Here is a 69849-nt window from a genome sequence, read left to right on the forward strand (position 1 = left end):
TTGGTTGAAGGAACAAACAAAATCTTATTGCACGTCCTCAAGCGGTTGTGTGCGCCAGAACTGGGAGAAGATTCGCAGGAGTTCGAAGCAATGGATTGGAACAAATTACCATACAAATGGACGGATTATCTACAGGAAGCGGTACAAAGCCTCAACAACAGAATACTACCCTCATTTAACTTCACGCCAAAAGAGCTGCTTATGGGAAAGGTAGTCAACACACCCAGAACACCAACAGACATAGCGGAAAAGGAACTCTCACTGAACAAGGTAGCAATACAGGCGGCATACGTAGTGCAGCAGCAGTTGGACGGATACGACCAAATGGTTAGGCACGCAATAAAAAGAAAGGAAGTCTTTGACCGAAGAATACTAAAGAGACACCCGAAGGAAGTGGTCTTTAAAAAGGGAGACCTAGTGCAAATATATCAGTGGGAATGGGATTACACATTCAAAACCGAACGGAAGCTCATACCGAAATGGAGCACGCCGAAGAGGATCGTCAAACGCAACGTCAACTCGTACGTGTTGGAAACCCTAGACAGACACAGACTAGAGGGGCCAATAAGTGCGAGAAATTTAAGACAGTTCATACCAAGAGAAGGAACGGCATTGGCACAGGAGCAGAAAGAGTTGGAGAAAAGATTGAAATTGGAAGAACAGGACGAACAAGAGAAGGAAGAGGACGGGACAGGTAGCGAAGACAAAGTCTAGTCGGCGTCGAGCGCGATGCCATTTTTTTAAAAGGGGGCACATGGAGTAGGGGATACCGGAGGACATAGCCACAGATCACATGTAGTTTAGCATTGTAGGCGCACAGTCGCGCCAGGCAGACGGATCAGACAATCCATCATTATCACAGCACATCTTTGCATTTGCCCAGTCCAACATTGAATAGTTGTATCTACAATGTCGTTTCTCAACCTGTGTTTGACAATGGGTAGTGTTTGTTGGGAGTCACTGCCAAAAACAACTGTAATTCCTCCAAAAAGATGGTTGTCTTCTCTGAGATCTCTACAAGTCCAGTCAAAGGCCTCTGGAGCATAACAATGTTGGGGAGCCACCTCATCCCATATAATAAGATGGGTTTGATGAATGAGTTCTGCATGGTTGCTCTCTTTTGGAATAGAGCAGAATGAACCCTCATTTGGACCTGCGATGGGAATCTTGAATATTGAGTGTGCTGTACGACCACCTGCTAGAAGTAAAGCCGCCACTCCAGATGATGCAACACATAATATTATATGACTTTGAGAACAAAGATGATGGCAGATGTCATTATAGAGATGATAAGTTTTTCCAGTACCTGCAGGTTCCAAAAGGAAAAACATATTGCCATGAGAGGTCAAAATGGAATCAAGAATTATGCTAAATGCAAGTCACTGATCATTATTGAGTTGGGCTACATGCATTGTAGCCAAATTCTCCTCCTGCTGAATATCATAATCAAGTTGTTCAAGAATAAGGGGATTGATAAGGCAGAAATTCCAGTCCATATTGGAGTGTAGCATTTCTGGCCAATCTGAGAGCAAGTGACTATATTGGCCAAGAATTTGGTTGAGAACATGAAGTCTGTAGTCATAAACCTGTTCAGCTGAAGCATTCCAAAGTCCCAAAGTCTCCAATCTATGTCTGAGATCACCACAAATATGGGCTTGGAATTCATACTGTTGAAGATCGGCCAATATAGTTGGCTGCGGTCGTTCCAACATCGTTGTCTATCCTGAGTCCATGTTGTATATTTCATATTATAGTTCCTTTATATAGTAAGTACCTACATACAAATTGAGGAGCCTTTCTTGCCTTTCCCCCCATTGTCTCCCTCTGTTGACACTGTCCTTCTACACATACCACAAGTTCTCAGGTTGTGACAGTTCACAAAATATAAGCAGGACAACAAAAAGGCATTGAAGTCAATAACCTGTCTGCATCTGTGAAGCTTCTCAAAGACACATCTGCCATTCGCTGTCGTGCTCCAATAGTTCCCAAGCTAAACATCCGCTTTGAAAGTAGGATATAAAATGCCATTAAAAAAGTGCAAGTCTTCAAAAAATTTTGGCCCTCTGACAACCATCACAAGAGATCTCAAATAGAACCATTCTCCAGCATTTGGAGGAACAAAATACATTCTCCCAATGCAAAAACCCTGGTCATGAATCTTCCACTTTTTGGTTGTACAGATCCAAGTGAAGTGCTTTGAAAATTCATGGTAGATGAATTGTGAAGTGCATTCTCCAATAGTATGATCTGCATTTGCTGAAAAGAACTCTGTAAGAGTGGTGCGTTCAGCAGCAGCATATTCTTGCACTGATTGCGTAGACTCTGCAGGATTAAACATGACCAAGTGTTGTCCCAGAAGATGACCTGTAATCGAAGAACAGCAGGTGAGTGGCCATGTGTTTCAAAACAAAATATCTGCCATGCAACTTCAGATGCAGCAACATAATGTCCAGTGAGGTACTGAGCAATTTCATCACCTCGGTTGATATTGACTGAAATATAATCCATGGCTTTGTTCATGTATTTGAAGATGTATTTGAAGCACCCAAGAGTCAATACACATTCCACATTGATATGACAGTTGTATCTATTGAAAGAAATGAGAACTAAGACATTACTGCATGGAAACATGTAAAAGCACACTTTGCAGACAGATAAGGATTGTAAGGAACAATCCATCTATTGTCAACTTGATAGTGTCCAACAGGGTATTAACAACCTAGTCTTGTGATATATGCAGGGGTCTAACAGCTAGCCCCAAAAAATGATGTCATTAATAACACATTTCACAGCCACCCCAGCAAAAAACTCTACCAATCTCAGCCCACACCTTGTAAGCTGCCCTTTACTGAAATACTGCCAAATGTACCAAATGCAACTATCACTTGCAGATGATGTTGGGGTTGAGAGCGTGACCGTGTTGGGTTTGATGGTGATAGAGATAGTGGTGACAGCAGCCAAAGCTGGGGCATTCTTAGCATAGACTTGAATTTCATTCATACTTTGTACTACTTGAGAGATTTGGAGGGTGTTGAAGAATAATCCTGAGTTTCTTGAGTTTATAAAGTACAAAAACAAAATGTTATTGAAAAAACATGGTATACAGTTACCAAATACAGAAAGTCAGAACATGTTGTCCACACTGGACACATAACTTATTGGTTGTTCACGTGGCATTAATGACATCAAAATTTTGGCCAGCTGTTAGACCCCCAACAATACTGGCAGACTACATGTCACACTGACATTGAATTCACTCAGAGAGGTCATGACAGTGTAGTATTGTCTAGGGGAGACTATTCACAACCATCATTAGGCTAACAATAGGAAGGGTAGCCATGATCATTGAGTTTAGTAGCAAGATGCCATGAACTGAACCAGGGGTAGCACCCTACCGTCGACTTTTCCACCTATGGAGTCAACTGCAGTCAGACTCGACGTACAATCAAAGGGAATGTCATGTGAAAGAGTCAATTCATAGGAGAGTACTCCTAATCTTAGGAGAAGGGGTCATTGGTATAAGAGTACAACCCTTTCTATTAGATAGGTTTATAAGGAGTACTTAGTAGTAGGTAGTTCCCCAGAATTTGATCTCCTTTCATCACCTCTTTGTCCTAATTCTCTATCCTTTTCCTATCTTTGCCTTTCACCTCTGCTCCATTCACCCTGTCGCTCTACGTCGTCCAGGTCGCCTTTATCAAAGGACTCACCATCCAATCGTGGTCTGGACTCGTCCTAGAGTCCTTTCCTTTGTGTTAGAGTACAGGATGGGGTACACATGGATTAGGTATGTGGTACACTACATTGGTGTATGTTGGGTACCATCTATCGTATGCTCTCATCGTTGTTGGAGTACCAGTTCATAAGGATACGGTCCTTGTCACAGGACGCTTTCATTGCCGAAGGTTCACTCTCATTATAAGAGTGCAGTCTGTCATATGGTTCACCACACAGTTCACAGATATTCATGATATCGGAAATCATCATTATTCATTCTCCTTGGTCGCCAGCTCTATTGCCAATAGGCCCATAGGATGGTTCGCCAGCATTAGTCTGGAGTATGATCTCATAGTAGGTCGGAGTACCAGGGGTTGGTACCCCTCAGAGTACGCTCTATGTGGGTTGTAGGCATATGCTATCCTCAGTGTCAGGGTTCGAGGCCCGGCATATGCATAGGCGGTTCACCCTCCTGACACAAGAGTAAAGTGTTTAGAATATCAGAATCTACATTTTCCATCGATCATGCAAGGCGAGTTAGGATTTAGTGGGCTGCATGGACCATGAACTTGACAGCGACTAATAGTTTCAAAGAGGTGTGGCTCAGTTTTGGGATCTGGCCAGTATGCATGGATGCAGCTGTCAACATCAGCAGGAGTTCGGAGTTTATTCTGAGGTGAAAGGAAAATGATGAGATGAATGTGTGGTAGGGTGTGTTTTTGAAATTTGATGGAGTAAATGTATGCTTCAGCATGTCCAAAAATTTCTCTTTTCATGATGTCATTGAGGACTTCACTGCTTTTAAGATGGAATACATGGGAAGCAAGATTGGGTCAGTCAAAGGAAGTTTGATCATGCAAAAGTTCATCCACTATTTCAACCCATTCAGGACTGGCAGTCATCATAATAAAGAGGTTGGGGGTTCCATAATGTCAAGCAATAGCCAGTGCATCTTGAAACTGCTGCACCATGTAACAATGTCCTCTCATAAATGAAGAACAAAGAATAATCCTCTATCCAACTTCATTCAAATCAAGGCCAGCATCTTGCCCAATTGTGTCTTCTAGTCCACTATAGAGAGAGGTGCGCAGTCGTGTCTGATGGTAATGAAGACAGGAGAGACGACTTTGCTCTGCTGCTACCCACATATCTACCAAATAATGTTGGAACAGCTGCTTTCCACGAAGGATTAGGGAGTATTCTGTTTGGCGAGTATGTATATAATATGCGGTATATCTGACAAGAGACAGTTTTTGTGGAGATTCATGATCGGTCTGAAGTTCTGATTGCCAGCCAGGCTCGCCATAAGAGAGTAATAACACATATTGAAGGGGTGTATATGGTGGATGGTCTTCACTTATACGGAAAAGAGGTCCTTCATGACTCCTAATGATGATATTGTGCCAGTCTTTGATGGATGAGTTACTTGGAACGATTAATGCAACTTTTGAAACAGTCAGAAGATTGTGGGTGTTTTAATTGGCCCCAGGGTCCATGTGAGATGTATCTCCAAGTCTGGGATATCAGAGTGTCAACAATGAACTTCCCATGCATGGGTATACAGGTGCATATAATGGTTGATATGAGAGAGGAGGTTTTGTAAGAGCCGCATTATGTCGCCATCAAGTCCAGGATTATTTTCCTGGCGTATTTGAAGAGCATGTTCAGGATGATACAGATAAATCTGAGCATATGTTGGTGTGCAGCCAGAAGGGGGTAGGAGTGAACCAATACAATGATGGAGTTCACCAGAAATTCAAAATATTGGAGCTGATAAGCCATTATTGATGCTGTGGTCTTCATTTTCAATGCCTAAGGAAGTGAAAGCAAAGGCTCAGTTATATTTCCAGATGTTGTTATGAGAATGCTGGCTAGAATTGGAATTGGTTTCAAGTGATTCTCAGAGGATCTGAGGTGAATCCCTTAGAAGAGGTAATCATATATTACCAGAAAGACAGCATGAGCCGAATATTGAGGATCCTTGTATTAGACAATCGCTCATTGTTATGCAAAGCACAGCAATAAGGGCAAATGGAATCCATTAGACCTAGATAGTGGCGTGCAGGTTTGATATATTCTTCTCGTGCACACATGTACAATGCTATCCCTTCTTGTTGCTGTTGTAGACAATGTGCTTCTTCCTGTTGTTGCCTTCATTCACATTCTTCATGTCGCCTTCTAAACTGAGCATGGCTTCATGCTAAAACCTATGTGACAGCATTGATCAATTAAAGAGTTGGAAGAATATCTACATTTCTATCAACTTTACTTACCACTTGTTGATCCCGTATTTGGTGCTCTCAGTCACAGCGATGATGTTGACCTTCAGACCTTCGAGCATTGTTCTGTTGTAAAGAAGGTGTGATATTGTTTAGAAATGTTTAATAAAATAAATAAAGTAAGCCTGCCTGTCTTTGAGGAGTTTGACATCCTACTATATGTTGTCGCCAAGTTTCATCTCTTTCACTGATTCTACGTATTTGTTGACCAAGAGATCTGACAGTAGACTGATAATTGAGCAACAATAAGTAAAGCTGAATGCTGTTTCGTTACAATAGTACTCACAACAGTCAATCTTGTTGGGACATTCATCTTTTTTCAAGACACAAAACAGTCAAGATGCCCGGCTATGCAAGAAAAAGATGGTGCGGCATAACAAAGTCAGCCATGTAAAACTATTATAGACTTTTCCTAGGAAGCAGCGGCAGTGATACAGATAGTCGTAATGCAGTGGCCAAAATACCATCTTCAGGGTCCTCAAGTGTAGACTGGCAGGGATGGTAAGATAAATGAATAGATACATTTGCAAAGACGTAGCTGGAACTTGACGAACAAGACTATAAAAAAAAGAAGCAGCACTGTGGAGCTGTAATTTTTAAAGTTTGCTATGTGTTTTGTAGACAAACCTTAATACAATTCAATTGACACCCACATGTTCTAAATTTAGCTGACAGTATGTGAGGGTCAGTGGTTTCTGAAAATATGATTGTAATGAGTTGTTGAACAGCATGGTAGTACTATATCAGGCCTCAAAAGCATGACTCTGAAGAGTTAAGGTTCAGAGTCATGCTTCCAGCACCTGACCTTACAATTGAGCCACTGCTGGCAACACACTTGAAGAATTTGTTATCTGGGCTTCAAGGATGTAGATAAAGTTCTGTAAAGGCATACAGTATAATCTGGCACATCGTGAAGGTGCAGGTAGCGACACGACCAAAATTAAAGAACAAATACCCATATGTGATTTCAACTATATGATGTGCGCCATGTGAAAGAGAGTAGATGACATGTTCAAATATTCCTGTTCTGAATATAGCTTGGCAAGGATGCAGACTTGGCTATCTTGAGTGCAGATATCGACGTGAATAAGACGGAGGACGATGTGAAGAAGGATCTGTGGGGAAAAATAACACCAGATGACGCAGGCGCTAACATTCAGGTGACGCTGACGCAAGCGCTTAATTTTAGGGTTCCAAAAAAGGACGTTTGTCTTGTCTCGCCTGCGTTATGGTTCCAAGCTTAAATATATATATGAATATGAATATGAATATGAATACAGAGAAAAAAAGACAAGTTACCGTTATACATAATGAAAGGACAAATAAGAGATGTACGGAAAGCAACGCAGTAAAGAAGTAAGTAAGGCACAAGGACGCCACCCAGACCATACCTGTGTGATAAAGACATGAACATATTGTACTTCATCGTTTGCGTTCATTTTGTCAAACCACCAACTCCCTCGCGAAAGGTTTTTCAAGACGAAGGACCTGCGTGCGATAGTCACCGATCGACTCAATGGAAGAACCAAAATACAGGCTTACAGAAACATCTCGTCATGTCAACCAAAGATGGATCTGGATTCCGACGTCTCTAAAACATTGCAGTGACTCATAGTCCGATACTTGTTTTTCGACCTCCCTAACAGCGAGGGTGAATTTTCGTAGTTGTCCAGTGGATCTCGAGGCGAGCATGTGTTGAAGTGCTTGTCGGCCGGAATTTTCAAGCGGGTAGATTGTGAGAGTAAGGTCTTCCAGTTGGGGAAGAAAACGGGTAGAGTGTTCGTCACCTGAATCCAGGACGAGCTGTTGCAGAAATGTGGTCGTGACGACCTGATTCATGGGTCTTCCTTCTGAGCGCAACATCGGCTCTGAATATTCTTCGTAGGAGAAAGTGGTGAGATTGGGTACAAGTGTGAGAAGATGGAGTAAATCCACATCAGAGAGACGTAGGAGTCCCAAGTTAAGTGATGTGATGGAACAAGATGAACAATTAAGGAAAGTTTCCAGGAAATGCAGATCCAAGCATCCGTCACGGATCTTGAGGTGTGACAAGGACGGGAGGTTATACGACTGGAAGAAGTGGAAAAATTCATCGTCTAGCAATCGTTCAACAGACAAGCATCGTAATTGGTCAAGAGTGGTAATAGGGCCCGAAAGAAAGTACGACAACTCTAGGCGCTTGAGGTTGTTGCAAGAGGCCAGTGTCCGCCTTACTTGTGAGAGACCACAGTGCGCGAGTTTTAGAGATTGAATTTGAGACCATGGGAAGTGGGGGTTGAACAGCGGATTTTGAATCTTCAGCTCGATCGAAGTCAACAAGGGACATTCGCTCAAGATGTCCAGGTCGGAAGTGAAGGAAACCATGTCGGCGTTCCGCCATGAATAATGCAACAGAAAATGTTGTAGATTCGAAAGATGACCTCGAAGCTGTCGAAAGGCTGGAGGCAGAGTGATATGGGGATGATCGTAACCGCGCAATTTCAAACTGCGCCAGCGATTGGAATGGTCCATAAGGCAGAGTAGGCCATCTTCAACGCGCTCAAACGTTCCCTCGTCGAACTCGAAAAATTCCAAATCCAATGGTGCTGTTTTCGACCGTTCCATGAAAATCTTAATTAAATGAAAGAATTGGTCGCTATCCCAATCGTAAACCTGGTGCTCTCGTGGTATCAATGATTCGAGATGAATAGAGATCGACGACCAAAGATAAGGGGTTTCCAAAACAACGTCTCGCCAGCGACCGCACACAGCGGATGCGGTCAGAGTAAAGGGTGGTGAACGTTGAGGGTCGAGTGTATTCTCATCGCAGCAGAACGAGAAAATGTGTGCCAAAATCTCATCTGGATGGGCGAAAACAGTGACCGATATTTAGCCACGCTCTTCGTCAAGCCATCTCTTCTCGTCTCTAGCATCATTGTATTTGCCTTCAGCTTATTGATTTCCACATTACACGCCTTGATATCGTTCTCTGCGTTCACAAGACCGTGAATAATAGTTTCGCTTTCAAAAGACGTGAGTTTGCGACGAGAAATTCCGGCTGTAATGGTAGAGAAACGGTTGGGTAGAGATTCGAGAAATTTGAGCGGTGATGCATCGCTCCCTCGCATGATTGGGTGCTTGGACGACGAGGAAGAGACGAAGTACGGAACATTCTCAAATGCCATTCAAACTCCGCTAGGTCGGCTACATCGGCTCGATTGGTGTGCTCGGACGCTCCTATTACATAATGTATCAAGTTTTCTTCCCAAAGATCGATTTCACTCTCTTGCCCGCTAAACGAGAAACTCGTTCAAGAATCAAGGGTGTGGTTGGGGACAGTGATTGTGAGACAGCCTACATTCCCATCCGTTAGTTTCAACAGATACTCTTGTGCGTTATCCGCTCCGGCAGACGAGGAGATTGTAATTGATCCTGAGCGGCTCGCCGGAATCAGAGTGATGGAAGAGCAGTATTGGAGTGACGAGGACCATGTTGAGTGGCCTTGTAACTTGTGCGGAGACTCCAGTCTCAACATGCGGATTGATTCCAATGTGTATTGATCGCTAAGTGTATCTATACTCTCTCTTCCTACCTCTATGATAATATGTAGTATTATTAAATCCACTATCTATACTAGTCCGTTACTTATAACTTAAGTTCGACCGTCTTAAACTACTTTACATATGTACAAATCCAATGGCGTTTATGAGTTATAACTTATTTAATAATGATGATGAATGTGTGAATAGCGACGTGCACTACAATCAAGCTAGCAGTTTGGGCACTTGGAAGGGGTCGGGTTCTGCCAACGGACATAACTCGAATGACGGAGGCTTTGTGCGTAACGACAAGAACAACGTGATGGGCTCGAAACACAGGAACAGTACATATAGTCCTAGCTGAAGAGGCAGAACATCAGTTCTAGCGAAAATAAGAGAGGAGGGCTGCTTCAAGCGCTTACTAGAACCGCATTGTCCAAAATCTGAACAGAGCTTGGATACAAGTTACGATCTTCTATAGCATCCGAGAGGATCTGGTCCAGTGTGTGCAATCTGACAATTTTGACCGTTTCTGCGGCAGCCATGAATAACCAATAAGCAGTGAGAACCTGTAACCGAGAAACGAGAAACGAGTTAGTGCACCTGCCGGGGTTGCTGAAGGTCATTGTGAAAGAACTAGATTCACCATAAGCATTTCTCTCGTCCTGGCCTTCCTTTCTTGCCACATAATATTCAGGACAAGGAACAATCCCGCGCTGCTCAACGGCAAGAAGCCCACGCCCATATCTGCCATCGCCAAGCGCACAATCTCTAGCACGGACATTCCGAAAGCAGCCAAAATGAGTAACATGTAGATGAAGTGCAGCCATCTGGGATAAGGGAGCTCCTTGAAGCCAGTTGCTCTTCCCTGCACCCTGAGAAATTGAAAAGAAAGTGAGAGGAATAGGGTGATCAGGCAAAGTGATGGAAGGGGAATAATCGCGATGTCAAGCGTGCACGTTTGAGGTGAGCCCTACGAGAGACCTTTAGATCAAGGGCACCTGGGAGCATTAGGATACGTACTGGAAGCGGAAAGCGGTGAGAACATAGAGGCATCGTGGTGGGACGAACGAGTTTGTCGAACTTATCAGCTTTAAAGCTTCGCGGATTGATGGCGAATGGCAGTCAAGTAACCGGGAAGTAGAAAATGCAGTGTAAAATGTAAATGACTGAGTGGGAAAAAGTAGGGAGGATTTGGTCTTCACAACACATCCACTGCATCAGGGCACAACGAGACTCCGGGACTCCCGATACACCAGTAAAAATACTTGTTTCACGCTGGCAAAAATCATCCGTGCAACGCGGGTCGGAAAGGGCCTCTACATTGTCGTAGCATATCTCAGAGTCATTCCCTTATTCTGTACTCATCACCTCCCGAACCCTCCGAACCCCGCTCTTGACGGTGACTTCCCAGCAAATCCTGGAGGGCTGCTAATGGACACATGCTTACCAGTGTCCGTGAAACCTACAAGGCAATAATACCGTGGTCCGAGTCGCAGGCATGAGCGAGGGTCATAAGCTCCACATATATTCCGTCTTCCAATTCATGTAGATCTGGGGGAATTATCAATGTAATAATAATCAAAATAGCAATCGAGCGAGCGAAATATGAGTTACCGGAGTCGGCGAAATCATGCTCACTGATGCATATATGTATCCGGCCATCATCCAGAAGAGTAAAATTAACTTACAATACGACGTTGCTACCCGAATGCTTCTACTTGCAATGGCGGTGGATAGCTCTCTGATATCTCTCTGCCAAAGCTCAAAAAGTTGATAGCAGAAGAGAGAATGGTGTCGCCGAACGAGTCAATCGTGCCTCCAGTATCCGAAGACGTCCGCCGCTAGGTATGACCACTCTTCTTCTCTGGCCGAAGCCACACGCAAAAAATCGGTCACCTACACCCTATCAATTCGGGACCGAATGCTGAGTACCCATCATTTGATCTTCATCATATCGGCCTCTTCGCGCATGGCCGCGCTGCTACAATCCACGAGACCCAACGTCCTGGCAACATCATCTTGGGTCCTCTGATAGCCACCGAGCTTGTCGGCACTTCGAGTGGGAGTAGAACCTTCATTTTTGCCCGAAGCGGAATGCTAGGGAACACGGTGCGAGACAGGAATAACAGCACCGCCTTACTCACGCCTCAACAGGTGTCGCCGAACGAGTTAACCGTAAGCACCTTGGTCGGACACGCCCAAGCCATGCTCGCCGAGCATTAACTTCCATCCTTCCTCTGTTCCGAGGCCTATGGTGTCAGTACACTCTATTCGGCACCAGAGGCACAGGATGACAACGATCAAAAACTTGAACTCACCTTTGAAGCCGTTCATTTCAATTGACCGGCCTCTCCGCGCACTGTGGCGCTATTACATTCCGGACACCGGAAATCTCAACTTCCTGGCGACATCGTCGCGAACGAAATTGAGTCTTCTGATAGTCCCGAACCGTTACCGTTGTCGACCACTCAGGGGAGCAGAAACGTGCATCTTGACCCAATGCTTCCGCTTCGACAATGGCAGCGAGTAGGTCTCTGCCAAAAGTAAAAAAGTTACTAAGTAGCGGAAGAGGAATACACTGCGGAATGCAGATAACGCCACCTTACTCACCCCAACAGCATGGTGTCGCGAACGAGTTAACTATATGTTGGTTGGGCGCGCCCGAGCCATCCTTCCTCTGGCCGCTCACCACCCCTACACGAGCACTTGACCAGTAGTACACCCGATGAGGCCTGGTTCCAGTTCACTGTACGCATTCGGTGGCAAGATGGAAAATTAGAAAACTCACCTTTGAGTCCCTTCCATTTCATTTTCATTTCGCCGACCTCTATTACATTCCCGATAGCCCGAACAAAACATTGAGTCCTCTTTGATCCCCATACCTGAGGCGGAGCAAATATCGTACCTGTACTAGATCTCCACCTGAGCCTACCAGTCTAATCTATCTCGTAAGCCTACTCCAACCACACCCATACCACCCCCCTCCATCTCAGCCAATCTCGCATTTTACCTCTCAACGCCACCAACTTGTCCTTCCCCCAGATTCGCGCTCGCCGAAACAGCCGGATGCAAGTAGACCTGATGTTAGACACAGCAGGATAGCTGTGGAAGCAGTGGCGGATCTTCTTGGGTGTGTATAGGAAAACTAACCAAAATAAACTAGCGGAGTGACATGCTACTCGGCCTTGAACATCGCGTCAGCGACCCATTGATTCACCTTGACCGGTTCAAAGCAATGAAAAAGAAATCCAGTTAGGTAGACAAAGAATACGGATACGTGCGCGAGTGGCGAGATAGGCAACGGAAACATGTCGGCATATGTGTGTTACGTTCCTTCTTTCCGAGTCAACTGTGCTTCCCATCTATCGAGTTTCCAGTCTACAGGTGACAGACGAGTCAGAAAGGCGAATCAACCGAGCTACAGGAAGGCAGTAGACACACCGGGAACGTTATAATGCTCTTAGAAGTCCTCGTTGTTATCACTCAGAAACCACTGAGGCAGCCTTCCCAAATGCTTTCTTCATTCCATCGACAATAAGGTTCACCTTTTCGGCTGACAACGGACAGAAATAGTTGTCGAGAAACTTTCTTCGCCTTTGAATAAGAAACTCCAATATTTGACCCCAAGTCGAATTCCTTGTCCAACTTCGGAAGACGCCATGAAGAACGTAACGGTAATCCTCAGATATGCGCCCTTTAGCAAGAACTTCTTGACGAGCATAATCGGATTTCCTCTGTAATGAGGGCGACGCCATCGAAAGTAGGTGGGTAATGATCGACTTGCTTCCATGGGTAGTATCCGATGTGAAGGTTGTCGAAGGGCTCGTGTTTCACCATGTAATGGGGGGTAGGCTGGTGGAAAAATCATCGGGTGGCTCTAGATGTGAAACATGAGCGGTCGACGTACACTCTCAGGCGGATCTAGCTCATCCTTCGTCTCTTTTAAGTCCATTTTTCGGAGTTTGGATGAGTCGCAGTCATTATGGGACCTAGTTCTTCCTTCGCCTCCTCCAGGTTGAGATTTTGGAGTTTGGATGTAAGGTTCGTAGTCATGATGGAGAGAGGCATCACAGCTCGGACACCCACCGAAGTCGCTTGATCGAGCATTCTGCAGTTCTTGACTACATTTTTCGTGTGCGGTCTGAGGACTGAGGTCGAGGTCCGAATAGTGAAGCGAGATAGGACACCGGGATAATTTTATAGCCCAACGCAGGCGTTTTATGTTGAGATTTACGCTAACTTTTTGACAAATTCTAGCATTAAAAAGTTAGCATAAATTTTATAGATATATTCATGGGAGTCAACGTCGACTGTCACGGTCTACATACCAGAATCTTCGCCGTTCCCCATTGCCAGAACCATCATCAACTATGTGCCCTCACTCAACCAGTATTCAAGAAAAGGTATTCACTTACCGTTTTATACCTGCCCAATTCTCATTCATTCTCTGGACTTCAGCAGAAGAAAGCAATCAATTTATCGGGGGCGGTCAGTGACTCCAAAAGCATCACCCACCCAAGCTCATTGACGCCCACCTTGCTCATTGGTACTGTTGAGCTCAGAACCTGTGTAGACCCGAGTAATAGCCCCATGCTATACGAACGGTATTCATGACGACCAGAGAGCGAACAAGCAGCCCTTCTAACACCGACCATCATCACTACCACGACCATGACCATGTCAAACACGAGCACGAAGAGATCTACAATTCGAGCCGGTTCTTGCCTCTGTAAAAGGATCAAATTCAAAATCCACGGCGACCCCTTCACATTCATCCTCTGCCATTGTGTCAATTGTAAGAAAGCGAGTGGGACGGCGTTTTTGTCTAATCTGTGGTTCCAGGAAAAGGTACGTCTAACCAATGTTCGTTTATGTCAACAGGATTAATTGGTTGATGAAATCTCTCCCGTAACGTTAGAACGTCATTATCACTGAAGGCTCTGATCTTGTCAAATGCTACGAAGACCACGATACTGCAAGTGGAAACGCTCTCAGAAGACATTTCTGCTCGAACTGTGGATCGACGCTCTTCCTCCGTCCAAGTAAGGAGTATCCGAGGAGCGACATCATTATGCTCCACGCTTCAACGGTAGACGATCCTTTTCATTGGCGTGAGTATCTACGGTTGCGTATTCACGAACATATAAGTTATGCTCAAATTTTCATATGTATGATCTTAGAACCGCGAAACGAGTTTCACAAAGATTCAAAATGGAGTTGGGTCGATGTCCAGATCAATCGCAAGAAGTTGCGTTCGAAGCTCTGAAACATGTTTTAGCAGTAGATACCATCAGTTAGTCTCTCGTCTCCTTCCGCACCTTTGAAAGCCATTGACCATCTTTACATGTACAGGTGGCACCATCGGCGCATAGCGCCTAGGTTTATTCCGGCCGGTGCGACGACGACGGGAGTGTTTTTTAGTCAGTAGAATGTAATGGGGTCTTTGAGCGGGATGTTGGATTATACACTACGGAAGCACGACTCTACATCTGTCCATTTTCTTTCCCCGAAAGTACAAACCCTTCATACCCTTTCTCCGCACTCTCAGTACATTTGCTAAAGTACGTCGGTATGCCCCCCGGGAAACTCAAAACCTCTACTGCTTTTCCAGGAATATTAGCTCCGTTCCACCAACCCCTGGCCTTCTTCATCAGGAGCATATCATAGATGCCCATGACCATTCCTCGCCAATTCTGCTCAGCTTCCGGCGTAGCTTCAATCTTCGTCAAACCGTTCTTCTTCATGTGCGCAATCACGCCAGCAATCCAGTCACCTTGGGGTTCCTAAAATACAATTCAGAATGAGAAACATGCGGGTTACGATGGAGAGAAAATAAGCGTATTTACTCACAACGCAACTCGGACCGTTGGAAAACGCAGTCGGGGCTTGGGGGCCATAGGTAAAGAACATATTCGGGAATCCAGATACCGTCATGCCCAGATTCGTGTACACCCCATCTTTCCACTTTTCAGCGACAGTTCGCCCACCTATGCCTCGTATATCGATTTTCGTCATCGCTCCAGTAACACTATCCCATCCAGTAGCGAGAACAATAACATCAAATTCGTGCTCCTTTCCATCTCCCGTAACGATACCCTTCGATGTAAATTCAGCTATTGGGTCCTCGTTGAGGTCAATCAGATCGACATTGTCTTGGTTGAAGACCTCGTAGTAGGTCTGTTCCAAGGAAGGCCGTCTCCCTCCTATCGCATGAGGGGGAACCATGGGCGCAAGCTTTTCCTGCACCCTCGGGTCACGTAGCCTCGCGCGAACTTTTGACCGCCAGAACGCATAAACACCATCGTTGGATTCCTGATTGAGCCCCGTGTCGTTAAATGAAGCGATCGATTGGAATCCACCTTTCGCCCAGTATTCTTCTAGACGAAGTATACGTTCTTCCGGTGTCGAGGACGCATAATCCTTTGGGTAGGGGTTGTAATGGAATCCGACTAAAGATTCAAAGAGACGAGTTTAACGTAAGGAATCAGGAGAAAAGCAATCAAATAAAGATCACGCACAGACACTTTGATGCCGGAAGCGGAAGTAAACAGGGTATAGTTCCTTGAGTTTTGTTTGGGTTTTCACGTCCAACTGTTCTTGACCCATAGGAAGGCAAAGATTGGGCGTGCGTTGGAAAACCGTCAAATGTCCTACTTCCGGACCTATTTCTTGAATGACCTGAACACCGCTAGAGCCGGTACCGACCACCGCAACTCGCTTGCCCTTCACGTCAACGCCCTCCTCTGGCCATCTTCCTGTGTGATGGCAAACTCCCTGAAACTTCTCTAACCCTTTGAACGCGGGTGTGTAGGGTACCGTGAGCGCACCGGTAGCCAGAACCAGGTGTCGTGGTCGTACAACGAGCCCACCATCCGTCGTCACCGTCCATCGATGCTGTCCCTCATCCCACTCGGCACTGACCACACGAGTATTGAAAGTGATATCTTTCTTCAACCCCAACTTCTCCTCAACGTATTGGAAATAAGCCCGAATCTCCTTCCATCCTGGGTACTTTTCTGTCCAGTTCCAATCTTTCCAGAGTTCTTCGGTAGAGAACGAGTAGATGGGAACGGGGCTGTCGACTCTGGCGCCAGGATAACGGTTCCAGTACCATGTACCGCCGATATCTGCAGCGGAATCGAAGACTTTACAGTTGTAGCCAAGTTTTCGATAGATCTGGAGTTGGTAGAGACCGGCAAAGCCAGCTCCTACAATGAGAACATCGAGATTTTCAGAGATACCGTTTGGAATGGACATGGTTCGTTGGGTATGGGGTAAAGGCGAGACGATGGAACCCTTTTATACGGCTGCATTGTACAGCTATTACCTGGGAAAGAGGTCCGTACAGTCAGCATCATTGGCGCTATTGAATGCTATTTAGGGCGACAAGAAGATGACTTACATAGGACCCGCCAGAAACCACTTTTCCATTACTGGCGTTCAGGCTAAAGAGGCTCGACTAGCCAGGCCTGGTACTGGATCCTTTTGTTGGTCTGCTTTCCGACTGAAAGACAAGTCGTGACGATACTCACCCTGCCCATCCTTCGATGCACCTTCTCCTTCAAACTTTCCCCACAATCCGTGGCTGCGGTGCCGTGTTTAGTGAAATTGAATTTGACTGCATTGATCAGCTGGTAATGTGGTCTTGTGAGGATGTGAATGGCCTCACCTCTTCAGGGCTGAAGATTTGTATTTGTGCATTACAAAATCTACGGCCACGATGGAGGTGGGAGTTTGTGTCAAGGGACAAATCGGAAGTTGAGTTGTGTCAAGGTGCAACCGCCCGTGCCGCCCGTGAAATGGCGGGTGTTCCGCCTGGTTTCCTGCCGATTCTGCCGATAGACGGAGGCGGGTACAGTATTTACCGGTGCCGGTAACCCACGGTACTGATATTACTAATCAAACCGGGCTCTTAAGTGACCGTACAATCACATCTGTTCCTTCAAGTTTCATCTACTCAGACTCACCCCGCAGTTTCAAACGCCTATAACCTAATTGGTTGACTTTCGGAGACCGCATCAGCAAGGCGACCATGGATGTTGTCTTTCCTTACATTCCAACTGATTTATCGTCTGAAATCTCCGTCGAGTGGGAAGAGGACACATAGGGCTCTTCACTCATCAGTCACTATGCAGCACAGGCCTCCCAGCTACCAGCTAAATGCAACCGCCATAGTTCTATTACTATTCTTATGAATTGCTGCACCCTACTGTCGGCGGGCACTTCCCACGGATGGAAACGAAATGAACGATAGACAATTCATTCTCAGTGTACGTTAGCATGCTCCTTTCTTGGTCGTCTCGAATTAGATCTACGGTGAGTGTACAGGCATTCCCCGACTGGCAGTATGGATTGTTTTGAACCAGCTATCAATTTGAAGGTGGATCTCGCTATCATTTTCTCAACTGGCGATGCCAACGCTTAATACACCAACTTGCCGCATTTCTGTGTGGGCCACACATCCTCTTCATATGATCATACACGCTTCATGGAGTGGCCCCGACGGTAAAATGTTTTGTCCGCTATTTCGACGTCGGAGGTTGGAATGCCACGGAACTATAGTCGAGCTGCATTTTGTTATGGAACCTATGCAGTCTTCTAGCTTGCCTAGTTTCTACTTGTGTAACTGCGCCACTCTATGGATCCCGGACAATGTAATCGATTCTCGAATGCAAGCAAGATTTGGAGTGTCTGGAATCCCTCTATTCTTGTCTCCGAGAACTGAACCAAGTCCTATTTCCTTGGTTGGCTTCGGCTCTATTCTCGTTCTCAACGTCGCACCCGCACCGCATCCCACACATCGTCAGTTCGCGCAGCCACTTGAAGGTTCACCGCAAGACTCTACACAACGCGGTTCTAGTCTCCAACGGGTATGATTGGAAGCACAAGATTAGAATGAAAGCGAGCGGGTGACTCTGCCAAAACAACGATCTGGCGAGAAACATCTAGCATCAATTCCTATTGCCCATACTTCAACTGGCATCAACACGGTGTACTTCGCGGTGACAGTCCCAGTACTGTGCTACGCTTCCGGCAGCCAGCTCGGTCCCATCCGATTTCACCAAACTATTATGTTCAAAGTCGAATTTGGTGGTTTGCACCTCAATCGCTCTTGATATCAAAATGTATGTTTAGCATCATGATTCTGGGCGGTACAGTGGGTCGCTTGTGTCGTAGAAGATCCCTCGTGAGGTTCTGGAACGTTGCAGTGTGTATCGGCAGACGGATTTTCGTCCTCACAGCACGACGGTAATTGTAAGTCCAAATTCCTTTGTTTCCCAACCACATCGCATTTCTCAACTGTAGAGCCACCTAGTCGAGCGCTGGATTGAGGCCCACCACCGGGCTGAACTGGCCTCCAAAAGCACGAACAACCAGGAAATTCACATCTTCGCCATCAAACGAACCCTGGTTTTCGGTGCCCACTGAGCTTCCACTGAGATTTCCTTGAGTTTCGGACCTGCGACCTTCCCGGCAAGTAGAGTCCGAATTCGGTTCCTACCAGGATTTGGTCACTGAGCACTTATCACCTCTGTTTTATTGGCACAGATCGGGGCTTGCTTCGACACCAGCTCAGGCTCGCTTTCCATCTGTCTCTATTTGAAGATCCCGATCCTCCCCAAAGTAAAACTTGGGTGTGACGATGGAAGGCTTTCCAAGGCCTTCAATTTTGGTTTTGATTTTTCTATCATCTCTGGGAAATTCAGGTTCACGATCGTTGTGGTTACGCTATGATGTCAAAGTGCTCGGGACATCATGGAATGGTGATACCAAGTTGATCCCACTTCCGTGAGTACTACTTTGGTTTTCTAAGTTCGAGGTGTCAGGTCATTGGGAATTTGGTTTTGGTTTTCCACAGCTTCCTTTAGTGATGTGCGGTCCGAAAGGAGCATCGAGACGGCAGAGACGATGTTGTCAGGGGCGTCCGAGGACGCCGACCGGACCGATGCACCCGACTTGGCGGAGTTTGAACGACATATATTTGAGAGCGTTTTAGAAATGAAAATCCAAAACCCCTAGTACTTCGTCTCCTCTTCGTCGTCCAAGCACCCAATCATGCGAGGGAGCGATGCATCACCGCTCAAAAATCTCGAACCCCTACCCAACCGTTTCTCTACCATCCCAGCCGGAATCTCTCGTCGCAAAATCACATCTTCTGAAAGCGAAACTATCACTCTCGGTCTTGTGAACGCAGAGAACGATCTCAAAGCATATAATGTGGAAATCAATAGGCTGAAGGCAAATATAATGGTGGTAGAGTCGAGAAGAGATGGCTTGACGAAGAGCGTGGCTAAATATCGGTCACTGTTGTCGCCCATCCACCGAGTACCAGAGGAGATCTTGGCATACATTTTCTCGTTCTGCTGCGATGAGAATACACTCAACCCTGGATATTCACCACCCTTTGCTCTAACCGCATCCGCTGTGTGCGGTCGCTGGCGAGACGTTGTTTTGGAAACCCCTCATCTTTGGTCGACAATCTCTATTCATTTTGAATCAATTTTTCCACGGGAGGAGGGGGTGGAGGACGAAGATTACACTTGGGGTAGCCACCAATTCACTCATGTAATCAGGATTTTCATGGAACGCTCGAAAACAGCACCATTGGATTTGGAATTTTACCAGTATGGCGAGGAAAAATTTGAGCTCCTTGAAGCTGGCCTAACCTGTCTTATGGACCATTCCAATCGCTGGCGCAGTTTGAAAATGAGCGCTCCCGATCATCCCCTTCTCACTATGCCTTCAGCCTTTCAGCGGCTTCGAGGTCATCTTTCGAATTTACAACATTTTCTGGTGGATCATTCATGGTCGAGCAACGAAATGATCTCCATCGCTTCAGACCTGGACCTCTTGAGCGAATGTCCCTTGTTGACTTCGATCGAGCTGCGGATTCGAGCTGATGTTTTGCGGCTCAACCCCCGCTTCCCATGGTCCCGGATCCAATCTCTAAAGCTCGTCGGCAATAGTCTCTCCCAAGTAGGACAGACACTGGCCTCCTGCAACAACCTCCAACAACTAGAGTTGTCGGGCTTTTCTTCGAGCACCCAGTTATCGGTAGCTGGCCCCATTACCACTCTTGGCCAACTACGATACTTGTCTTTTGAACGTGTACGGGACGATGAATTTTACCACTTCTTCCAGTCGTATAACCTCCCGTCCTTGTCACACCTCAAGATCCGTGATGGATGCTTGGATCTGTCTTCTCTGGAAGATTTCTTCGTTCGTTCATCTTGTTCCATCACATCACTTACCTTGGAACTCGTGTCTTCCTCTGATGTGGATACACTCCATCTTCTCAGACTCGTACCCAATCTCACCACTTTCTCCTTCGAAGAGCAAGGCATAGCGGAGATGTCGGACTCGGGACTTGGACTCAAGAACAAGATCGTCACGACCACATTTCTGGAACAGCTCGCCATGGATACAGGCGACGAATCTACTCGATATCTTCCCCAACTGGAAGACCTTACTCTCTCAATCTGGCCACTCGAAATTTCCGGCCGCCGGGCACTTCAGCACATGCTCGCATCGAGGTCCACTGGACGACTGCGAAAATTCACTCTCACTGTTAGGGGATCGAAAGTATCGGCCTATGAGTCACTGCAATGTTTTAGAGATGTGGGAATGCAAATCCAACTTTCAGTGCTGCCATGACAAGGCGTGATGATTTTCGGTGTTTTGGTTCTTCTGCGGAGTCGATCGGTAGGTCCTTCGTCTTGGAGCATCTTTTGCGAGGGGGAGTTTGTGGTTTGACAATGGATGCACAGTATCTTTATGTGTCTACGTCTTTCTCACATCTACTACGATCTAGGTGTCGCCCTTGCACTATACTTTCCGTACATCTCTTATTTTTCCTTCCATCATCTGCGTATTAGATGGTAATCTGTCTTTTCTCTCGGTCCGGGTGGTGTATTTATTCATCTATCTATATCTACGCTGAATTTAATGTATCTAACGGTGACGGTAAAAAAGCACGATTAAGGTACTTTAGTGATTTAGGTATGCACGTTTGGAATCAATCTAACGGTCCGTGTTGAGACCATGACCGGGCTCTCGCTATGGCATGCACAAGTTACAAGACCATTCAATATCATTCCAATACCGTTCTCTTTCAACACTCTGATTCTGCAGCTCAAGATCGATTAAAAACTCCTCGTCCCCCAGAGCGGATAACGCAAAGGAGAGTTTCCGTTAAATTTGACAGATGGAGTGGAAGCTGTTCAACCACACCCTTGAACGAGTTTCTCATTTAGTGGGTAAGGAGTGGATCATTTGATATTTGGGACGTAGTCGATGTCAAATGAAATGAAGCGACAAGTAGAGCACAGAAAACCCCATCACCCAGATCTTCATCGGTACCCTCCGATGCGCAGAGAGGGGGAGCAGCATGACCACTTCCTGATGGTGTTCTTCAACTGCGGCCCCCCGAGTCCGTCGCCCTCTCCAACTATGGCGTTTGTCCCAAGACTGGAATATCCTCCTCATTATCGTTATTGTTTGATCTTTTTCTTTTTCTGCCCTTCCTTCAACAGATCTTTTCACTTCGGAATTTTCGGCCTGGGAGGGGTGCGAGGTTCAAGCGTCATTATGAAATGGCTGAACAGTGAACGCGGGAAACATAGGGGACATCTTCGCACTCTTCGCCCAGTATTGACTGATGGTATCGTTGCCTAGACAGTTGACACGTCCGGAAAAGGAACGTTAGTGTCGAAAGTAGCTAAAATCACGGTTGACGGGCAACATACCTAGAGGTTCTGCCTTCGCAGGTCATCAGATTGGAGACCGGGTGAGATGCGGATCTGGGAAAACAACGAAGTTGATACTTTACACGTAGAGACGTGTTGAAGATGGAGGAGGAGAGGAAGAATTAAGACCTCCAGTTTTCTCCAGCGTCAGGAGTGTTTTGAAACTTCTCGCCCGAATGCTCGCTATGATGATTTACTGAACAAAACTAATGACCGCAGAAGCCTCGCGTCGATGATAATAGGGCAATCTTGAGCTGTTCAGGTTGACTGAGTGCATGACTGTGCATGATGGTTTCTGGCAAGACGCGAGCTGTGGGACGGCAGACCGGAGTGCATCGTGGACATCGACTCCAATGAGCGTTACCTCAGGTGAGTATACTTCGTCTCTAAATCGCTATACTTATCTTCTCCGGACTGATGCACAAGGTTGATATGGTGTTTAGCACATCCAGGATAGCTCCTTTCTTGACGGCTTATCCTCGTTTCCCATCGGATATACAAGAACGTCACGACGAAGAAGATAGATTCTCCCACAAGAAACGGTCGATTTGAAGGCTCTCGTTACAACACAAGTCAGGAAATGGAGTCCCTCCTGGATGATGATGACCTTTGCGTGAACGTGAGTCGCCCTACAGTTTCTTTTTCCCCGGATCCTGATTGACCCATCCTCCTTCGCAGCGAAATCTGTATCATCTACCCATCTGGATGTGTTGAAGATATTATACGAAGAATGTAAAGAGGCGACCCCCCTTCGACGTTCATAAACTTATCGGGAAACGAAAGGAGTTGTATTCGGAGTTCGCTGGTCATGCCCAAACGCTTCAGAGGCTACACTATTTAACCTGAGGAGGACCTTGTTCATACTGGCGCTGGTACAATAACTGATTTCAACGGCCTTGCAAATTGGCTTTCGGCTAACGAGGTCTGGAGTGCTACTTTTTCTGATGTTTCGTGGTGTTCTCCTTCCACCGCGATGGCTATATGGAGTCTGTTTGTCTCCGCCGGGTATGTCTTGATATCGCTCTCCGCGTCTAGAAGACACTGTCTAACAGATTCTCTTCATCAGTTGACAGGATGTCGGAAAGAGGTCAGGATGCACAATGGGTGAAAAAACGTATGGAGGTCGTCATCTTGTCTACCGTTTGCGGTCGTTAGCGAGAACTCGCTTGTATAATCAGTACCTCGTTTCTTGACTCTCAGATGAGTGCTGGCACGAAGAAGTACCGTATTACGAGCCTTTGACACCCTCAGTGTGTGGGAACTCGAGACAGAGTCGGATGAATATCGCCAGCTTTGTTTCGCGGTAAGTCTAAGCTTCGCTTCATGTCGTATCTCTATCTGGATGCTGACTGGCGATTGTTCCAGCTTCGTATCCCGGGTCGAGCGTTTGCAAAGCAGACTTCGGAGGATGTAGACAGATATGGAAAAAGGATATGCATTCAATACATGTCCTCGAATTCGACGTGTCGGATAACCTTTACCGTCGCCTTTGGGAACCCTTTGACGCTATTCTGAAGTCTCGCGTCCATTCCTCAAGATGCATTTTTTCACGACGAACCCAGCATCGTTCGTGAGAATGGTGTTCACGACTATCGACTCGGCGCCCGGCGTTCCGCAAACTGTTAGAACGTTAGTCGATGCTCTGCTCAGCCTAGCTGTGTTTGCCGCCAGAGTGACACTCCGGGATGTTTGTGATTCCGAGAACCGAATGAAGTCAAACATGGCAGAACGTCGTGAAGTTTGCTTCGGTGGCTTCGAAACGAGTTCTGTTCTCGACGTTGCGCACATCATCGATTCGGGCGTCCATTTGAAGTTCATTACAAGACTTCAAAGCTTCATACGACGCGGTTCTAGTTTCCAACACGTATGATTGGAAGCGCGAGATTAGAATGAAAGCTACGGGTGACGCGGCGAAAGCAACAGTCCGGCGAGAAACATGATCTAGCATCAGTTCCTACTACCTGTCAGTTTCCAGCATCAACGCGTATTCCACGGTGATACTCCTGGCCTTTGTTACACCGCCAGGACAGCCCACTGCACCGTTCCGGATTTCCGCAAGTTAGCTTCACGATACGGGGTGGCACAGCAGGTTGAATGTAGGAGGAATGCTTGTGTCCTAGAAGGCTCCCCGTAAGATTCTAAACTTCGCTTCTTAATTGCAAGAAGATTTCTCTTGCCCATCGCGGGGGTCGGACAACTTCGTTTTCAAGATGGGAATAGGGCGATTTGTAACGGCTGGATTTTCTTTGTGACACCAAATTCAGGCCAGAGAGGTATAAAAGCTCAACTGGTTCAGCTCCAAATTCCTCAGCAACTTCCTGCTATTCTTCTCATTCTCAAAGCATCCACAACATGTCTCAGTGTGAGTCTCTCGATTCTAGTGCACTCGTACAGTCGTGTGTATCGGCTAACGGATGTTCCTTCACAGCTCACGAGGATAATAGTAAGTCTGAATTCCTTCGTTTCCCCCAAGCACATCACGTCCTCAACTGTGAATCTATCTAGTCGAGCACTGGATCGAGGCCCACCACAGGGTTGAGCCAGCCTCCAAAAGCACCAACAACCAGGAGATTCACGTTTTCGCCATCGAACGAACCCCGGTCTTCGGTTCCCAAGCTTCCGCTGGAAAGTGCTTCGACATCGCCTTCGGTTTCGGACCTGCTAATTTCTCTGTAAGTAGAGTCCGATTTCATTCCTTACCAGCATTCGTCTCTGGGCACTTATCACCTCTGCTTTATCGGCACAGGTCGAGGCTTGCTTTGATCTCAGCTCAGGCTCGATCTCCATCTGCCTCTACGTGAAGATCCCGTTCTTCTCGAAACAAAAACTCGGGTGTGCCACTGGAAGTACTACCGAAGGGATCTCTATCGGTTTTGATTGGAAGATTGTGTCTGGGAAGTTCACGTTCTCGATCAAGAATGGATGGTTGTGGTTGAGCTACGATATCAAAGTGCTCGGGACATCCTGGAAAGGTGATCTCAAGTTGATCCCACTTCCGTGAGTACATTGGCTCTTCAAGTTTGGGGTGTTAGCTCATTGTGGTTTTGGTTTGCCCTTCCATAGTTTTCTCTAGTGCAGTGCGATGCGAGCACCTCCTCAATCGTTGGCAAGAGCTGCTGAAAGTCTGAAAATCCGAAGAAAACGAAAGAAAAAAGAATTTCCGTAAACGCTAAAAAACCAAAAAAAAAAAAAGTGTTCCTAATGTTGTAGCTGTCGGTCGAATCGTATTGAATGAATAACCCGTTTGTTGTTCTTGCCGTCCGAACCAGTCACTGAATCGCCGAATGGTAAGGCGATGTTTTGGAGATGCTGGAACGCCGGGAATCCTGCCATCTCATGAAAAGTATAGATATAGATTATACGGCGTGGTCCCAGAAATCGGAACTGCTGGAACTACCAATGCAACCTAAGAGCAATCTCGACTCTCTAAGGAGCCGGTAGACACTTAGGCGATCAGTAGCCTTGTAATAATACACGAAATGGTGTGTACTACTGAGATATATAGATATTGGTAATTATCGATGTTACTGTAAAGTGAAAACGAGCATCGAGACATGGACGATGAAGAGAAGATCTTCTGCCTGTTTTTCTCAAACATCCACATTTGGCTTCCGCTGCAAAGGAATTAAAAAATTGATTTTGTTCTAGCGACGACTTATCACGTAACAATAGATTATGCATACATATATGCCCACATTGTAGAGTACAACATACTGAGTCCTTGATACCCCAAGGAACAGAAGAAAAAAATCAATCGAAAACATCTGTAGCATAACGACCTCTCAACAACTCTTCGAGACGAGTTGCGGCTTCCGCCCCGCCCATACCCTGACGGAAACTCTGTATAATCTCCACACACTTGGCTTTCAACTCTTTTGCGATCGTGCTCGAACCACAGACATAGAACTAATGGGACCATGGAACTAAGTATGGGTTGAAAGAGATGGGAACAAAATCTTACATTGGCATTGGCTTTGAACAGGGCCGTGACATCTGCTTTATCGTGCCATAATCGACTACGAAGGGGAAAGAAAGGGACATCAACACCTGTGCACAACGGAAGAGTTCCCACCCCAACAATATTAAAAAACTTACTCTTGAACGTATTTGCACCCTTCAGACTTCTCTGGTGCTCTCGAGAAAGCAGGTCGAACATCCACCACACCCAACTTGATCCATTCAGCCAAATTACCGTCCGAGTAGAGATAATCAGTCTCGGGAGATCGACATCCAAAGAGCAAGAGTATCTTTCCAACTTCACGGCCGGATGTCTTTTGCATAGCGCGTTCCTACGGCGAATTATACATCAGTCACCGAACGCTGGGAATCAGAAAGAGGGGGGGAGAAACAACACACCTGAATAAAACCACGAAACGGCGCCAACCCAGATCCAGCACAACAAGCTATGATCGGCGTAGTCGGGTCCTCAGGTGGATGGAACGATGACGCCGAAGGCCGGACAGCCATCTGAACCACATCTCCTTTCTTAAGATGCGCAAGGTAATTGGAACCAACGCCCAAAAACTTCCTTGACGCATCCGATAATGACGGTGATTCGAGGACACTAATCGTCAGTGTAGCATGTGTTGCATTCCACAGCGGCGAGGATGAAATCGAGTATTGCCTGACACGCATGGGAGGAAGCATCCGTAAGAACTCGCTCAGTGTCAATTTGAGGTCTTTAGGATATTCTCCGACGATGTCGAGTACACTGAGTCTGGAACCGAGAACTTTCTCCTGGTACGAGGATACAAGACCTTGCAGATAAGCCTTGGCGGTGTCGGAAATGGCAACTGCGAGCAGATTTCGAATGTCTTGAGTCGTGGCGGGCTGCGATAGTTCTACGTAGCCGCCAAGAATTTCGGATAAGGAAACAGGTCTATCTGTAGGTAGAGACGTGGGGCCAGCCGATGATACGACAATCTGGAATGAATGAATGAGTGAGTGATGAAACAGAGAGAAAGCGAACTGAAACGATCCCACCTGCTGCTCGCTAGACAGACCAAAGAACGCAAGGGCACGCTGAACGCTTTCAGGAGGATTTTGAGGTAAGCTGTTGGTAGTATGATCAGTCTTCAGGGGCCATAGACTTCTAAATGAAAGACCATACATTGCAAGGTAATCACCCGAGCGATAGGTTGCTTCCTCGGGTAGCCTAAACTCAATATGCCTCTTGTCGCCATGCCCAGGTTTCGTGAGAAGTCGATTTTCCAGTACTGTCGCCAACGCAAGACCTGATTGGCGCAAGGCTTCGGCACGACCAGTCCCGGGATCAACGGTCGTCACCTCGAACCCAGATGATACAGGGGAGGTGGAGAGAACAGTACGATATTCCTGAGGAAATATCGGATGAATAACCAAAGCCTGCAAGGAAGATTGGAATATAACCGACCTTCGTCAACCGATCCCACATCGCAGCAATGAACTCGTCAAAGACTTCAAAGAACTCGCCCTTGCCCGAGTCACCCTCACCACGAGGTAGCAACCTTGTACCACCTCGCTTTTCGATGGTTTCATCGCAAAGTTTGGGGATTCGGTGGTACGTTGCCACCCAGTCAGAATTCCCAGATCCGAATACAGCGTACTTGACACCCTTGAGCTCTTCTCCCTGAAGGTTCACGAGCCAGTCGACGAATCGCGATGCATTGTCGGCAGGTTGACCCTCGTATGAAGCGGTAAACAAGACGACTGGGCCATCCGTGGGGAGCTTCCCAGACAAGGAGTCCATCGTGCCTAGCCTGGCCACAAATCCTATATCACCGCACATCAGAATTTGACACTGGATTGAAAGTTAGTATCGAAAACGAGACCTACCGTATTTAGCAGCATCATTCGAAACTCTCTGCGCAAACGCTTCAGATGTACCCGTATTGGATCCATACAAGATATACATCGGTACACGCTTATCATCTGCCGCCAACACAGGTGGTTGTGAAGCAGTCGAGGTGCTCCTCGCGGTCTGCACACGAGGTGCTTTGAGTAATCGCGGTCCTGCTGTACGAAGTCGGGCTCTGATGTAGAGGTCCTTCGGCTTGACGGTCAACGCTTGTTTCAATTCCAAGTTGTAAGAAGGATCAACGAATTCCAAATCGAACTTCTGGACGATAGAAGCCATGACAAGGGAAACTTCTTGCCATGCGAACGGTCTTCCTATGCAGCCTCTCATCCCAAAACCAAACTACGGGCACAGTAGTGAATAAAGATGGACGGTAGTCCTCGAAGCGAAGAAAACTCACCGGCTGCCAGGAGTTCGGAGGAAGTGTTTCGAATTTCCCATCCAACATGCGCTCGGGCCTAAAATCGTTCGCCTAATCATGGGTAGGAGTGAAAAAGGGACTGTAGATCGAAGACTGTAAGACACCTACGTCATCGCCCCAGACAGCTGGATCTCGGTGTAGCATCCAAGAATTCACAGATATAGGCTGCCCGGCCTTGACGGCATATTTTCCATTCAGAAGAGTGGTATCTTCCAAGGGGGTGACGGCCCGCATCGGTGCAGTCGGTGAGAGGCGAAGAGTTTCACGCATCACAGCTATAATCCGAAGTTAAGCAACGTAAGTTTCGGATAAAGGGACTTTAGTTTGTACCTATAAGATACGGCATCTTGCTGAGATCTTGGTATTGCGCAGGTTCGCCACCGAGGACCTCGTCAACTTCAGCTTGCAGTTTGCGCATCGTTGAAGGATTCTTGAGGAGATAATAAGTCATAAAGCTCATCATGCCTATGAGCGAAAGGTATTAGCTAGGAAATCATAACAGGTAAAACTACACGGACCTGAAGAAGTCTCGTGGCCTTCGACAGCAAGATTGAGTATAGGAGATACGGAGAATGAAGGGTGATTTACCAGCAATAAGAAACGTCAATAACTAAGAAAGGAGCAATAATCAGTTAGGAACACTGGACAATTTGGGCCGAACGCACATTCTTCACAATCGCATCGTCAGAAAGTCCTTCTCCAGTCTTCTGATCCTTCGCAAACAACATAGTGTTCAATAGATCTTTCTTTTCAATTGGATGTTCTTTGCGATGCTGAACGACTATAGTGAAACAAGTCACGATTTGAATCATCCGGAGACGAACGTGCATTGAAACATACTTTTATGAGCGATTTCCTCCATGAATTTGATGTCTCCTTCAAATTTGGCATTACTGCCTGTCATCAAGGCTTGAACTATATAGGGTCGGTTTGAGCGGTGGAAACATTCTTTCAAAAAGTCAACCATTGATTCAGCAAATTGTGCTTGGTTTTCCTGGTATGCAATCGGATGTGAGCAAAGCCAAAAGGAGGTTTCTGCATGTAATGAATGGAATGACTCACGGTATAGAAAGAATTCAAACTGATCAAAGAAACTCATTTCAGTAAGCATATGTAATTGATGGATAGCGACATACCGGTACGACATGGAACAGAGGGCAATGGTATCCAGAGCCACTCGAGTCAAGTCATCGGATGGATCGATGGTATGATCAGGTCCGAATCTACGAAGGGCACGGCTTGTCAACAGGTGGTCAATTTCGAAATCTTGTTTCTTCACCTTTCCCACTGAACCAATCCGTCAGTTATCTATGAGGTAAAACTGTCGTGAATAACGAACCTTCAGGAGTAACTGATTGCATATATCCCGCATATCTTCGAGCATGTCCCGAATAGCTAACGTACTGAATGCTGGCATAAGAAGTCGATCTTATCGGACAACAGTCGTCAGGGATTTTGATTTGAATGGAAAAAGTCAAGTAGCGAAGACTCACGGGCAATAGCCCAGTTCTTCTCTTCCAGGTGCGCCTGTGACGGTCATGCCAATAAGCCCATGATATCTGTTGCGATCTGAACCACAACTCACCGTGAAAAGACCATCGCCAACAAGTTTTCTGACTTCATTGAGAGGTCCGCCGACGACTTTCTTGAATTTCAAATCATTCGACACTTCATTCACCAAATCGCGTGAGTTAAGACTGCCATGCCCGTAATCAGTTCACCGAACGCGTCAAACGAGTCGAGCGCGATACCCACAAGATAACAGTTCGCCCTGTTCATACGAATGAAATCAGACAAGATCTCTTTTATTTCTAGAGCTAAAAGAACTCACCCATCATATTCAGTTGATAAATCTCTCCATATTGTTTTGCGAGAAGTGTGAAACCATTGATAGGAACTTCACGGTCGATAGAGGTAATGTTCCCAACGAAGGGGATTGCAGGTGGCTGAGGAATTGGTGTTGTCATGGATTGCAGAAGAAAGAAAGGGTAAGCTGGCAGTTTCAGTTTTCGCTGTCGTAGGGCCTTATATAGCCATCACATCGTAGACATCGCAAGAAACAAGATGGATCAGACTTGATGACGAGGCACAGAAGCACATTTGTGACCGCGGCATAAAATTTGCCGGACAGCCCGTCTCAGTTGCTTGTCCGGTCACGACAGATGTACTGGCAGTGGCAAGGTTTTCGTAAATTGTTCTGCATCATGTATCCATCGAGGGCCCGTCTCCTTGCATTGACTCTGTCATGCGTATAAATCATTCTAATTCAGTGAAGGAAATACGGTTAAACATCCATGGACCATGGCCAATTTGATAACCGGGTATGCACATGCCACATTCCGGAAAGCCAACGCCCGACTTGGTCTGGCGAAATAGTACCAGTAATCAAGAAATGCAGGGTACTGATGGTTACCTGCTAGTGCAGCGTCGTCTTTCGATATGATCGCACGATGCTAATCCTTCACGGAAAACTCTTCGTCTGACTCGATTGCGAAGTGCAACTCCTCTCGGGTTTCGAAGGGGTGACAGGTGCATCATTATATTCTAGGTGGTCAGGTTAAAAACTAGAACAACGGGTGCTAGCAAAGACTTACCCTAGGCGTGTATTTTCATCTTCAAACACGGGATTGCTGTTGCTTGATGACGGTTTGGTCCATACTTAACGTGGCAGTCCAGCTGGCATTGATTGTGAATGTTCCCACGCTGGAGGTCGCGTACGCCGCGGACCAAACTGTCAGCTTCCTACTCCGGTACCCCAAGACGACGCCAATAAAAGGCGAAGCTAGACACCGTGATAACCTGTCTTCTGTCTCGTTGAAGAAGATTATTCAAAATAGCCACTCGAGCCATTGATCTATCTTAAGCTGGTACGTGAGTTCAGTCGGTTTTTTCTCATCCGAAGCTGAACTTCCTTTCTCTGATTGACAGTGGAAGATAGGAGTAAAGTCATCTGAACAGAAGGGAAAAACTGAAGAATGGTCGCCACACGAACGAAGTTCGTTCCTCGCCGATGCCTGGGACAGTCCACATCAGGTAAGCCTCTCAATGTACGGCTGTGGAAGAAGGATAGCTAAGGTTGGTAATGGTTTAGGGGGGGCTTGAGAAAACCACCGCGCTTTTCATGCACACGAACAGGTACTCGAGCGCTCGTTCCGTGCGACGGGCCTGCCAGAAGATGTCTGCCTCTTCAAGTAGACAACTTGTGAACTTTTGGAGCACTGCCAATATATTGCGGACGAAAGCGAACCTGCGAAGGTACGTCGTACCATGATCTGCCGATGATTAACCCCACGATTAACCTGCTCTAGGCCGCCGTATCGTACCCGAGGTCTGAACAACCACTTGACCTTCCAGTTCATCAGTACAACAGGAATTTTCTTCATTTACGGGGGTACCGGGCCTGCGCACCTTCCCCACACACACACCACCTCAACTCCAACTGCATCAGCCTTGATTCGATTCCTTCTTCGTTCCGCGTATTCGATTATTCTCCGCCACCGCTCATAAACCGGCCGTGGGTTAGCAACTCAAAAATAGCTATTCTTCTTCGACCGGCGTATTCTGTTCAATGTCAAACCTTGGTCCTCGATCAATTGTTCAATTGTGCATGCAACCTTTCACCTACCGAGCGCCTTTTGCCGTTGGCTCTCTACACTAGCGGCTCGAATTATTACCATACTCAGGTAAACCTAAACTCAGACTGTGCTACGATGTCTGGATGAAGCACCGAAGTAGGACGCGATGGCGGGAAGGAATACATGGCCGCTTCAGATCTGTTTGCATTAGCCTCAAACGACGTATTCTAGTAAGTCAATAAATCAGCCTACTTCAGGGTCTAGAGCGCTGAACGCGGGATGATCGTCATTCACAGCGATTTTCACGAACATCGGGTACACGTGTACTGAAGGATCGTTTACCGACGTTGGCATCAAGGTACACACGACTTGTAAACGCGGGAATTGTGGGAAATCCTCAGTATGTAAATTAAATTTCCTTCTGCCACCGGCGTGGGTCATTTATTACGTCTACAGGTTATAAAGGCAATGGAACACTTGGACAGTTTGACTTTTTCTCCCCAACCCCTTCCAAATGTCGTCGCAATCCGACTCTGATGTCAGCTTAACTCGGACGAAGGGATGCCTAAAGAGTAGTAGAACAAGTCCGAAGAAGGAGAAGGAACACCCTCACGTTGCGTGGTGTAGTGAAGATGAAGGCCTCGAGCACGTTTATACGGCAGACGATTGGGATAGGACTGCCGTTGAGCCTGCGCATCAGCCGCTGAGCGATAGGTGAGTGGTGGTTTTTTCTCAACGAGATCGTGGGTTAGTGAACTCCAACGCCATGATCAAGTGACATATTGGAGCTGAAAGCGATCCAACAAACGCTTCCACTGGCTCATCAGTTACCGGATCCGTATACTGGGAAACCGGGAAAACAGTATTTGACGAGGGTGCCGATTGTGTTGTTGCCGTTGGGTCCTTCGTAGAACTTTTTCTCGGCCTTGCGATGGGGAGGATACTAAGATCTACCGTTCGAGACCAACACCAATCACCCAAGCCCATAGTCTTACCACATACCCATCCATGTTACATTACCTACCGTGGAACCTAATTCTCGTCGGTGAACGAGACTTGATACCATGTCGACGTCTTGGCCTTTCACTCGGTGTTCTTCATGTCAAAATTACCCGCGACTCAGTCATTTTAGTGTTAGTGGGTGACAGATCATTGAACTATGTACCCACCTTCACGCTCATTTAGGCTTCCTTTGTGTGGGGTCTATGACTCGATACCATTGAATAGTAATACCGTTATGTTCTCCATTTTATTCTTGACTTAATTTGAGTCGTTCAGCGTTTTGTAGGAGTCTCCAAGAACTCGCGACAAGGTCTAATAGTGTAGTGGTTATCACAGTGGATTCTGATTCATGAAGTTGACAATGTGGCCTAGAATTCCACTAACCCAGGTTCGAGTCCTGGTTAGACCTTGAATGTGCCTCGAAGTATTTATTTTCTTACTAAGTATTTAATGCTGAGCTCTAGAAAAGCGAAAAGCGATAATCCATAAAAACAGGCCGTATTCTGAATTCCGGGCAAAATCTCTCGGACACAGGGTATATGGTATACAAGGTAAGTCTCTCTCTTCTCTCCCTCTTCAACTCGAAAAAACTTGATTTCGGTCGATTTCTCCACAGACATACGCCATAAGCCATATCATTGACTATATCGCGTGCAGTGACGACCCCTTGAGTGAAAGTTCAGTTCCCACGACTCGTTTCTCTCCTTCCCTTCGCGCACAAGATCATATTGAAGTCTTATCCAAGTCTTCGTATTTGAAAACAGTGATATACAGAAGGATGGTGTGTTGGCCGGTTGTATTCTCGTTATAAATTCACAGAATCGTCTACGCTACATGGCTCCGCATGTATAGCTCGCACGGCTATTTCTCAACCCTTTTGTGATTTATCTGAACTTGCTTTTGAGAAGACCTACTGACTGGCATCAAGCATCCTGAATTGGCCAGTCGCCGCTTCATGGTAACTGGATAGAGGTCAAGAAAAGAGATCTCGATTGTACGGTCGCTTACGGTCGAATTTTACCCTTTTTTTTGGATACTATCACCGGCAGTAACTGGAGCGCTATCTCTTTCAATCGACTTTCAGAGGCAAAACGTATCACATTATCTATAGCTCGAAAGCCACAACTGTAACATGGATCTGAGGAAATAGAGGGGGGGAAAGTTGATGCTACCCTCGATATGGTGAGCAAACTCAGGATCTACAGACGAGAATGTTCACTGCCCACGTACTTCGTCACGGTAATTACCTCTTTCGGCCCCTCCCGGGATACCTCATCGACATCCCTTGCCTGGCCAATTCTGTCGTTCCGTTGTCGTAATCAGAACTCCGTCCGAATATTTGAATGTTCGAACGGTCAAGTGTGGGGACATCAAGTATGGCAACATCGTTCGGGGAAAAAAACTGATGTGAGTTCCCCATGAATTTTATTAACCCTTAGGGTTCATCACATTCCCCGCTTTTGAATTTTCACAATGCGCCACAGACTGCAATTACTGACGTCGCATTTGCAGCCGTGGAAAGAAATTCACCATCGCCAGAGGCCTCAACCATATGCCAGTTGCACTTCAGGTTCTGAACAAGCCAACTCCCGATACGCTTTATGACAGGTCTTTGAAACCTCAATCACCGATCCTTCAAACTCGGAGCCTTTTCAGTTGTTTGTGTTGTTCCTTAAGCTGTCAAGAGGGCAGTAGTACTCTGGAACTCGAATTGTGCCTATAAAACCTCGGTTGAACCTATTAATTCCTTTCGAACCCCCAACAAACCAGCTTGCGTACCCACGCAAAATGCACCTTGCTGCCCTCAAAACTCTAGCATTCGTGGCAGTTACCGCTGCCTTACTGTTACAGAGCACTAAATGTGGGTGTCGGCTGTCTTACGACTAATTCACCGTTCATACTGAGCAGGCTTCCACAGTCCCACTGACCAGTGGCGGACTAGGATGTATCTCCGCGTCATCCAACGCCATCGGCGCTCCCGTAGTAGCTCATACTTGCAGTACGGAAGATCCCTCCAAGCATGAGTGGGATTTCACTCGAGTCATCGATATGCAAACCCCTGTACCTCAACCGTACAAGATCTTTGGTGACAAGGCACGTTCTCTACTCAAATTCCGGGACGATTTCAACGAATTTACATTTACCTTTCAAAGTGCCTAGACGTAACGGACGGCATAAACGCCGACGGGACTAAACTTCAAGTCTGGACCTGCGTTGACGGAAACACAAACCAGCAGTGGATCGAGTCTGTCAATGATCTTACCTTCCGATGGGCTGGAACAGATAAATGTATCGATCTCACGGACGGTAACCTCACAGATGGAAATCAACTGCAAATCTGGACTTGCGACTTGACTCGGAATAATCAGAATCAGCGATGGGCCATCAAACCTCCTCTTGCTCTTCAACAGGTCGGCTCCGAAATTGGCTGGAGGGGCGGCGGAGTGTACCAGACTACTCCTTGCCTAAGTGCATCTTCCAACACTGATGGCGCTGGACTCGTGTTTGATAATTGTGTCGAGCCTGGTGGAGATGTTACCTGGGATACAGTACCCAGTTCTGGATCTACTGGTCAGATTAAGACGTTCGATGGGACCAAATGTCTCGATGTTCGTGATGGGAATGGGACTAATGGAAACCCACTCCAGATCTGGTCGTGTGTTGAAGGGAATATAAACCAGCTGTGGAATATGGACATTGACGGACCGGAAAATTCGGGTGGGAAGTTGATTTCTTGGGCTGGGACGAATAAGTGTGTGAGAGCTGTGGGTTCTCTTCAACTGGCAGTCTGCTTGTTCAAACTGACCAGTTCCATCCTTGATGTTTTGTTTAGTTTGAGATTTGGGATTGCGATCCCAACGACCGCTACCAGTGGTGGGTCGCACTTCCTGTCTACTCGACGAACTAGTACAATATGTTAGAGATTGAGACTCAAAAAAAAATAATTTGAGGTAACAAAGTATCTCCAGTGTGGTAACTAGGTACCGGTGCATAATCAACTCCTCAGTTTGGCACTCACCTTCAGCACTGAGCTCAGAGTATCGATCTACACAGGCGACCAATAGAGGCTCCGTTTTTGTAGCTCATAGTTCACGTTTTACAAAGGTCTGACAACGATCCTGGGGTGCAATGATGTAGATTATCATTCAATGCCGTCGGTAAACATTTTCATTTGAGATGTCGACGTCATTGGAAGAAATGGTGCCAGAATTACACGACAAGTGGGCGCTTGTAGGCGCAGATGCCAGCAGCATGAACTGAGACCCGCCGACTGTTGTGACCTCGGAATTCACAAGGCGTCAACTTGCTCACGACTACCATGAAGGGCCACTCTGTAGACGGCCGAAAAGAGGGGGTACATCGTCAGGGCAGTTGGACTCGGTGAAGAGGACGCCATGATAAGCTCTCCGCAGCGAAATGAGTCGCGCCACGGGAGATTGGCCCAAAATGTCCCCCCCCCCTCTTGCACACCCCTTCGTCTGATCAGTTTGATCTCAAACTCGGGACAATTTGCACCAACGGCAACATGTTTTCCCCTACACTAATGCTGTCATCCGATTTCCGTGGGTCACGGCGTTATCGGTTTATTGTCCTCGCTGTCGCGGTCACCTTCGTTGTTGTCTGTCCCTGTTCAGAGTTCGGATTCCTGACAATGCTAGAAAGCTAACGAAGCTCATTCGAATAAAAGATGGGATCAGATACCGACGAGTAGAGACCTGGAGTTGACACTAGAAGGTCAATAGCGTCCTTTCAATCCAAAGCTGATTCGAGGCTTAGATATAATTCTAAACTTACCTCTATGGAGGCTGGGTGATTGAACATGACGTTGATGTTCGTACCACCACAGCACCAAGGGCAAATCAGAGATTATTAAAGTTCGAACATACCGAATGACGGAGTTCCGCACAATTCGGAGGCTTCATGCGCGCGCGAACAGCAGGCCTGAAAAGCTTCCAGGTTATGTAACTGTCTTCGCCTTTTGAAAGCTTTCTGCAGTAAGTCTTCTTGTCCTGATGAAGGCCAGGAAAGGCATTGCAAAAAGCTGGAATGGGTGTCCCAGAGCGTCTTGATGTATGCGCTAGCATAGAGAATTCGGGAAAGGTCTTCCCAATACTGAGCAATCGCGTGTTTATATAGGTAGATACTAAGACTCACCATTCACCATTGAGTACATCGCGCACCTCCGAACATCTGTTCTACATGGTCTCCTCCGAGTTGATGACTTGAGTCGCTATCTTGGCGTGGGTAGCAGAGTCAGGAAAATTAGGACGGGACTCAAGTCAAGTCGGAAGTTGAGAGTGCAAACCTCCAAACCGGACTCGAACCTGGATTAAGGGAAAACAGAGATGAAGTCGAAGGACGATATGTGTCACCAACCTGTGACTTGGTGACTACACTTACCGTCCTTCACCATCGTCCGTCATGGTGAACACAGACTATTGAACTTACCAACAACTTGTTCCACATGCATAGGAACCAGAGGAAACCGATATGCTCTGAGGACCAGCAACCCAACGAAAACATCAACAAACGTCTCCAGGATGCGCCTCCTGCAATCTTAGTAGCGAGTTCTCGTACACAAACTGCTTCTAGCGGCCGCAAGCGTGGATGGGTGGATAGAGGGAGTACTCGTTGGGTAGGACGTCGTCGTAATCATGGTCGTGGACGAGGCGGGTGGAATTGGGGTCTTGGAGGACACGATGGAAATAACCCTTCTGAGGGTTCATCCAGGTTCGGCGGGAAGCCCAACGCCGGCGGTTTTCACTCATTCGAAGGAATCGCGCGCGATGATAGGAATTTTGGGAGTTTCGCATCGTCTTCGACGGCTTACTGGGAAGCGACAGGAGGGGAATCCTGCACTGATACATTTCCTCATCGCATGCCAACACTTGGCAACTTCACTGGACCCCGCAATGGGACCAAGGCAAAACGAAAGTTCACGCCACAAAGGCCTCAGCGGTCAACTATTCCAACAACTTCATCACCACTGCTAGGCGAATCTGTTTCGTTATTTACTCCTCCACCGTCGCCTCGGCGAGAACCCTCCTCCTTACCTTTTGAGGAAATATCATCTATTTTTCCTCAGGCAACACCTGAATGTCGGTCACCATCACAAGGCCACTCAGATACCCTTACTCCTAGACTACCGACCCCTCATCGTTCCTCACACTCCCATTCTTCTCCAAGACAGTACAGAGATATCGCTGTGCAGGCTGAGGAGGAAAAGGTGTTGATACCTAGGAAACGAACCCTGATCTCCTCCCCAGTTCTTGGAGCCACTGTGCTTCCTGCCCATCCGTCTAGTCCCAAGAGGCTAAAAGCGTCGAATCCAAAGATCCAAACAGAGGTCAAGGTAGAACGTCGGAGTCCCGTGGCGGTCCTTGTCTCTGCATCGCCATCCCAAACTCCCCCTTCGGTACCACACTCATTATCGAACAACCAGAGGGAATCGCAGTGTGCGCCTACTCCTTGCTTATTTGAACCTATCTAATTCACATCAGCGAGTTCCGAAATGGCGATGCTCGAGCCAGGCCGAGCAATCAAGTTGGAATCGGCGATTATTTCTATCTTTGAACCAGTTGGGGTGAATCCTGGCATGGAGATACCGATTCGACATGCGGGTCCTCAAGCTCAAGTCATCATAAAAAGAGAGCGAAGCCCCAGTCCTCTGCCTTCACCTCCTCGCCTGAAATTGACATCTCGAGCGGAATGGTTTCCACTGCCCGACAATTGCCAAAAATCCCACTACAAGTGGGTGGACAATCGGATGGCTCTGTTTCAATGTGAAGCGGCCAAGTTTACTCGGAGGAGGTTCAAGATCACTAAACAGTTGTGGAGGTAGGTATTGAAACTGATTGATCTTGTAACCACTAATGTCTGCGTCTTTCGTTAGGCCTGACGGATTGGTTATTGAATGGTAAGCACCTCTATCCCGTCAATTTGTAACAATGGTTTGATTAGATCGCTGCAGGACCAGCCCTTGTTCGGTGTGGTCAGATACTCTGGAACCAACGTCACCTGGAGCCGCACCTACTACTTTCGACGATGAAGACGTTGAATTTATCGACCTTACATCTGGTGATCCCTCATTACGCTCGTCAAGTTCCGCCCAGGGTGATCGTTCTGGAGTCCCATCTTCGTCAATCACACCTTCCCATACCATCTCTACTACCTCCACTCCTGGAAGTCCCGGGACTGTGGGCTTTCAAGCTCCACCTGATCGCACCTCCGAGAACTCATCATCTTTGAAGATAACTCCCAGACGTATGATGCCCCCATTGTTTGTCGGAGCTCCCCAACCGAACTCCTCTATTTCTGCGTCCCGGCAGGCGAGAGTAAACCTTCATCATACACCAAACCCTTCACTGCCAACGACATCATGGTCAGACTTAAAAGCGACATTGCTTGCACCATCTAAGCCTTCTGGGAAAGCCATGAAGGTTAATTGTGAAACTTCCGCTGCCTCTTATGCCGCCGACCCTCCTCCCACATCTAAACAACCCATATCGTTGGTGCCTCAGTGGAACAATACTTCCGGACAACCCCTCATACAAATGTTACGTGCAGCTGCAGCAACCTTGCATTCCCATGGCATGGACAACGTCGATGTTAGCAGTCTCCCTCTTCATCCTTATTACACTCCGTGTCCTTCTAAGATGGTTGACAATAATGCATTGGTAAACGACCTAGAGCCAATGCCAGCCGAATCTGCGGATTTGCCCGTGGAACATGTTAATGAAGACTCGGATGTAGACGATGTTCCCCTCTTGAAGCGGTTGCAGCATCAGGTCACCCAACCATCGTCGAATGTCAAGGAACATCAGCCTCCAAAGATACCACGTCCCGCGACATCTCTCATTCGGAATGTGGAGGATTCGAACGATTCTGATGACGATAAGCCACCCCATAAGCGATACAGGCGAAAGCAAGTCAGCGTTATGCCGCCACAGCAACCTTCGGGTTTGATGGCTGCCTCGGTCAGCCGAGCTGATGCTGATACGTGTTCGCATCACTATCGTATTGATGTGTCAAACGAGGGAAATGGTATCAAGATGGAGCACCATGAGATGACTTTCAAACGAAATGGGTATGCGAACGTCAAAACTGATGTTCCTCTCACCTCCAAATCCCATCCGAGGTCCATCAAACCTTGGGCACCTCCTGCTAAGTCGTTGGTTCCTCCTCGACAAGTAACATCTCGATCTTGGTCTTTGTTTGACTCTGACTGTGGCTCTGATGGTTCGCTCGATCATTCGGTTGTCGGTGGAGGCACGCGAGGGGAAGAGGGTGACGAGGCGAAAGAGATGGAGGATGTTCAGAATCATCTTGTTCGAACTTCCCCGTCTTCTAACTCGTGAAGCTCGAAGGACTGAGGTGGGATAAATGTTAAGTGTTGATATGGATAGATATGGGTTTGCACTTTGCTTCGTACGTGTGGCAGGGGTTGACCGGGGAACCTGCAACCCGAAAACATATAAACGAATTCAATTTTCTTGGATTACTTATCGATGTCTGGGCTCTTTCAAGTTTCCCATTGCTTAAAGGGTTTACTACTGCATTGTTTTGTTGTTCATGGGGCCTTGCTCTTGAGATCTACTTGCTGTAAGCTCCTTGACTTCTATAGACTATACCAATTAATTCTCCTCCATCTGGAAACCACTCCCAGACTACATGGTCCTTGATAGTATAAATAGTCATATAGTACACATAGCTTGATACCCTCTACATAGTAACTACCATATTTGGCAGAACTCTATGTAGCACTATCATGCACTATATACTTTATGCTCAAGGGGTTATGTCCTATCTTGGCAGTTGAATCGTGCACAGTTGCATAGAGACCAGATTGGGATGATCAATATACAATGCTGTCACTTCGGTTTACTCTTTGCATTGAAATTATTGGCAGGGGGTGTTGTGAATAAAAGAACTCAGTGCAATCAACATCAACTATATTTATGTATAAGTACCTGTTGTGAATAAAAGAACTACAAGAGACCGTTAGAACCATAACAAGTAAAGATGTAATCTAGGGCTCACCTCAGTGTGATCAACGTCAACTGAGGGAGCCCGACTTGTATGTAAAACTATATAAGAGTATCAAATGTAAATAGAATGAAATAAGAAATAATAAACAGAAACTGGAGGCATAATGATAAGGGGCATCCGAGGAGAAAGGATGTGGCTGTGGAGGACGGATGAAGTATGATACTCAACAGGGGGATGATATTATAATTTATGGTAAGGTAGATGTCATTCATAACCCACTAACCCCACATGATTTAGTGTGACACTTCCACACTGGGCCTCTGCTTGTACTCATAACCGTTTTTCTCAACACAACTCCCATTTGTGCCATCCACCAGAGCTTTTCTGAGGATTTCTTCTCTCAGAATTACAGTGTTTGGTATGTCCTATCCACTCATGTCAAAAGCTATTCAGTTTATCAATTCAAAAATTCCCTGATATAGAAATAGTACCCGAGGAACTGTATTAGATGGCACCCCCGAAAAAATCAACCGTTGCACAATGAGAAAACTTAATGAAGGCAGGAGGAAAGGTGAAGTTCTTCTAGTGGACTCATTTTTTATCTCTACTAGATTTCTCAACTGGGCACTCCACTATACCAACACCATACTGATGTGTACATGAAGGGACTGAATGGGAAAGAAGCTGCATATGGTGCACTACAGTAGGATGAGGTTAGTTGAGAATAGATCGCTTTGAAGCACATATATTCAAACTGTGGTTTAATACATATTGAACTACATGTTAATATTGAACTAAAGAGCAGGTTCAACTGTGCAGTTCAACTAAACTGTAATACTATTGAGTACTTATGAAATGTTAGATTGTACACTAAGCAATTCAACTAGAAGTACAAGTAGAAGAAGATAATAAATACAAAATGCAGTGTAGTATAATAGTGAGTAGTATTATTGTTAATAAGGTATAGGGCCAATGAAGGCTGATATTAGTGATTTTGATTGTGTTACACCTGCATGTGGTCCCGTGATGTGGTCCTGTGATATGTACTTACCATTTTTGGATGTGGCTGTGTAATCCCTACTGGTAGGGAAATTTGTCACACATAACCTTTTATAGTAAGTGGGAAGAAGTCACACTCATGTCATACCATCTTCCACCTCTCTTAGACTCTAGTTCATCTCAATATAAAATACCATTTTTATGATTTGGTATTCAACTTGTGTGTTGAATAAACTCCAAAGTTGGGCTTGGGAGAGTTCAACATACATACAGTTGAACTCAACCATGAGTTGAACTTGAGGAAGTTCAACTGTGGAGTTCATTCAACACACAAGTTGAGTACTAAATCATAAAAATGGTATTTTATACTGAGATGAACTAGAGTCTAAGAGAGGTGGAAGATGGTATGACATGAGTGTGACTTCTTCCCACTTACTATAAAAGGTTATGTGTGACAAATTTCCCTACCAGTAGGGATTACACAGCCACATCCAAAAATGGTAAGTACATATCACAGGACCACATCATGGGACCACATGCAGGTGTAACACAATCAAAATCACTAACATCAGCCTTCATTGGCCCTATACTTTATTAACAATAATACTACTCACTATTATACTACACTGCATTTTGTATTTATTATCTTCTTCTACTTGTACTTCTAGTTGAATTGCTTAGTGTACAATCTAACATTTCATAAGTACTCAATAGTATTACAGTTTAGTTGAACTGCACAGTTGAACCTGCTCTTTAGTTCAATATTAACATGTAGTTCAATATGTATTAAACCACAGTTTGAATATATGTGCTTCAAAGCGATCTATTCTCAACCAGGCTTGTCCTACTTTTCACAGAACTTCAAAAATCACAAAATATGTGATTTTCCATTGATTTTCCCACTGTTTGGCTATTGGGGAGTTCAATTTTGATTTACTTACTATAGAACTTATTATACAGCCTCATCAACTAGTATAAAATGATTATCAGAGGTCAAACATATTGAATTAACAATATAGCTATGTGGGGAGTACTCCAAAGTGAAGTACCAGGGAGCAGAGGCCCAATTTGGAAGGCGGTAACAATGTGACCTCAATCACGTGGGGTTAGTGGGTTATGAATGGTGTCTACCTTACCAAATAATGTGCTATGTACAATGTATATATTTACTACTAGTATAAACAAGAGCAGTCAAACATCTGTACGGCAAGTAATAAGAATAATCTAAGTACTATTAATATAGCGTGATAGGACTTTGTAAAAGAGACCTACCGCTAGTTTAAAGCCACCCCCCCCTCTGCTGCAGCTGGGCTGGAAAAATTTGTCATTGTCATTGTTGTAACTTGGACTCAAGAAAGTAGGAATCAGAGGGGGAAATAGTTGTAACCCAGGTTTCCTGTTTCTGACCAAGCAAGTTCCAGGGTAATACTACACACACTATAGTGACTATATATCTGGCATACTACTATAGGATGGATTGCAGTTTCCAGATGTCGTGTCAGTTGATCATTATATTGACTTGGAGTCATTGATACAAAGATTATCAAAGATAGGGGCTTTTCAGACAATCTTTTATCATTTACTGTCATGTCAACTGTCATGAATCATTCACTTTCCAAGGCATGTCCAGCCTCAAGAAATACCTGGAAATTAATTTTTTAGGGCATCCCAGGCATTCCTGGCATCTGGTCATCTTTATGCAAGGTTTCCACTATTCTAATCAGAAGTCTGATAACTTCCACAGTTCTAATCAGAAGTCTGGTAGCTATTCACATGTTATTTCCTATTGGTTAAGTCCTATCTCCTTATAGATAGCTCAGTAGTATATAAACTCCCCATGTATCTAGCTTTTTCCCACAGCCTTGTAATTTTAAACCCTCTGTTTGTGTTTCTGTCTCTTGTGCTTTCTGCTTTTCCTCCTCTCTCTCTCCAGTTGAGCCATTGCTCCTGTCCAGTGTTCCTAAGTGTTCCCAAGTGTTCCTTCCAGTATTTCCAGTGCCCTCAGTATTTTTTCAGTGTGCTTCAAGTGCTTTTAAGCCTCTCAGCATCCCTCAGTAAGTATTTACCTTTGAGTAAACCTTGTTGCCTCGGCGGTCCCCCTTTGTAGTGTTGTCCGTTAATGGGCGAAGTATACCACTCAAGAGTCAACCTAATATCAGAGCTACGGGAGTAGCACCAACACCAAATCAACCCAAAATCTAGTAAACCTCCGTGTAAAGTCTATAATAACTCTACACACCAGGAAAGATTGCAAGGGTGGACTGCTTGGCAAAGGTTACGCACAAGATCACAGTCTCAATATTGTATGAAGGTCTTATAAAATCAATGTGTAACCGCAAGTGTAAAACACTACAGCTACGGGGATTCTAGGGTTTGTAGGGGCTCTGTTTATTGGCCAGTGGACTAAGTGGGACTGTGAATTTTGTCCACAGTAAGACTAATTTGAACGATTGGAGACTATTGCCCTCGACAGACACAAAAACTAAGTCCTCAGCGGACACGAACGCTAAGACCCTTGACAGATCACGAAACAGTAATCAAGACCTTGGTGGCCTATGAACGGATAGTTCTCAAGTTTGACCTCGACGGTCTTGTATAGTTCAAACCAAATCTTATTGTATCACTGCACAATGACAGGGAAAATCTCTCTATTGGTGTCAAGAGCAGTTACTCACAGGCAACCCACTCAGGACTTTCCTACACATGGTAACGGCACTAAAAACTACTCCTAGGTGCAGCAAAACACACTCCAAGCACGAAGTGCGCAAAACCAAACCCAACACTAGCAATTAGCGTAGTTGATTTTTGGAGGTCAGTATCAATGGACGCTCTCAGCAAAGATCACTGAGAACTCTAAGATAAGACTTCAAAGGTGGGGCTTTTGTATGGTTCAAACCAAATTCAAAATTCTGTGTTCTTAAGTCAAAATGACAAAGGCTTTCTACGAAGTTTATTACTTCAAAGAGGTGTTCCAATCTTTCTAAGTTCAAATAGAACTATCAAATTCAATTCAAATTCAAGTCAAAGCAACTCTACAAGTTCAAATGTTCCAAGTACCAAAGTGGCAACAAATTCAAATCAAATTCAAAGTTCAAATCTAATCTTTTCCAAATACAAACACCAACTTCGAAGAAGTGGGGCAAAGTATGAGCCAGAGTCCCCTAGTGAAAGCACTTAGGCTTCTGTCGTAGGTTACTGGGGAAAATACTGCTGCTACCACCCTTCCTTATATATGCCTTTTCAAATAAATAATAATCAAACATCAAAGATATGGTAAAAAGTTGCAAATATAGAGAAATCCCTTTCAGAGATACCAAAGTACCCTTAATCAGGTATAGTACATGTCAATTAGATATAAAACTGTCCAGAATATAGTATTCCTTATTCCTTTTCCTCATATTTTCTTTATTCCTGTTCTGAGTCAGATATCTTTGACATTTGCATGTGGATACATCCTGACCCCTTTTTGTTTCCAAGGCGAGTCCCCATGTGCTCCCTTGTTCTCTCTTGTTCTATCCAATCTGGAATAGTCCAAAACTGTTCGATCTACATTCCAGGGATCGTTTCTATGGTTCTTTCCTGGTAGAATATCCTTTCTGACTGGACATCGTCAATATCCGCCCCTTTTCTTGTTTCCAGCTGTAAGTTACAGCCACTGGCATTGTTTCCGTTCCTTAAGTCCGAAGTGGACTTTAGATTGTTACATCCGTCCGATTGTTACTTCCAGATGTACTTCTAAGAGTTGTTTCTGTCTTTTCAACCAATATCGAAGAAATCAATAAATTGATAGTAAAATCAAGTGTCCCCATGTTTGCTACAGGTAATTGCGAGTGAGACGAGGCCTATGCAAATGAACGAAGGTTTTTAAAGGCTGCTTCATCAGTTCCTATGGGTTTTGGAACGTCGAAGACTCTCATCTATAGGGTGTTTCGTACTTTCTGTACTTCGGATAACCCGCAAATAGACCTGTGCTTTGACTAGCAGCTTGGGCTTGCTCTAATCCTCATATTATGTTCCCATTTTGATTATATTATATATAAAATGTTAAAAATGCGTTTATTTAGGTACTAGTAGAGTATATCCGCGATATCTCCCCCTAACAAAAGAAAGGACTGTCCTCAGTCCATATTATCTTTGTCCGGAGTCAATCCGCAATGTCTACGACCTGTTTCGCAATGTTCCTCTGGGTGATTAGACCTCCTCGAAGTCCAAAATTTCTTTCCCGAGGACTCTAAGTCCCCACATCAATTGGTTCCTTCATATATCTCGCTTAGAAGCGTTATCAATATTGAATTGAATTGATTATACACTAGCGAGTTAGCCATCAACTCGTTTTCAAGATCTGTAGCTAAGGTTTCCTTATTTAGAACTTTCCCACTCCACAACTTCCACGAGAGGTATGTTCAAAATATTTCTAAGTCAATTCGGGGTTTGCCGATCACCCCTTTTATATTTTCAAGGTTCAAGGGTTCGTTTTTCAACTTTCCTTCCTCCCTTATTCTACCATGTCTTCCTCTTCGTCGCTTTCGGGCCTTTTGCCAGCTGCGCTCAGCGATCTTTCGTCCTTCAATGAGGCCATGTTCACAATACACCGCACATTTGGCGATGCAATCACCTTTCCTCCCTCTGAAGAACTTTCACGCGATGGACTCCTCCTCTGTGCTCTCAAGCATTGCGGAACAGAGCTGGTATGTGTTATTTTCCTGTCTATTCCTTTCTATCATAATTCTGATGCGTTTCGCAATCTAGGAACGCTTGGCCGTAGAATTCCGCAAGCTTTCATTTCATCGAAACTTCCCTCCTGCTGTTGGATTGATTCTTTCTGCAGCTTCAAGAATAGCGCATTCTCAACATCACGAAGCTTCTTGGGTTCTCTCTGCTGATGAGCTCACCACTTGGGCGACATATAACTTCGTGCGTTTCATATTTCCTTTCTTTTGTCTTCGACACTAACTGTCTTCCGTAGCCTCAACATAACTTTAAGGCCGTGCCTTCTGTCAACTTTCTATACGACGTTCTCCCCGATCTTGAACTTCGCCCTTACTCTCCCTGGCATCCCGGATACCGAATGGCCCACGTGATGTCTTCAAAACGACGCCGGTCTGAAGAGAACGACAAGAAGGCCTCTTCCTCTGAAGTCGAAATCGTCGACAATCCCCCAGCTAAACATCTCAAACAGACCGCTATGCACAAGGTATGTCTTTATTTCCGCTCTTAGACTTCTTCTTAACTGTTCTATAGCCAACGTCGAAGAGATTCAAGGCAGTAGTCTCCTCTGAGGAAGAGGAAGACAAAATTGAGTCTGAAGAGGACCTGAAACCTTCTCCTCCCCCAGAAGTAAGTTCACCTAATATTTTCCTTCTTTCTCAAGACTAACAACATCATTGTAGCCGCTTACTAGACTTTCAAAGAAAGATCCCTCTCCGCCTTCGAAAAAGCAACTGGAGGTGGTCATATCCCAACGCCCTCTGCCTAAGCCTCTGCCTAAGCCGGCACGCTCTTTGGTAAGTCTTTAGTACTATTTTCTTTTTCCTTGCTAACAACCGATTAGGTCCCGCCTTCTGACTTGTCGAAGATCAAGAAGGTTGACATCCCTCTGGCTGCTGGTTCATCCACTCGGTCCCCCGGCCCTTGCACTACGCGTAGTTCAACCAGAACCCTTGTGAAGATCAAGCAAGAATCGTCGAAGACCCCCGCTTCTGCTAAAGTCATTGAGGTTCGAAAGGACAAGGGGAAGGGCAAGGCCAAGCCCAGATCTCCGTCCCCCTATCTTCCTAAGCCCTCAAAATGGTTTTCCAATCGTCGATTTGACATTGTAAGTCCTTTCTTTAATACTTATTACTTCCTTTCTTTTCTAAGACATTACTTTTTCAGCATTCGCAAACCCAAAAGCATCCGCAAGGTCTCGACGCCGATAGTAAGTTATCTTTCCAGTTTCTAACATTTTCTTGTTTCTAATTCTTATCTTAGATGTCCCGCTTCGCTTCAACGTTCCTGAGGCAGACGCTTTTTTGCTTCCAGATGTTCTCGAGAGCGGCCGGACTCTTTCTTCTGTAAGTTCTAACCGTCATTTTCTTTTTCTTAAGCTGATTCAACTTGAACAGGAATTAATGCTTCCATGCTTCTCCTGCGCCTCCGCAAAAGTCAAGTGCGAGCGCTCCACCTCCAAAAGTGAGAAGTGTGATCGATGCAAGGTGTCTTGGTTCCCATGCAGTTGGATTCTGCCAAAGGCGGAGTCGTGGTCAAGGATGGACATCATCCGGGACTGGGCGAGTTCGACCCCCCAGCAGTAAGTTCTTGTTTTCTATTCTATTCTTATGTTTAATCTGTTTTCTAGACTTCCACTCGCGTCTAGGAGAGCTCCTGCAGCTCTTGAAGATCTATGACCAGCTCAACGAACAAGCTAGGTCTCTTCAAGACTCGATTTCCTCCCTCCGTGCCAACATCATCGACAAGGCTCACGAGGTCCAAGATGTCGCCATCAACCCAAAGGTGGTTCTCGAATATCTTCAACTGCACCTGGACGGTCTGGCGCTCTCTTCGGAGACAATCCGTGGGCTTAGTGCCCTTTTTGATTGGCCGTTGGAAGATGGAGAGGCAGAGGGGTTCACGGAGGTTAAGGTGGATGGGTCTTCGACGACCTTCCTCAACCCTAAGACCGGCGAGTCCTTCTCTGTGGCTCTCGGTTCAACCGGTGCTGCTCAAGTACGCTATCGCGGATATAATCTACTAGTACCTAAATAAACGCATTTTTAACATTTTTATATATAATATAATCAAAATGGGAATATAATATGAGGATTAGAGCAAGCCCAAGCTGCTAGTCAAAGCACAGGTCTATTTGCGGGTTATCCGAAGTACAGAAAGTACGAAACACCCTATAGATGAGAGTCTTTGACGTTCCGAAACCTGTAGGAACTGATGAAGCAGCCTTTAAAAACCTTCGTTCATTTGCATAGGCCTCGTCTCACTCGCAATTACCTGTAGCAAACATGGGGACACTTGATTTTACTATCAATTTATTGATTTCTTCAATATTGGTTGAAAAGACAGAAACAACTCTTAGAAGTACATCTGGAAGTAACAATCGGACGGATGTAACAATCTAAAGTCCACTTCAGACTTAAGGAACAGAAACAATGCCGGTGGCTGTAACTTACAGCTGGAAACAAGAAAAGGGGCGGATGTCGACGATGTCCGGACAGAAAGGACATTCTACCAGGAAAGAACCATAGAAATGATCCCTGGAATGTAGATCGAGCAGTTTTGGACTATTCCAGATTGGATAGAACAAGAGAGAACAAGGGAGCACATGGGGACTCGCCTTGGAAACAAAAAGGGGTCAGGATGTATCCACATGCAAATGTCAAAGATATCTGACTCGGAACAAGAATAAAGAAAATATGAGGAAAAGGAATAAGGAATACTATATTCTGGACAGTTTTATATCTAATTGACATGTACTATACCTGATTAAGGGTACTTTGGTATCTCTGAAAGGGATTTCTCTATATTTTCGACTTTTTACCATATCTTTGATGTTTGATTATTATTTATTCGAAAAGGCGTATATAAGGAAGGGTGGTAGCAGCAGTATTGGCCCCCAGTAACCTACGACAGAAGCCTAAGTGCTTTCACTAGGGGACTCTGGCTCATACTTTGCCCCACTTCTTCGAAGTTGGTGTTTGTATTTGGAAAAGATTGGATTTGAACTTTGAATTTGATTTGAATTTGTTGCCACTTTGGTACTTGGAAACTTTGAACTTGTAGAGTCACTTTGACTCGAATTTGAATTGAATTTGATAGTTCTATTTGAACTTAGAAAGAATTGAACACCTCCTCGAAGTAGTGAACTTCGTAGAAAGCCCTTTGTCATTTTGACTTGTGAACACAGAATTTGAATTTGTTTTGAACCGTATAAAGCCCCACCCTTGAAGTCTTATCTTAGAGTTCTCAGTGAACCTTGCTGAGAGCGTCCATTGATACCGACCTCCACAAATCAACTACACTAATTGCTAGTGTTGGGTTTGGTTTTGCGCACTTCGTGCTTGGAGTGTGTTTTGCTGCACCTTGTAGTAGCGTTTAGTGCCGTTATCATTGGTGACCACCGCAGGGGGTGGTATCACTAAGAAAAGACTTCATTTACATTGTACATGTCGACTTCGAAGAAGTTACCCTATACCCGTTGAACTTTACGGAAGAATCTGTCAAAATTGCTCCTAAAAGCGACCCACCAGTTGCGAATAAAGGAAAAGCATTAGAGACTTCTACGAAAAGAACAACTTTGACTTCGACTGTTGCAGGACAGTCACAATTGTTTGATCACAGTCTCTCAAATATTCAGAAGAAGCTTGAGGAACTGAGAAAGAGGAATACAGAACAAATAAGAGATTCGGAAGCAGCCCGGTTAAGGATAAATCAATCTTTAGCTGAGTCGCCAACGAAAAGAGGGTATTTTACCGTCGAAGAAGGCATTAGTACTGCTAGTCTAGTACCATTACCATCTTCCTCATGTGAATCATCTTTATCGAGTTTGTTGTCAGACGTAGAATCAGAATTTAGAATGTCGAATAGAAATGAATCAATGGCGCCGACGGAAATGTCGGATCGCCCACCAAAGAACTCCTGGATGGAGCTCTCCGAAGAAGCGAGAGATGTCCTGAAAGGGGACAAATACAAGTTGCGACTTCAGGTCTTTAGTAAAGATCACCCGGAACATTTCGAAGGTTGGCTTACAGCCTTAGAGGATTATTTCCGGTTCCATAGCATAGAGAATGGTGAAGCGCGGATCAATTTTACTATGACCCAGATGGACATAGCAACTAGAGAGCTATTAGCGGAGGTTGTACCGTCATCTCGAGGTTATGATTGGGAAAAATTCCGAGAAGAGTTACTTAAGGAATTCCCAGAAGCGCAGGACAGGAAGATTGGCTCTCGTGAGCGTCTACTTGCCATTTGCGAGAAAGCGAAGTATATACCGATTGGACATACCTCGAAGTTAGCTGCGTTTAATCGTGAATTCAACTTAGAATCGAAGAAGTTGAAAAATGTGAATCCGCCGTTGATTACGAATGTGGACCTAGTCCAGTATTATATCAACACCTTGGAGCCCCGCTTTGCGGAGGAGTTACGGAAACATCTGTTTGCCAAAGCCATGGCAGAGTCCAGTAAGGACATGGACATTGCTGAAAAGCTAAAGAAACGTCAGGATCCATGGATGATCGAAGATGTTCAGGAAGTGGCTATCAACATGTCTGTCACGATGATACAAGGTGCATATTTGCCAGAAGTAGGACAATCAGGTAGAGATACCTATGCGGGGTTAACGCCTGCAGGGTATACGATGCTTCATGGTGTAAGGCAGTCTGAAGATCAGTTTCTGAGACCACTGGTCCCAGAAACTAGGGAAAAGAAATTCAAAGACAAATGGGAACAGAAAGTTTCGTCTTCGATGGACACATATAATGTGAAACTCCGAGAATTGGGACAGCAAGTCTCAGAACAGAATAAGGCAACAGAAAATAATAACCGATTACTCCTTGAATTGATGAGAACAATGAAAGTGAGCACCGGAAATGGGACTCAGAATAACGGAAACCAATACCAACGTCCTGGCGATAGACCGCGCAATGGAAATGAGTCTTCGTCAAAGTCTAACTGGGTCGAAGATATGCAGTGTTGGTTCTGCAATAAGGAAGGACATACCGTGAGGGACTGTCCGGAACAAGCAGATTTATTGGCGAAAGGAATTTTGAGAAGGAATGCTGATGGAAAGTTCGAGTTGAAGAACAGGGACTGGGTTCCGTTTGTGAGATTCGGTGAACCAGGACCAACTCGTGCAGAAAGGATTTGGACAATTGCCAAAGAGAAAGGATGGACAGCTAAGACTTCGGTGATGGCGCAGAGCTTAATGTTTGAAGTTGAAGAAGAGCCAACACCGGCCTCGAACTTCCAGTTTGCACTGGAAGAAACTATCAAAGAAATGGGTGACTCAGATGAATCGAAAGTATTATCGGTTCTGATGAAGAAACTCAATGGCTCAAAAAAACTAGAAGTTCCAAGGAAAGGGCAGGGCAGTAAAAGGGATAAGGCCCAGGAAAAGACCCTTGAGGAACCTCAAAGATTGAAGCCGGAAGTTGTGATTTCGCCGCCGAAAAACTTTGATAGATCCAAGTACGTAGTTCCACAGTTGAGAAAAGAAAATGAAGAAAATGATAATGCGTCGACTTCAAAGAAGTCGAAAGAAAAAGAAACTATTGAGGAACAAACTTCAGAGAAGGAAGATCCTCAAGAGAGACACTTTGATCAGGTAGAACCGATTGAGAGGATATTTCAACCAAGGGATTTTGAGGTACAATAGCTTTACCCAGGAAACCAGAAGAAGACCAGGGAAACAAAGGTGGACTGGGACTCTTATGAGAGGAAAGTATGCTGCTTTCAGAGTTCTGCCTCATGTGGCAAGATATACTCTGATCGAGTTACCTTCGGAAATAGAAAAAACTTATACATTTGTCTAAAGAAAAGTTAGATAAATTAGTAGAAGAAGATGAAGAAGTTGAGTATGGTCCGGACAAAGACTATATCTTCGACCGAATTCCTAACTTGCGACTTAGCGAAGAGGAAACAGACATCGGACACAACTTCGAAGAGATTGAAGAAAGCGATGACGACGACTAAAGTCAACTTCAAATCAAGCACATTTGCGCAACAGCTACAGACGACAAGTACAGTATAAGTCCAAGCGAAGTGTATGGATTATATATTTTACTTAGAAAAGGAAAACGGAAAAATGGTAAATTAGGTGGAGACGTAGCCAGTCTTTGAGGTCTTGCCTTGGACAGAGACGTCCTTGATGGCCTCCTCGATGGATTTGGTGTCCATAGAATTGTCAATACCTAATTTAGCAAGGCGGACGCAATTAATTTCGTCAAGCTGAGAAATAGTGAACTTGTACTGGTTGTGAGCGTAAAGGATGGTATGCTGAAGAGTAACTGCCTCAGTGGGCAAGAAGTTGGCAACAGAGAGAAGATGCTCCGGATCGTATTTGGAAAGGTTGGCAAAGGGCAGCAACCCTGCAATGTGAAGAATATGTTCGTGGCCTTCCTGGCGAAGGCGGAGTTCCTCTTCGATATGTTCAGGACAGTACGAAGTGGAAAAGAAATAAGAGAACATACCAGGTGTCTCTTCAGCAGTGTCAACGATTGGAGTTGGCAAGCGAGCCTTCTTGGCCCTGGACAAGGCCATGGCAGAAGTACCGTTAGGGCCACTCTGAAAGGAGTAATTAAAATAGGACAGAAATCGAAGACTTCAAGAAACTGACTTTCTTGAACTTAAGGGCAGAATTAGCACAGGCACCCTTGCCCTTGGCAACGTCCTTACCAGCGGACTTGCCTTCCTTCTGTTTGAGGACAGAATGGATAGAGGCTTCGAGCCCCTCCATCTCCTGAAATTTAGTAAGGAAAACAGAAACAGAGTTGGAAAATACCTTTGGCTTAATGGAAGTGTCAGCAACGAGTTCCATATCTTCGTCAGAGTCAGACACGACCAACTCCGCAGATTTCTAAAGGAAAGAAACTATTAGTAATATCTTCGACATTGTTGAGATAGGAAGCGTACAGCAGAGCACTTGGAGCCTTTGGCCTTGTTGCGAAGGGTCTCCTCTTGCTTGGTATGGATGGCCTGCACCTTGTGAACGAAAGCGAGATGACCGCAGTAGCTGGGAACCTCAGACACGCTGGGTACCTTCTGAGCTTCTCGAGAAGCTCGACACATTTCTTGATGAAGTTAAAGGCCTCGGTATCTTTCGTGATGTGGTAGATAGACATGGAAACAGACTACAGGAGTTAGTCGAAGAAGAAAGGAAACGAATGGAACAACGTACTAGACGGTTGGCAATGGCGCGAGCGCCTTCATCGGCGAGCACACTCATATTGCTGGCGAGCATGGCTTCCATATGTTTGATGAAAGCATCGTTGTGCTTAAGGAAGTGGTCACGACCGTTCCAGGCAGGGACTTTGCTGGCAGTAGACATATTGAAGACGGTACGAGTTGAGAGTGTAGAAGTAAAAAGAACGGAAAATTGGGTGAGGATAGGAATGGCCTCACTGAGGCTTTTATACCAAAAGGTATAGTCAACGGAGTTGACAGTTCTTTTGTCAGGGGGAGAGGACTTGAAATTCGAACAGAATTTTGTGTTTTGCAACTAAGCAACGGCTAAGAATGGATCATCGATGTTGGTGCAACAGCCCAGAATTGCCGGAAATTCGATCTTCCGAATAAACCCTACACTCTAAGAAACAAGAGAACCATAAGGAAAACCATGAGGATGATCGAGATACCATCGAGACACATATGGTTCCAATGTCGAAGATGGGGTCTTAGTAAAAGAAAATAGAAAAAGCACATTGAAAACAAGATCTATACTACAGACAGCGTGGCATAGGAAATGTAGATCATGTCTAAATAAGGAAATTTGATCGGAACTCGACTTCGAAGATTTAGGCTACAGTAAATCTGCGGATATGTACCTAGCAGTGTTGAGTTCAAAGTCAAAGAAACCATAGTAGGCTTGTGGAGGAACATATTGGATGGAATCCGATACGATGAAGAAAGAATGGAAAACGGCGATGCACCAAGCTTCGACAGCGCCAGGAATTGAGGCAATTTCGAGCTTCAGGAATCCGACTCGAGCCATAGCATTCGCAAGTCGATGAAAGAATGAGCATGCAGCTGTAGGAAAAATGTGATAGCAGAGGGGACCCGTGATAAAAGGTCTCTGTGCTGAATCGAACGTGAGGACAAACTTGAAGTAAGGTCCGTCAGAATGGCGAAGGGAAACCATGAATTGGAGTTGGATGGCTAGTTCAGCTTCTCGTTTAGTCGAAAGAGGTGTACGAAGAACAATCTGGTCTCCAGCAATGTAGTAGGAAAGCCCTACATAAGGAACAAAGTTCCTAGGGTATGCCTCTATTCGATGTCTAGATTCGAGATTGTGTATCGAAGACATTAGAATGGACTTACTAGAAACCAATAACTCATACAGCACTTCAATGGCTAGCTTCATGTTTGTCAGGATAAAAGGGAATATAGAAAAGAATAAAGGGAAAGTAGGACTTAGGGGTCTCTTCGATATCGTTGAAGTCACTAGACAGGGGCTAACGAAGGCACTCTGTCTAAGTCAAAAGTCTTCAAAGACTCTTAATTCCTTTATCACACAGTAATAGAAGGAAAAATACAGAGTGTATTTTTATGCTACACAGTAGCAAAGATATAGAAATACATTTTTTAAAGTAGTATGTATACTACTGAACAGATAAAAGCATTACAAGAAATAAGAAAAGAATAGGTCCTGAGACCAATGTCTCGAGAACCGCAAGTCCAAGCAATAGTCCATTACAAGATATCGGCGAAGGTCTCTAACAGGAATAGTTAGTGAGGTCGAAGATATCTAAGATATGAGCTGGACTTACACTTAGGTGAATGTCCAAGAGGATTGGAAGACGGGGCAACATCCCCAGGCGATGGTGCCTCCATCGAACGCTCTTTCCCCTCGACAACCGTTTGACCCGGCTGTTGAACCACGGATTCCTCAACTTCCCGAGCTGACGCGCTGTCATCGTGAACTGGTTCCGGAGCGTTCTGCTGAAAGGAAGGAGTATTTAGAAAGGAAAATAAAAAGGAAAATGGATAGAAATATAAAGAAAACGTACTTGAGCGGCACTGGTCGAACCAAGAGCGACAGAGAAGGACTCGCCGGTTGTCGGGTTGAGAAAGGTCGTCGAAGACCCATCCACCTTGACCTCCGTGAACCCCTCTGCCTCTCCATCTTCCAACGGCCAATCAAAAAGGGCACTAAGCCCACGGATTGTCTCCGAAGAGAGCGCCAGACTGTCCGGGTGCAGTTGAAGATATTCGAGAACTACCTTCGGGTTGATGGCGACATCTTGGACCTCGTGAGCCTTGTCGACGATGTTGGCACGGAGGGAGGAAATGGAATCTTGAAGAGACCGCGCTTGTTCATTGAGCTGATCATATATCTTCAAGAGCTGTAAGAGCTCGCCTAGACGCGAGTGGAAGTCTAGGAGGTAGATTAAACCTAAGAATAGAATAGAAAACAAGGACTTACTGCTGGGGGTCGAACTCGCCCAGTCCCGAATGATGTCCATCCTAGACCAGGACTCCGACTTCAGCAGGATCCAACTGCACGGGAACCGTGACACCCTGCATCGATCACACTTCTCGCTTTTTGTTGTAGAGCGCTCGCACTTGACTTTTGCGGAGGCGCAGGAGAAGCATGGAAGCATTAATTCCTGTTCAAGTTGAATCAGCTTAGGAAAAAGAGAGTGACAGTTAGAACTTACTGAAGAAAGAGTCCGGCCGCTCTCGAGAACATCTCGAAGCGAAAAAGCGTCTGCCTCAGGAACGTTGAAGCGGAGCGGGACATCTAAGATAGGAATTAGAAACAAGAAAATGTTAGAAACTGGAAAGATAACTTACTATCGGCGTCGAGACCTTGCGGATGCTTTTGGGTTTGCGAATGCTGAAAAAGTAATGACTTAGAAAAGAAAAGAAGTAATGAGTATAAAACGGAGACTTACGATGTCAAATCGGCGATTGGAAAACCATTTCGAAGGCTTCGGAACGTAGGGAGATGGCGATTTAGGCCTAGCCTTGCCTTTCCCCTTATCCTTTCGAACCTCGGGGACCTTACCAGATGCAGGTGTCTTCGAAGGTTCTTGCTTGACCTTCAGGAGGGTACCGGTTGAACTGCGCGTAGTGCGAGGGCCGGAGGACAAAGTCGACGAACTGGCTACTGGAGGGATCTCAACCTTCTTGATTTTCGACAAATCGGAGGGCAGAATCTATTCCAATTATTAGAATAGTAAGAAACAGAAAAGAATAAGAGACTTACCAGAGAACGTGCCGGCTTAGGCAAAGGCTTAGGGAGTGGACGTTGGGATATGACCACCTCCAGTTGCTTTTTCGAAGGCGGAGGGGGATCTTTCTTTGACAGTCTGGTAAGCGGCTACAAAGATATTGTTTAGCCTTGAGAAAGAAGGAAAATATTAAGTGAACTTACTTCTGGGGAAGGAGAAGGTTTCAGGTCCTCTTCGGACTCGATTTCGTCTTCCTCTTCCTCAGAAGAGACTACTGCCTTGGATCTCTTCGACATTGGCTATAGAATGGTTAGAAGAAGTCTAAGAGCGGAAATGACGGCTTACCTTGCGCATAGCGGTCTGTTTGAGACGTTTCGCCGGGGGATCGTCGACGATTTCGACTTCAGAAGAAGAGGCCTTCTTGTCGTTCTCTTCAGACCGGCGTCGTTTTGAAGACATCACGTGGACCATTCGGTATCCGGGATGCCAGGGAGAGTAAGGGCGAAGTTCAAGATCGGGGAGAACGTCGTATAGAAAGTTGACGGAAGGCGCAGCCTTAAAGTTATGTTGAGGCTACGGAAGACAGTTAGTATCGAAGACAAAAGAAAGGAAATATAGAACGCACAAGGTTATATGTCGCCCAAGTGGCGAGTTCATCAGTGGAAAGCACCCAGGAAGCTTCGTAACATTGAGAATTCGCTATCCTTGAGGCAGCAGAAAGGATCGATCCCACTGCAGGAGGGAAGCTTCGATGAAACGAAAACTTGCGGAATTCGAAAGCCAAGCGATCCTAGAGTGCGAAACGCGTCAGAAATGAAACAGAAAAGAATAGACAGGAAAATAACACGTACCAGCTCTGTTCCGCAATGCTTGAGAGCACAGAGGAGGAGTCCGTCGCGTGAAAGTTCTTCAGAGGGAGGAAAGGTGATTGCGTCGCCGAATGTGCGGTGTATTGTGAACATGGCCTCATTGAAGGACGAAAGATCGCTGAGAGCCGCTGGCGAAAGGCCCGAAAGCGACGAAGAGGAAGACATGGTAGAAAAAGGGAGGAAGGAGAGTTGAAAAACGAACCCTTGAACCTTGAAAATATAAAAGGGGTGATCAGCAAACCCCGAATTGACTTAGAAATATTTTGAACATACCTCTCGTGGAAGTTGTGGAGTGGGAAAGTTCTAAATAAGGAAACCTTAGCTACAGATCTTGAAAACGAGTTGATGGCTAACTCACTAGTGTATAATCAATTCAATTTGATATCGATAACACTTCTAAGCGAGATATATGAAGGAACCGATTGATATGGGGACTTAGAGTCCTCGGGAAAGAAATTTTGGACTTCGAGGAGGTCTAATCACCCAGAGGAACATTGCGAAACAGGTCGTAGACATTGCGGATTGACTCCGGACAAAGATAATATGGACTGAGGACAGTCCTTTCTTTTGTTAGGGGGAGATATCGCGGATATACTCTACTAGTACCTAAATAAACGCATTTTTAACATTTTATATATAATATAATCAAAATGGGAACATAATATGAGGATTAGAGCAAGCCCAAGCTGCTAGTCAAAGCACAGGTCTATTTGCGGGTTATCCGAAGTACAGAAAGTACGAAACACCCTATAGATGAGAGTCTTCGACGTTCCAAAACCCATAGGAACTGATGAAGCAGCCTTTAAAAACCTTCGTTCATTTGCATAGGCCTCGTCTCACTCGCAATTACCTGTAGCAAACATGGGGACACTTGATTTTACTATCAATTTATTGATTTCTTCAATATTGGTTGAAAAGACAGAAACAACTCTTAGAAGTACATCTGGAAGTAACAATCGGACGGATGTAACAATCTAAAGTCCACTTCAGACTTAAGGAACAGAAACAATGCCGGTGGCTGTAACTTACAGCTGGAAACAAGAAAAGGGGCGGATGTCGACGATGTCCGGACAGAAAGGACATTCTACCAGGAAAGAACCATAGAAATGATCCCTGGAATGTAGATCGAGCAGTTTTGGACTATTCCAGATTGGATAGAACAAGAGAGAACAAGGGAGCACATGGGGACTCGCCTTGGAAACAAAAAGGGGTCAGGATGTATCCACATGCAAATGTCAAAGATATCTGACTCGGAACAAGAATAAAGAAAATATGAGGAAAAGGAATAAGGAATACTATATTCTGGACAGTTTTATATCTAATTGACATGTACTATACCTGATTAAGGGTACTTTGGTATCTCTGAAAGGGATTTCTCTATATTTTCGACTTTTTACCATATCTTTGATGTTTGATTATTATTTATTCGAAAAGGCGTATATAAGGAAGGGTGGTAGCAGCAGTATTGGCCCCCAGTAACCTACGACAGAAGCCTAAGTGCTTTCACTAGGGGACTCTGGCTCATACTTTGCCCCACTTCTTCGAAGTTGGTGTTTGTATTTGGAAAAGATTGGATTTGAACTTTGAATTTGATTTGAATTTGTTGCCACTTTGGTACTTGGAAACTTTGAACTTGTAGAGTCACTTTGACTCGAATTTGAATTGAATTTGATAGTTCTATTTGAACTTAGAAAGAATTGAACACCTCCTCGAAGTAGTGAACTTCGTAGAAAGCCCTTTGTCATTTTGACTTGTGAACACAGAATTTGAATTTGTTTTGAACCGTATAAAGCCCCACCCTTGAAGTCTTATCTTAGAGTTCTCAGTGAACCTTGCTGAGAGCGTCCATTGATACCGACCTCCACAAATCAACTACACTAATTGCTAGTGTTGGGTTTGGTTTTGCGCACTTCGTGCTTGGAGTGTGTTTTGCTGCACCTTGTAGTAGCGTTTAGTGCTGTTAACGCTTTCTTTATATTTCTATTCCATTTTCCTTTTTATTTTCCTTTCTAAATATTCCTTTCCTTTCAGCAGAATGCTCCGGAACCAGTTCGCGATGACAGCGCGTCAGCTCGGGAAGTTGAGGAATCCATGGTTCAACAGCCGGGTCAAATGGTTGTTGAGGGGAAAGAGCGTTTGGTTGAGGCACTGTCGCCTGGGGATGTTGCCCCATCTTCCAACCCTCTTGGCCGTTCGCCTAAGTGTAAGTCCGCATCGTCGATATCCTTGACCTGACTAAGTAAGTCTACTAGAGACCTTCGTCGATATATTGCCATGGACTATTGCTTGGACTTGCGGTTCTCGAGACATTGGTCTCAGGACCTATTCTTTTCTTATTTCTTGTAATGCTTTTATCTGTTCAGTAGTATACATACTACTTTAAAAAATGTATTTCTATATCTTTGCTACTGTGTAGCATAAAAATACACTCTGTATTTTTCCTTCTATTACTGTGTGATAAAGGAATTAAGAGTCTTTGAAGACTTTTGACTTAGACAGAGTGCCTTCGTTAGCCCCTGTCTAGTGACTTCAACGATATCGAAGAGACCCCTAAGTCCTACTTTCCCTTTATTCTTTTCTATATTCCCTTTTATCCTGACAAACATGAAGCTAGCCATTGAAGTGCTGTATGAGTTATTGGTTTCTAGTAAGTCCATTCTAATGTCTTCGATACACAATCTCGAATCTAGACATCGAATAGAGGCATACCCTAGGAACTTTGTTCCTTATGTAGGGCTTTCCTACTACATTGCTGGAGACCAGATTGTTCTTCGTACACCTCTTTCGACTAAACGAGAAGCTGAACTAGCCATCCAACTCCAATTCATGGTTTCCCTTCGCCATTCTGACGGACCTTACTTCAAGTTTGTCCTCACGTTCGATTCAGCACAGAGACCTTTTATCACGGGTCCCCTCTGCTATCACATTTTTCCTACAGCTGCATGCTCATTCTTTCATCGACTTGCGAATGCTATGGCTCGAGTCGGATTCCTGAAGCTCGAAATTGCCTCAATTCCTGGCGCTGTCGAAGCTTGGTGCATCGCCGTTTTCCATTCTTTCTTCATCGTATCGGATTCCATCCAATATGTTCCTCCACAAGCCTACTATGGTTTCTTTGACTTTGAACTCAACACTGCTAGGTACATATCCGCAGATTTACTGTAGCCTAAATCTTCGAAGTCGAGTTCCGATCAAATTTCCTTATTTAGACATGATCTACATTTCCTATGCCACGCTGTCTGTAGTATAGATCTTGTTTTCAATGTGCTTTTTCTATTTTCTTTTACTAAGACCCCATCTTCGACATTGGAACCATATGTGTCTCGATGGTATCTCGATCATCCTCATGGTTTTCCTTATGGTTCTCTTGTTTCTTAGAGTGTAGGGTTTATTCGGAAGATCGAATTTCCGGCAATTCTGGGCTGTTGCACCAACATCGATGATCCATTCTTAGCCGTTGCTTAGTTGCAAAACACAAAATTCTGTTCGAATTTCAAGTCCTCTCCCCCTGACAAAAGAACTGTCAACTCCGTTGACTATACCTTTTGGTATAAAAGCCTCAGTGAGGCCATTCCTATCCTCACCCAATTTTCCGTTCTTTTTACTTCTACACTCTCAACTCGTACCGTCTTCAATATGTCTACTGCCAGCAAAGTCCCTGCCTGGAACGGTCGTGACCACTTCCTTAAGCACAACGATGCTTTCATCAAACATATGGAAGCCATGCTCGCCAGCAATATGAGTGTGCTCGCCGATGAAGGCGCTCGCGCCATTGCCAACCGTCTAGTACGTTGTTCCATTCGTTTCCTTTCTTCTTCGACTAACTCCTGTAGTCTGTTTCCATGTCTATCTACCACATCACGAAAGATACCGAGGCCTTTAACTTCATCAAGAAATGTGTCGAGCTTCTCGAGAAGCTCAGAAGGTACCCAGCGTGTCTGAGGTTCCCAGCTACTGCGGTCATCTCGCTTTCGTTCACAAGGTGCAGGCCATCCATACCAAGCAAGAGGAGACCCTTCGCAACAAGGCCAAAGGCTCCAAGTGCTCTGCTGTACGCTTCCTATCTCAACAATGTCGAAGATATTACTAATAGTTTCTTTCCTTTAGAAATCTGCGGAGTTGGTCGTGTCTGACTCTGACGAAGATATGGAACTCGTTGCTGACACTTCCATTAAGCCAAAGGTATTTTCCAACTCTGTTTCTGTTTTCCTTACTAAATTTCAGGAGATGGAGGGGCTCGAAGCCTCTATCCATTCTGTCCTCAAACAGAAGGAAGGCAAGTCCGCTGGTAAGGACGTTGCCAAGGGCAAGGGTGCCTGTGCTAATTCTGCCCTTAAGTTCAAGAAAGTCAGTTTCTTGAAGTCTTCGATTTCTGTCCTATTTTAATTACTCCTTTCAGAGTGGCCCTAACGGTACTTCTGCCATGGCCTTGTCCAGGGCCAAGAAGGCTCGCTTGCCAACTCCAATCGTTGACACTGCTGAAGAGACACCTGGTATGTTCTCTTATTTCTTTTCCACTTCGTACTGTCCTGAACATATCGAAGAGGAACTCCGCCTTCGCCAGGAAGGCCACGAACATATTCTTCACATTGCAGGGTTGCTGCCCTTTGCCAACCTTTCCAAATACGATCCGGAGCATCTTCTCTCTGTTGCCAACTTCTTGCCCACTGAGGCAGTTACTCTTCAGCATACCATCCTTTACGCTCACAACCAGTACAAGTTCACTATTTCTCAGCTTGACGAAATTAATTGCGTCCGCCTTGCTAAATTAGGTATTGACAATTCTATGGACACCAAATCCATCGAGGAGGCCATCAAGGACGTCTCTGTCCAAGGCAAGACCTCAAAGACTGGCTACGTCTCCACCTAATTTACCATTTTTCCGTTTTCCTTTTCTAAGTAAAATATATAATCCATACACTTCGCTTGGACTTATACTGTACTTGTCGTCTGTAGCTGTTGCGCAAATGTGCTTGATTTGAAGTTGACTTTAGTCGTCGTCATCGCTTTCTTCAATCTCTTCGAAGTTGTGTCCGATGTCTGTTTCCTCTTCGCTAAGTCGCAAGTTAGGAATTCGGTCGAAGATATAGTCTTTGTCCGGACCATACTCAACTTCTTCATCTTCTTCTACTAATTTATCTAACTTTTCTTTAGACAAATGTATAAGTTTTTCTATTTCCGAAGGTAACTCGATCAGAGTATATCTTGCCACATGAGGCAGAACTCTGAAAGCAGCATACTTTCCTCTCATAAGAGTCCCATCCATTTCTGCTAAGATATACGAACCTCCTTTTGTCCTTCTAATTACTATACAAGGACCAAAGTATCAAGGAAACATCTTTCTATCTAAGTTCTTTTCAATCTGTGTATTTCGAACTTGGACCAATGTACCTGGTTTAAAGTCATACGGCCTTATAGTGTGCATATAGTCTTGTTCAAATTTTCTTAGATTCCTTCTTTTATTTTCGGATACCCTTTGCACCATATCTAATACATGTGTATGATGTTTTGCTAGGGCTTGAGCACGAAATCCAATAAGTTCTTCCCTGGTCCAAACCCGTTCAGGTGTTTTTACTAACCAAGTAGATTCTACCAGATCTAGAGGCAAAATAGGTTCTGCCCCCAAAACAAAGAAGTAGGGTGAACACCCTAGACTCTTCCTAGTTGTAATTCTGTCTGCCCACAAGATATGTTTCAAGAAATAAAACCAGTGGTGTAAATTCCCACTGGTGGCTTTTGCCAATGCTTGTCTTATATCAAAGTGTGCTCTTTCTATCTTTCCATTGGCCTGAGAATTATATGGTGAGATACGAATACCTCTAACTCCATATTTGTCTCTTAACCATTTAGTCAAGGCTAACATCTGAGGAGCATTATCTGTTACGATCTCTTCAGGTGTTCCCCATCTACATAAGATGTCATCAAAGAACCATTCCGCAAGTTGCCTTGCATTCTCATTGGCGATACCCCTTGCTTCAGACCAATTAGACAACGCGCATCTTCCATGCACAATGTTCTTGCATCCTCTACTAGCAGGTGTCATTTTAATAACATCAATATGTATTTTCTTAAATAGAGAAGGAGTATGGGTAAGAACTGGTGGAATTCTAAGTAACTCCAATTTCCGTTCTTGACAAGGCTTGCAAGACTTGACAAACCAATCCACATCTTCCTCTAGGTGAGGCCACCAAAATCGCTTCTCAATAAGAGCTTTGGTAGTGAACATTCCTTTATGCCCTAAGTTGTCATGCGATGCAACTAGCATCCACATTCGCTTTTCCTTAGGTACAAATAATCTATGATGGCTAGAACCATCCAAAGACTTTCTGTATAATCTTCCTTCATTGTCTACAAAGAACTTAGCAGCCCTTCGTATAAATTTACTTTTCTCTGATGCAGTCATCAATTTCAAGGCATCTGAGTCTGAGTTGACCAACCAGTCAATAATCTTTGGAATTCCTTCATCTTGATCAATTGCTTCTTGACTTCGATGAATTTCATCATATGGATGGTCCCTTGACCATTCCAAGTCTATTTCTGATGGGATAACTACCACTTCCTTTAGTGAATAGCTACTAGCCCAACTTTCTTTCTTATAATGAAAGGACTCAAAATAATAAGCCCAAAGTCTTTCTTCATCTCTGACTTCTTGCAATTCTTCCTCAAAATCCACTACATCTGTAGCTAACTCTGTGAAGTCTACAACTTCATTAAAATATCCTGACCTAGGATCTATATGATCCTTGAAGGTCTCAAATTCTAATGGTTCTTCAGTCTGGTTATCACCCATCCTGAATTTTACTGGTTTTCCATCATCATCCTCTAGAAATTCTTCCCAACCTTCTGGTCTCTCAGTTGACTTGCCACCTGGTGGCGGTCTTGATAAACCATCTGGTCCATGTACCAATCCCTTGATATGGACTAAGGTAAATCTCCAGAGTTTAATTTCTTCTATCCAACGATTGATACTGGCATTTGGTGCACTACTAGGATTGTCTAACATTCCTTTGATGTAGCTAGCATCGGTTTCAACTGTTAAGTTTCTGCATCCATAGGTCTGATATTTGGTAGCTCTTAGAGCCATCATCAAACCATATAATTCTCTTTTCGGTTGAGAAAACCTTGCTTCTCTTTCATTAAGGGTAATGGAACCAAAGTAGTTGAAGAACTTCCTGTGAGGATTTTCTGGATCTTCTTGATATAAGTAGAATCCAACCGCTTGCCATGAAGTATCTACCGCTAACGTAATTCCATTAGGATTTTCATAGTCAATGGGTTTGAGTGCTGGTGCATTTTGAATAGCTTCTTGAACTGTTCTAACAGCCTTCATCTCCGCTTCCCCAATGACAAAAGGTACGTTCGCTGCAGTCAACTTAGTCAACGGACGTGTAATTTTCGCATAATCCTTAATGAACATTCGCATTTGTCCTGCTGTGCCCAAGAAAGATTTTATATGTGTTCTGTTTTCAAAGTTTGCGGGGTCCCATGATAGGATGACTTTCGCCAACTTTTCTACTGGCTTTTCTCCTTCATAGGACACTCTGTGTCCTACTACTAACCCTTCTGATACACACAAGTATGCTTTAGGACCCAAAAATGTTCCACCAACATACTTCATGTGCTGAACTATCCGATTTACGTTCTGGAAATGTTCCCAAACAAATCTTCTAATTCCTTTATTTTCTGGTATGGTTTCAAATGACCCATCTGGTGTTTTGTATCTAGAGGCCGGTCCTCTGATAGGAACATCATCAATATATGGTCTGGTGACATGTGGCATTTCTTCTCTAAAGATGTATGATACATCTTCATGAAATAATGGAACAGAGTTTGTCCAACCCATTGGTAGTTTAACCAAACGATAAGGACCAAATGGAGTCTGGAACATAGTATAGTCCCTTGACTTTTCATCTATCAGTCTTTCATCATAACCAACCCAGATGTCCAACATGCCTAAGCATGCTCTTCCAGAAAAGCTAGAAGCTATCTCTGCTGTTCCTGGCGGAATTCCTGAGTGTTGGATCGTAACTCTATTTAAAGCTTCTAAGCTATGAACTAAGCACAGACTCTTTCCATCTTTCTTCAAAACCATAAACCATCTAGACCGATAAGACGAAGTAGTGGGTTCATAAACACCAGCTGCTATCTTATCTTTCAGGATCTTGCATACTTCTTCATAAATCCCAGGTGGAATAGGAATATTCTTTTCCACCCATGGAGTATGTGGTAGTACTGGAAATTTGATTGGAGGGAAGAAGTCTGTCCTGAAGTTTCCTCCTTCTTCCGCACACCAAGCAAATCCTTTTTCCTGTACTATCATGAAATGATGCAACAATTTCCTTTCTTCTGGCCACAAGAAATCTTCGGAGTGATTCTTGTCAATGACCTCTTTCCTTTCTAAAGTATATCTTTCTCCAGGCGAATATTCAGGTGGATTAGGAGATAGTTCTGGAAGTTGCGCTAGTGGATCTCCAGTAATATTCCTTTGTACCCTAAATTCTTCTGGCATTGGTGCAAGTTGCGGTCTAACCTTCAAGTGCACTGGTTTATACTTCCCAAATACAGAGACTGGCTCTGAACTTGTTAGATTCTCAGGGTTTCCGTAAGGAGTTTCTGAGTTATCATTGATAAGTGGGTTCTCTCCACTTAATCCTTTTTCCATTTCTTCTATTCTAGCGCTAGAGGCTAACAAGGCTGTGACTTCTTTGAAATCAGTTTTACTAGCTAAGACAAACGCTTCTGCTAATTCTGCTGACTCAAAGTTATTCTTTTCTGGTAATTTATACCCTTCTATCTCAATTTTATTATCCTCAAAAACAAAACTCAATGCAACCTCTCCTTGATCATCTAACAATTCCTCAAGACTCATTGAAAATTTTCTGTTTCCAAATTTTCCTCTCTTTTTAATTCATCTTCTCTTTCTTTTCTAGCCTGTCTGGCTCTAGCATTTTCTCTTCTAAGGATTGGCTTCTTTGTTTTATGGCGAATCTTAATTCCCTCACCTCTAGGGTAAGTTGGTATAGTACACTTTACTCTAGTATTAGGGCAAGTGATTACTATGAGTTGATCACCATCTGGGAAATTCTGAACCTCTGAGTTTGTTAAAACGTCAAAAGGTCTTCCCAACAAAATCTGATAAGGAGCATCTTCAACAACATGAAGTTGTAAAAAGACTTCTACTTCACCAAATGTGAAAGGTACATTCCTTGCTAATCCCTTAGTCCTTTGTAGTTGACCATTTGCAGATTGCATAACCACATTTGTGTCTGGATCCCAAATCATTCCAAGTCCAATAGCTACAACCATATCTACTGCAACTATCTGAGATCCACTATCTATGATAGTTTCCACTCTTTCTTTGGACCCATTGACTTCTGGATAAATACATCAAAGACCATCCATTACATTAGCAACTATAAAAACATTACACTGCTGTTCCGTAGGAAGGTCTCTGATATACTGTTCCACCAGATCTTTCTGAACTATTGAACCAGCTTCAAGCTGTCCTCTAGCTTCTTCCAAAACTTCAAATGTTTGGTCAACTTTGAGTTCATCGAGATCGACGAACTCACTTTCCATTCCAAAGTTAGAAAATTGCTTTACTAACTTTTCATCTATTTCTGCTTCGAAAAAGGACTTCGCATCCCTTCTAGGCAGTCTTCGATTTCTAAGTTTCCTTAACAAGGCTTTCTGTAATTCCGGCGAAGCTTTTATAGCATGCGATGTCAAAATCTCAACTTCCTGTCTCAGAATTTTGTCTGCAATCTCTTCAACCGCTTTCTGCTCTACGACTTTCCAATCGTCATCATTCAAAGAAAGTTTCTCCGACTTAGGCCTAATAGCCCTTCTGATGTCTTCGACTTTCTCTGAAATGTTCCGGCCTCCTTGACCTTTGTTTCCCTGGTCTTCTTCTGGTTTCCTGGGTAAAGCAAAATCCCTTGGTTGAAATATCCTCTCAATCGGTTCTACCTGATCAAAGTGTCTCTCTTGAGGATCTTCCTTCTCTGAAGTTTGTTCCTCAATAGTTTCTTTTTCTTTCGACTTCTTTGAAGTCGACGCATTATCATTTTCTTCATTTTCTTTTCTCAACTGTGGAACTACGTACTTGGATCTATCAAAGTTTTTCGGCGGCGAAATCACAACTTCCGGCTTCAATCTTTGAGGTTCCTCAAGGGTCTTTTCCTGGGCCTTATCCCTTTTACTGCCCTGCCCTTTCCTTGGAACTTCTAGTTTTTTGAGCCATTGAGTTTCTTCATCAGAACCGATAATACTTTCGATTCATCTGAGTCACCCATTTCTTTGATAGTTTCTTCCAGTGCAAACTGGAAGTTCGAGGCCGGTGTTGGCTCTTCTTCAACTTCAAACATTAAGCTCTGCGCCATCACCGAAGTCTTAGCTGTCCATCCTTTCTCTTTGGCAATTGTCCAAATCCTTTCTGCACGAGTTGGTCCTGGTTCACCGAATCTCACAAACGGAACCCAGTCCCTGTTCTTCAACTCGAACTTTCCATCAGCATTCCTTCTCAAAATTCCTTTCGCCAATAAATCTGCTTGTTCCGGACAGTCCCTCACGGTATGTCCTTCCTTATTGCAGAACCAACACTGCATATCTTCGACCCAGTTAGACTTTGACGAAGACTCATTTCCATTGCGCGGTCTATCGCCAGGACGTTGGTATTGGTTTCCGTTATTCTGAGTCCCATTTCCGGTGCTCACTTTCATTGTTCTCATCAATTCAAGGAGTAATCGGTTATTATTTTCTGTTGCCTTATTCTGTTCTGAGACTTGCTGTCCCAATTCTCGGAGTTTCACATTATATGTGTCCATCGAAGACGAAACTTTCTGTTCCCATTTGTCTTTGAATTTCTTTTCCCTAGTTTCCGGGACCAGTGGTCTCAGAAACTGATCTTCAGACTGCCTTACACCATGAAGCATCGTATACCCTGCAGGCGTTAACCCCGCATAGGTATCTCTACCTGATTGTCCTACTTCTGGCAAATATGCACCTTGTATCATCGTGACAGACATGTTGATAGCCACTTCCTGAACATCTTCGATCATCCATGGATCCTGACGTTTCTTTAGCTTTTCAGCAATGTCCATGTCCTTACTGGACTCTGCCATGGCTTTGGCAAACAGATGTTTCCGTAACTCCTCCGCAAAGCGGGGCTCCAAGGTGTTGATATAATACCGGACTAGGTCCACATTCGTAATCAACGGCGGATTCACATTTTTCAACTTCTTTGATTCTAAGTTGAATTCACGATTAAACGCAGCTAACTTCGAGGTATGTCCAATCGGTATATACTTCGCTTTCTCGCAAATGGCAAGTAGACGCTCACGAGAGCCAATCTTCCTGTCCTGCGCTTCTGGGAATTCCTTAAGTAACTCTTCTCGGAATTTTTCCCAATCATAACCTCGAGACGACGCTGCAACCTCCGCTAATAGCTCTCTAGTTGCTATGTCCATCTGAGTCATAGTAAAATTGATCCACTAACGGCACTAAAAACTACTACAAGGTGCAGCAAAACACACTCCAAGCACGAAGTGCGCAAAACCAAACCCAACACTAGCAATTAGCGTAGTTGATTTGTGGAGGTCGGTATCAATGGACGCTCTCAGCAAGGTTCACTGAGAACTCTAAGATAAGACTTCAAGGGTGGGGCTTTATACGGTTCAAAACAAATTCAAATTCTGTGTTCACAAGTCAAAATGACAAAGGCTTTCTACGAAGTTCACTACTTCGAGGGGGTGTTCAATTCTTTCTAAGTTCAAATAGAACTATCAAATTCAATTCAAATTCGAGTCAAAGCAACTCTACAAGTTCAAAGTTTCCAAGTACCAAAGTGGCAACAAATTCAAATCAAATTCAAAGTTCAAATCTAATCTTTTCCAAATACAAACACCAACTTTGAAGAAGTGGGGCAAAGTATGAGCCAGAGTCCCCTAGTGAAAGCACTTAGGCTTCTGTCATAGGTTACTGGGGAAAATACTGCTGCTACCATCCTCCCTTATATACG

General features: G+C 44.9%; 11 protein-coding genes and 1 non-coding gene across 12 annotated transcripts; 7 read left to right on the forward strand and 5 right to left on the reverse strand.

Annotated features, from left to right (window-relative positions):
- Nucleotides 1–7550: 7550 nt before the first annotated feature.
- Nucleotides 7551–8600, reverse strand: E1B28_007029 (uncharacterized protein; the record flags this gene model as incomplete). The annotated part of the gene is made up of 1 exon (XM_043151738.1): nt 7551–8600. One exon carries the CDS (start codon nt 8598–8600, stop codon nt 7551–7553), a length of 1050 nt encoding a protein of 349 aa, XP_043009818.1.
- Nucleotides 8601–9739: 1139 nt separating this feature from the next.
- E1B28_007030 (uncharacterized protein) lies at nt 9740–10570 on the reverse strand (the record flags this gene model as incomplete). The annotated part of the gene is made up of 5 exons (XM_043151739.1): nt 9740–9874; nt 9937–10083; nt 10161–10389; nt 10474–10487; nt 10538–10570. The coding sequence occupies 5 exons, from the start codon at nt 10568–10570 to the stop codon at nt 9740–9742; spliced, it is 558 nt and encodes a 185-aa protein (XP_043009819.1).
- Nucleotides 10571–13058: 2488 nt separating this feature from the next.
- E1B28_007031 (uncharacterized protein) lies at nt 13059–13385 on the reverse strand (the record flags this gene model as incomplete). The annotated part of the gene is made up of 1 exon (XM_043151740.1): nt 13059–13385. One exon carries the CDS (start codon nt 13383–13385, stop codon nt 13059–13061), a length of 327 nt encoding a protein of 108 aa, XP_043009820.1.
- A 315-nt stretch (nt 13386–13700) lies between these two features.
- E1B28_007032 (uncharacterized protein) lies at nt 13701–15071 on the forward strand. The gene is made up of 6 exons (XM_043151741.1): nt 13701–13739; nt 13803–13920; nt 13976–14365; nt 14436–14628; nt 14698–14810; nt 14870–15071. Exons 3-5 carry the CDS (start codon nt 14189–14191, stop codon nt 14781–14783), a joined length of 456 nt encoding a protein of 151 aa, XP_043009821.1. The 5' UTR covers nt 13701–13739; nt 13803–13920; nt 13976–14188; the 3' UTR covers nt 14784–14810; nt 14870–15071.
- Nucleotides 15001–17285, reverse strand: E1B28_007033 (uncharacterized protein; the record flags this gene model as incomplete). The annotated part of the gene is made up of 5 exons (XM_043151742.1): nt 17050–17285; nt 16920–16992; nt 16036–16844; nt 15368–15966; nt 15001–15300 (listed from the first exon to the last, which is right to left on the reverse strand). Exons 3-5 carry the CDS (start codon nt 16772–16774, stop codon nt 15001–15003), a joined length of 1638 nt encoding a protein of 545 aa, XP_043009822.1. The 5' UTR covers nt 16775–16844; nt 16920–16992; nt 17050–17285.
- A 2213-nt stretch (nt 17286–19498) lies between these two features.
- Nucleotides 19499–21569, forward strand: E1B28_007034 (uncharacterized protein). The gene has a single exon (XM_043151743.1). The coding sequence runs from the start codon at nt 19574–19576 to the stop codon at nt 21170–21172; it is 1599 nt and encodes a 532-aa protein (XP_043009823.1). The 5' UTR covers nt 19499–19573; the 3' UTR covers nt 21173–21569.
- Nucleotides 21570–24615: 3046 nt separating this feature from the next.
- E1B28_007035 (uncharacterized protein) lies at nt 24616–25336 on the forward strand (the record flags this gene model as incomplete). The annotated part of the gene is made up of 5 exons (XM_043151744.1): nt 24616–24625; nt 24692–24706; nt 24769–24935; nt 25010–25260; nt 25327–25336. 5 exons carry the CDS (start codon nt 24616–24618, stop codon nt 25334–25336), a joined length of 453 nt encoding a protein of 150 aa, XP_043009824.1.
- Nucleotides 25337–25884: 548 nt separating this feature from the next.
- E1B28_007036 (uncharacterized protein) lies at nt 25885–31172 on the reverse strand. The gene is made up of 24 exons (XM_043151745.1): nt 31115–31172; nt 30352–31064; nt 30276–30291; nt 30106–30217; nt 30014–30047; nt 29860–29948; nt 29800–29807; nt 29657–29743; nt 29583–29601; nt 29361–29514; nt 29186–29301; nt 29109–29130; nt 29039–29056; nt 28851–28985; nt 28629–28795; nt 28500–28571; nt 28078–28441; nt 27656–28014; nt 27374–27597; nt 27247–27316; nt 26620–27186; nt 26359–26552; nt 26225–26279; nt 25885–26169 (listed from the first exon to the last, which is right to left on the reverse strand). Exons 2-24 carry the CDS (start codon nt 30485–30487, stop codon nt 26014–26016), a joined length of 3174 nt encoding a protein of 1057 aa, XP_043009825.1. The 5' UTR covers nt 30488–31064; nt 31115–31172; the 3' UTR covers nt 25885–26013.
- Nucleotides 31173–32609: 1437 nt separating this feature from the next.
- Nucleotides 32610–33006, forward strand: E1B28_007037 (uncharacterized protein; the record flags this gene model as incomplete). Its single annotated transcript, XM_043151746.1, has 2 exons — nt 32610–32809; nt 32871–33006. The coding sequence occupies 2 exons, from the start codon at nt 32610–32612 to the stop codon at nt 33004–33006; spliced, it is 336 nt and encodes a 111-aa protein (XP_043009826.1).
- A 400-nt stretch (nt 33007–33406) lies between these two features.
- Nucleotides 33407–33506, forward strand: E1B28_007038. The gene has a single exon. It is a non-coding gene; the product is annotated as a tRNA-Gln (tRNA).
- Nucleotides 33507–34885: 1379 nt separating this feature from the next.
- E1B28_007039 (uncharacterized protein) lies at nt 34886–36005 on the forward strand (the record flags this gene model as incomplete). The annotated part of the gene is made up of 4 exons (XM_043151747.1): nt 34886–34958; nt 35016–35183; nt 35258–35862; nt 35931–36005. The coding sequence occupies 4 exons, from the start codon at nt 34886–34888 to the stop codon at nt 36003–36005; spliced, it is 921 nt and encodes a 306-aa protein (XP_043009827.1).
- A 1557-nt stretch (nt 36006–37562) lies between these two features.
- E1B28_007040 (uncharacterized protein) lies at nt 37563–40871 on the forward strand (the record flags this gene model as incomplete). Its single annotated transcript, XM_043151748.1, has 4 exons — nt 37563–38553; nt 38599–38935; nt 38991–39014; nt 39069–40871. 4 exons carry the CDS (start codon nt 37563–37565, stop codon nt 40453–40455), a joined length of 2739 nt encoding a protein of 912 aa, XP_043009828.1. The 3' UTR covers nt 40456–40871.
- Between the last annotated feature and the right edge of the window lie 28978 nt (nt 40872–69849).

The sequence above is a fragment of the Marasmius oreades genome, chromosome 4 (assembly GCF_018924745.1).
Source record: "Marasmius oreades isolate 03SP1 chromosome 4, whole genome shotgun sequence".
Taxonomy (NCBI): domain Eukaryota; kingdom Fungi; phylum Basidiomycota; class Agaricomycetes; order Agaricales; family Marasmiaceae; genus Marasmius; species Marasmius oreades.

Coding starts and splice junctions, on each gene's coding strand:
- E1B28_007032 (XM_043151741.1), top strand. CDS start 14,189: ATGACCATGTCAAACACGAGCACGAAGAGATCTACAATTCGAGCCGGT. Junction 14,366..14,435: donor ATCTGTGGTTCCAGGAAAAG/GTACGTCTAACC, acceptor CCGTAACGTTAG/AACGTCATTATCACTGAAGG. Junction 14,629..14,697: donor AGACGATCCTTTTCATTGGC/GTGAGTATCTAC, acceptor GTATGATCTTAG/AACCGCGAAACGAGTTTCAC.
- E1B28_007034 (XM_043151743.1), top strand. CDS start 19,574: ATGCGAGGGAGCGATGCATCACCGCTCAAAAATCTCGAACCCCTACCC.
- E1B28_007036 (XM_043151745.1), bottom strand. CDS start 30,487: ATGACAACACCAATTCCTCAGCCACCTGCAATCCCCTTCGTTGGGAAC. Junction 28,796..28,850: donor CAAGATGCCGTATCTTATAG/GTACAAACTAAA, acceptor TTCGGATTATAG/CTGTGATGCGTGAAACTCTT. Junction 26,553..26,619: donor CGTTTCGTGGTTTTATTCAG/GTGTGTTGTTTC, acceptor AATTCGCCGTAG/GAACGCGCTATGCAAAAGAC.